Below are 50805 nucleotides of genomic sequence, written 5' to 3' on the forward strand. Positions count from 1 at the left end.
ATTTAAAAAATTTTTGGAGGTCATTTTTGGAGATTCCAAAGTCTAAATTGACAGAAAAAACCCATAATTATAAATGTCTATACCTCCCCCCCCCCACCCCTGCTCCACCTAAAAAAAACAAATAAAACCAAAAAATGAATTGCTGTGAAAGAATAAAATAAGCAGCAGCTTTTCTGATTAAATGTATAAAATATATAAAAAGAATTATCTTTACTGGTATGCTATAATCATATTAATTTTAAATACCAAAATGTATCTTGGAATATTTAATGGAAAAAGAATAACAAATGCACCGGTACTCCAAGTAAATCAAAGACGTATTATAAACCTTTTAAAAGCAATCAATAATTGACACCTCAAGTATGTAATTCTTATCAGTTGTGTAGAGCTATTTTTAGCACTGTCAAATTGCAGCCACTGAATTGTCGCGCTTCAGTGCACAGGGTATAAACAATTGCCGTGTGTAAAGCATTTTATACACGGCTTATATTGCCTGTTGGCATTTTTAATGAGTGAGATTTGACAGATGTAGGATTTGATAGGTAATTAGGGGTGGATTAAAGGTAATTATTATTGCATAGCTGAAAATCCCATGTGGCAAATTGACTCTTGAGCAGATTTTAACACGTGTCAAATTTGTGCATTTCCCGATTTTCACGAGTCAAAACCCGGATCCCCGTGTCAATCGAGAGCCCTGCTATCAAAACTTTTTTAATATTTAAAAACGAATGGGACAGAAGAAGAAGATGTTAGATTCCTGGCACGATTATTGGTGGACTTTTCCTACGGGTCTGTCTTCAGCATTCACGTCATACTATATAAACAAGTACACTGAAGTCCTTAACTTGGCTTAAGCTATAGATATCTCACTGCACTTAACTCAAACGTCTAAGGTCAGTCTACATAATCAGAAATAAACAAACTCCTTGATTTAGTTAGGCCTACATACCAAATGACCATAAACGTCTGCAGGATTTTCATAGAACATGGAATTGAGAATTTCTTCCATCTTTTGCGGAACTCCATTTTCATCGTAAAATTTAGCTGCACGTTCTTTGAGATCGTAAAGTTCCCTTGCTTCTTTGACATTCGACATTGATTTAGTTGAGGCCGACATTTTAGTAAATGTCAGTTTAAAGTTCTTGTTTTTTGGTCACTAACAAGATATTCTGTATAAACTAATTTTCCTGACTTTATTTATTGAAAGCGTCGACTTTGTCCGCCATATTGAATAGTTACCAAGGACAGACTTCCGGTATAACAGGTGCACGCATTAACGAATAAATTATTAAACGCCATCATCTTCAACGAGAAAAGTTATCTTTCTTTCCAGGATTTTGGAACACGACCCATGGATACGCATGGAATTGGGAATTTCAGCGGTGTTTTGTTAAAAATTGGAAAAAAATGCATGATTGAAATTTTGCAGTGATTATATGGATGCAAACAATTACTGTCTAGGATGGCATCTTCAAACATTTAAGCACTATTACAATGAAGAAGCCCTTATTTGCAAAGATTTTAGAATTTTTATTCAATATTTTTGTTATTTAATTTTCAATTGGGAATTTTTTCCTGTGGATTGGGAAAATAATATACTATTTTCAATTGGGAATATGACCCAATAACGGCTATAGATAAGCCAAAAAATCCCTGGGATAGGTTTTCTCCCATTCATGCACACTTATACATTGTATGATGAGGTAAATGAGGAAGTCCTATGACCTTGCTAATGTGATATTCTTCGAGATGGAAGGCCTGTTTACTTTTATATTCACCGAAATCTTAATATATTAACAGTTTCATTATATAGCCAATTTGGTAAATACTTAAAGTTGTCGGCCGAATTTCCTATGCAAATAAGCTTTATAAAAGCGATGAGAAAGAACAAAAGTATTATCCTCCTGTATCTGTTTGAACGGTGCAAATGCTCTACAGAATGCGAAAAGACTTTGTTCTACTATACGAAGTCATTTATTTTATGACTTTATGGTTCGTTTCAGGAGCCACCTCTTCTTTCTTTCGACAACACTTCCCAAGGAATTCACACACACTTTCATAGCTATCTCGTATTTATGATAAATATTTAATGCTCATATGAATTTGCAAGGTTATGACCTGATTATTTTGTGGTATGACACTGGCAAACGGATACAGCTAGATTTCCAATTTTTCCCATTGGGTTTTATTCTATTTGACTTTTCCTGAGCGAGTCGACCACAGTTTGAAAGTTTCGTGGTATAGGAAACAAGAATTGTTTTTTATTTTACTGTTATCATTTATCTTTCTTTATTGTTAATATCATTTGTAAAATTGTTACATTTATGTGTTATGTCCAGTCGATCGACTTTCCATTATCATTGCGAATATCTTATTGGGGACCAATTTGCCCCGTTTTCTATTTAGCTTGGTGATTGTTTTCTCTTACACTATCCCACGCCGCTTTGTGTTCTTAATGGTTTGCGTCGGAGCGGCATTTTTCAGGGCTAATTATCATAGTTTTCATGCAGCAAATTTTGTTGCTATGTAGCTATCCATGCATTTAGCTACCCTAAAGTAATATGAACTTTTCTTGTTTAGTTTGTAGTAATTTCTTCAATAGAACGTTTGTAGTGGAAAATGTGGGAAGTATTAGTGTAATATTCTATTATGGCTTGTGATAATTCAATAGAGGCAAAGTAGTAAAAATAAATTATTATAAAAACAAACCAAAATGTTATATACATGTATGCATATTTCCCTTGAAGATGGACAAGAAACATTTAAGTGCGTTAAGGGTTTTTCTCTCGAAGAAACAGGGATGTTTGTTAAGTTAGTTTTATCGTTTGAAAATAATTTATGGTATATACTAGTGGGTGTGTCGATAGGTCTTTGTTAATGGATGTTTCCCTTTAGCTTGATTAGGTTGGTAGGTAGCTATAAATGTTCTTAGGAAGATATATAAGTATATTAAAAGTTTTTTCCCGTTTTGGAATGTGACAAAGCGGCATTTATATAAATACTGAAAACTTCGTAGGGGTGATTTTTTTCTTTATAATTAAGTGATGGTCCCTCGACTTTTCCAGTAAATACGTGAGTTATCACGTACAGTTATGACAGGTAAGTACACACATTAAAATATTAACAGCTTATGTAAAAAAAGTGAAATTTATTTCTATACATATTTTGAAATATACATGAATTCAAAGACAAACTTTGCGGATTTCACATAGATCACAGTAATAGATCATATTTATCCATATACAGAATATACCAGATTCACTCTAGAAGAATATGTTGCTCTCTAACCAACTATTGGTGTGACAGACTCTCTGAAACAAATAAAATAACCGTTGATAACAACTAAATACAATAATAAAAGTTAGCAACTAAAATACAAGAATGAAAGTATTAATACAATACAAGCATTTGATAGTATTGCGGGCAATACAGTAGTCCCCTACCGGTCCCTCAAAAAGTTCTTTAATTGTCATACACTCCTGTGTATTGCCATTTATAATGAATTTGAGGATGAAGTCTATATTTGAAAATATCAACCACAAAACATAATAAAATAAGTTTGTCTATATCACAGTAATGTGTTAAGTTTCCATGCTTAGTAAGGAAATTATGTTTATACAACCTTGTCATATTATTACGATGTGGGATTTTAAAGTAAATCCTATAAGGAATGAAGAAGTTGAAGTGAAAATACCAGTTTCTCGAAAAAAATCTAAGTTCAAGGGGGACATAATTCTGGAAATAGTCTTGCTAGAGTATTTAACCTTCTCAAAAATGTCGAGTGATAATAAGAAACATATATATGAAGTTTGAAGTAGATACATTAGAAAATAAAGAAGTTATTTAAAAAAGACAACATTTTTTCCCCCAAAAAATCTAAGTTCAAGGGAGGTAATACTGATATTTTTTGTGCTAGAGTTATAAACCTTGTCACATATGATGTGGTTGATGACCAGAAACTTATATTTAAAGTTTGAAGTAAACACCTTAAGAAATAAAGAACATATAGTGAAAAAGCTGAAAAATTTAAATCAGAAATTTTGAAATTCAGGCTATTTGTTGCCATAGCAACCAGAATTTTCAACATAGGAAGAAAAGAAAACGATGTGCATAATCTCCAGACTGCCATCTACCCATATTTCAAGTTTCATAAAAATATTTTCAGTACTTTTTGAGTTATCACTGGATCCAGTTTATGTGTTAAATTTGCCATATTTTCAGACTATTTGTTGCCATAGCAACCAGAATTTTCAACATAGGAAGAAACAAAAAGACGTGCATAATCTCCATACTGCTATCTATCCATATATCAAGTTTCATAAAAATATTTTCAGTACTTTTTGCGTTATCGCGGGATCCAGTTTTGTGGACGGACGGACTGACGGACGGACAGACTGACAGACAGACAGACAGACAGACGGAGGGTAAACCTAAAGTCCCCTCCGGTTAAACCGGTAGGGGACTAATAAAATAATACATGATACTTCTAGATGGTATTGGTTCATTCACCAATGTCATACCTAAACCTACCCCATCCCTACCCCAATGCCCCCTCTAATTAAAGAGTACATTATAGGTTAGATCATTTTTTGTTAATGCTTGATAATTAAGTTATAAATGTATTTATATTTTTTGTTAATTTATGAATTTAACGAGAGCAATAAATTTAAGGCATTGTTTCAGGTCTAATTATCTGCATTTTCTTCCCAGTTTGTGCTAAGAATTAACTCATTAATTAAGTACGTCATACTCACTTTTTCTCACATACGTATTGCAGCACATCCCAATCACAATACTCGTCACTCCAGCTATAATCAAAATATTTCATTGAAGCTAAACAAAGCTCACTGTTGTTTCTGTTGTTTGGTTGTTGAGGTGGAGAACCCCATGGTGCGTATGTCAATGGATTATTTGTTGGTTCCCATATCCAATTACCATCATTGTTGAAGTTGGCACCACCTATCCAGAAACCCATGTCACCGTCTGTGTCTAAATACAGACACAATATGGATGTTTTATCACTTTCAATAAAATCAATAGTAAAATTTATGTTATCATAGTATATAAAAAATATTCTGTCCAACTTTTTCAAACTTGAATAACAAGAAACTATGACATTTAAGATGAAAGTTTCATTTCCTGTGAAAAGGTTTTTATGTTACTTTTATCTTTAAAAAGGTATATTATTTCATTGATGTTTATATAAAAAAAGAATATGTTTAAAAGAATATTTAATTTTTTGCTAAGAAGAATTTTAAAATTTCAGAATTGGAATAAAAGGTTATATTTTGCAATTATGAGTCCTTGAATACATATGAATTTGAGAAAGAAAGATGGCCCTATTGACTCAATTATAAATGGTTATAAGTAATATACTTTTTCATTTATTGGATCCTTTTTTTGGATCATTTATTGGATCATTTCTTTGATCATTTATTAAATCTAAGGTTCAATTAAACATTAATTTACTAACGATTAAATGTTAATGCTTGTTTACGAAACCATGTTTGTTCCTCGGCCGTTTCTATGACAACAAGATCGCTTTTATGCCATTGACACATTTGCTAAAATGAAAAACAATATACTAATGCCTAATCGTATATATTTACATGTAGTCTATTTTAATCGAAACAGTGTTTTTTTGTTGTTGTTGTTATAAAAAGTCATACAGTTACAAGTTTTTAATGGAGTTGACTTCTCTATTCTCATAAACATTTTATATTAATATTACAAACATTTTTCCTATTAAAAACAAAATAAAACTGATATTTACTCTTGATGCAACCCATGTTTGCTTTTCTGTCGTAAATCTGTAACAATTACCACCATGACTTCGCCAGTTACTTTCACATGCACTATACACTGTAGAAATAAAATTAATTTGAAACAATAACATCTGATTAATATACACGCTTAACGAAATTTCAAAGTAAACTGTAAAATGACCTACAAGTTGATTATTGGCACCGATATAGATGAACCGAACACATTTATCTAAGTTACTGAAAATAATTACTTAAAAAATGGAAGCCAATTTATTTATTTATCTTTATTATTATTATTATTTTCTTTTTTAATTTACTTTTATTTATTTATTTATTTATTTATTTGCAACTACAGAAGCCTACCTATTTTTCATGGAGATCATAGAGTGTATTACGGATATGAAAGTATAATACCTATTATTTATGACAATTAACAGTTTTCTTTACCGCGTTAATCCTTCTTACTTGTCATATTTTAATCGTAACTTTCACCTTTAAATTTCGGATTCTTTGCTAGTCTGATAAACTCCTAGAATATGTAATATAAGTGACCTTGTTTAGAAAAAAAATAACTTACCGGTAGCTAGAAGAGCTGAGACAACGATTATCGACAGTATTTTCCACATGTTGAAATTATGATGTTCCTTACAATGCTCATTGCCTTTTTATACAATTAGTTTGAACTGAAAATTGTTCTGAATTTTGTACATCTACACTGTTATCTATCGTTTATAGCAGATTGAAAAGTTAGACACTCAAATATGTAACATTACGTGTTCAAAACGATCTACAAGAATACAGGTTATTTTAAGATAACTTAAAGTATTGTACCACAAAATGCACTTAATGAATTGATTTTATATTCAAGTTGATTATTTTGAACACATGTTTCTACATTTTCCCCAAAATCTTCAGGCATGTAAGGATGTAAAATACTTCTCATTAACTTTTTATTTGGATATGTGCCTAAAGATGCTGAGTGATTATATATTTCTTAAGCATCAATATCTCATTTCACGAATTGGTATATTATTCCCAAAGGAAACATTCAGTTTAATTATACATGTATAAAGTGTTTTCTGTGGTGTTAGGGTGACGGATGTTAACTTATATTCTACTTTTCACACTTACTGATCAATACAATGCACATGATATTGCCAATATATACTGTGTCATTCATTTTCCCCATTTATTCCCCTTTTTTATCACATTGAAAATAAGGCTTCACATGGTTAACCTATTCCGGCAAGTTTGATTTATCATAAATTTCTCTTAATATCTTCATTTAGTTAATGCAATCTTCTGTATTTGGTAGATTGATACCTTTTATGGTACTCTAACTTTTTGTGAAGTGAGGTGTCACGGGGGTTAAGGTCAAGGTTATTGTAAAAAGCAAAAATTAAGACAACAATGTTCATACAGCCTTTATTTCAAATTGATGTCTTTTGTGTTTTAAACGGATTTACCAAGGGAGGTCCCGTTCCTTTGGGTTCAATCAGGGTCATTTGGTCCAAGGTCACAAATGTTAAAAAATAGTTCTTTACATTTTTACAGGCGTAACCTTATTCTATTGACTGATATCTTTCATATTTGGTAGGTACATAAAATTGAGGAATCTTCTTTCTTTAGATGGAGTAAGGGGTCAGTCGAATCAAGGTCACCTGTGCTAAAAATAGACTTTTACACTTTTGTCAAGGTCAAGTGTGTCACTAGTAGATTTCTACACATTTGCTTATACAAAATTTATTCTTTCCCTGATGTTTTCCATATTTAAAATGATAAGTTGCATGGTCTTCTGTCCTTGGGCTGAGTTAGGGGTCAGTTGGATCAAGGTCATTGGTGCTAAAAATAGATTTTTAAAAACTTTTTCCAATATAACTTTTATTTATAAACAGAATTGATGTCTTTCATATTTGGTAGGAAGATATCTGGCATGGTCTTCTTCAAAACGTAATGTCATTTTCAGAAAAAAGGTGCAAAATAATCACATGTCTTTGCCAAATGATGAATGTAAAGAATCAACATAGTAGTTATTGTATCGAAGTGCGGGCGACATTAATTTAAATAAAGCGATTAGGACATACAAAAACAAAGATCACCAAGAAGGACGACATTCCCCGGAAGTATAAAGAAAGGAATATTTAAGGCCATTTGTCCTCTTCCGATTTTTTGTTGATTTGAATAAGCCAACAGAATAAGCTTGTAAGAAACCCTTGTCGAATCCGTTGTAAATCGAATAAGATTCGGCACCAAACCAACTGAGAAATTTACATGTAAATCAGACAGCAAATTGAATTCGAACGAAGCAAATGATCTAAATTGAAATATGAATGATTAAAGAAAGCGTAGAATGCAGTTATATATAATCTTTTAAACTTAATTCTTTTTTAGCAAATACATGTATTCATTTTATTATGAAGCAAAAAATATGTTCTTAGTGAATAAAATGAATAACACACATTATTTCATTTTCAAACTCGAAAGCACGACTTTACTAATTTTGTATTAAAATCTGCTGATAAAGGCTACGGCAAATTCAAACTAATAAATATTGCTGAAATAGGCCGAAAGGCCGAAATCTACGGCAAATTCAAATTAGCGTTTTTAATTCTTTACGGAAAATTGAAGATTTTATCCATATGAACAAATATAAATTTCAACGTGAGTTACATACAAGAAAATATTTATGTTTAACAGTAATGATAAATTTGGTACATATAAATAAAAAAAGGAGATAGAACAGGTTTAGTTGTTATCTATCAGTAAACAACAGTCACATACATTTGTAACTTGAATATGAAATATGCGAAAATTTTCCCATATTTCCTACAATATTTCCTATTATTGAAAACGATATTGAATCGGTAATCGAAAATCAATACATAATTTGAATTCAGGAAAGGCATAACTAGGATGCCGCATATCATAAACGGATAAGCTTTACAACGTACGGTATACGACATATGCAAGAGCATGCCACTTATTCGGGTATCTTGGGTATAATTTCAAAGTGTCTACGACCTTAACATTATTGAACTTAAACAACCAACTATCTTTATTTTGCTGATTTAAGACATTTTAAATGAATTACAGTGTGCGTAATGGTACTTTTAATTTATCTTCTTCAAGGTTATCTGACACACGAAGTACATTTGTTTTGTCTATTCCCTATTTATAGAAGGTAACTTATCAACAGCTATAATTCAGAACACAGTTCAGTACATGCTATCTGTATAAATACACTGTTAGATGAACATGAAACGTTATTATAACTTCAACATGTTGAAACTACAGAACTTGATTGTCTTTGTCGCAGCTCTTCTGGCTACGGGTAAGTTTCTTTATATATTTATGTTTTGTTAGTCATTGCATGAATTTTCGCTTGAAAGGTTAATTATAATTGTAAATTATCAACGAATAAAGAAATAAATTATATAGTGGCAGTTTGAGAGTGTGTGTATAAGATTATACAATTTTCATCCACAGCGTATAGTGCATGTGAAAGTGGCTGGCGAAGTCATGGTGGTAATTGTTACAGATTTACGACAGAAAAGCAAACATGGCCTGAATCAAGGGTAAAATACGATTTCATCTTTTGTCAAATACTAAGAAATTGTTTAGTAAAAGTAAAACAAATAATGATAGGAAAATAACTGTTATAATATATAAACCATTTTGACACATTGTTGTATCCTGTTAGAAACAAAGAATATCATGCGCTGGCGAGGATTACACGTTGAGCAAATTTAAGGTGTTTTCCTTCCATTGATTTAAGGTGTTTTCCTTCCAGGTAGATTTACTTGATTTAAGGTTTAAATTCTATAAATAATCACAATCTATGTGACGCTTTTAAATAGTATACGTAGTAGCATTATTTTATTAAGCCAGTCATAATCGAAAACAAACTCAAATTTCTATAACAACATCTTTAGCAACAGTTAATCACATATCTATAAATGACGTGATTGTGAAGGCAATGTTGATCGCTGTACGTTTTTGATAATTATACTGAAAAAAAAACAAAAAACAAAAAAAACAAAAACAAAAAAAAACACAAACAAACAACAACTTAATCATAACGTCATGGATTAAAGGTTCATATTTTGTGTCAAACCATATTCTGTCAAATTTTCATAATATAGATTGTAGATTCAAGACACACTGTTCATAAAACTATGCATCAGTATATTGTTTTGTATTTTAGCAAATGTGTTTGTGGCATAAAAGTGATCTTGTTGTCATAGAAACAGCCGAGGAACAAACATGGTTTCGTAAAGAAGCATTAACATTTAATCGTAAGTTGTTAATCTTCGAAATGAATCTTAAGTTCAAGTAAGCTAATCGATATTCAGGCAAAATAATGACAAAAATATTAAAATGATCTTTTGTACTCAACTTGCGCTAAAATGACATTTCCAAATGTTTCAGGATGAATTTCCCTTTAAATTCTATATATTTTGGATTTGAAACATAGATATATCTATATATGTTGAACAAAATTTAGACGCCAATAGAATCACCGAATAGTTTTAAAACAAGTCAGGTGACTTGAACAAATCCTTGAAGGTACATTAACAGATACTGTGGATCTTGTATGATTAAAACAAGTCAATATCACTCATTTGACATGTTCTTTAACGTTTCCAGAGTTCACTGTGACAACTTTTGTGAAAACCTAGCGCTCTAACCTGACCCACGCGGGTCAGGTTAGGAAACCACCATTTTATTCTTTATATTGAGAAAAGTTTTGTTCCTTTGACTGTCTAATATATTCATTTTTAGGGCATTTACAAAATTAGGAATGAAAAAGTTCAAAACTAAGGAATGACCATTTTGCCTGTGTCTCCCTTTAAACGTGTAATGATTAATGATTCTGACCATCTAATATTCATTAAAATAATACACTTAAAGAGAAACTAAAAGAGAACACATTCTTTAATGATCAAAATTCCTTTTGAAAACTTGTACACTATCTAGAAGGAAACTTCAGGGTATATAAAGTAAATTATATAATTTTAACATATTTTAGTTTGTTTTTCAAGTCATAAAAATCCATATTTTGTCTGTATTTAGACACAGACGGTGACACGGGTTTCTGGATAGGTGGTGCCAACTTCAACAATGATGGAAATTGGATATGGGAACCAACAAATAAGCCATTGACATACGCACCATGGGGTTCTCCACCTCAACAACCAAACAACAGAGAAAACAGAGAGCTCTGTTTAGCTTCAATGAAATATTTTGATTATAGTTGGAGTGACGAGTATTGTAATTGGGATGTGCTGCAATACGTATGTGAGAAAAAGTGAGTATAACTTACAGTATAAAGTTTCTTATATAGCCAACTCTAAAGATAACAAACTCAGATAACTTTATGAATTGCGTAAGTAAAATAAGTTTTAAGTAAGACAGGAAATCTCGATGATAAAGTCTTTTCAATCATCTAATTGTTTTTAGTATTTTTCATGTAAAAATACATTGAGGAATAAACCCAAACAGTTCAAAACCATTTAAAGCTTATTCTTTGCTATGTTAATACCTTTCAGATGTAAAGAATAAACACATATTGACAATTGTTTCTAGTGTTCAAATTGAAAAATATGATTGTTTTATTTCAGGGACACTGGTACGACAATAGTTGGTTAGAAATATCATGATATATCTTTAAAAAATGCTTTTATATTGTATGTATATAGTTAAATTTGAATAAATACTAGCTACAATATTTTTTCTTAACGTTCTTCAATGCTGTAAATATCTCGAATTCTGATAGTGTTGACTAGATGAAAAGGTTATTTTAGAATTATCAGAAATAAACAGAAGAAATGCTTGAAGTTTGATGCACACCCAATCGATTTGTCGGATGCAGCACACGATTTAATAATCGTCCTCCGCTCGAGTAAGATAAATAAAAAAGACGTTTATTGACAGATTTCCGATCTTTAATCGTTTTTAAACCCTTAAGTCCTTTGTTTATTCATTGTACACAGATTATCAATACCCAATTAGGGTCTGTTTTTATATACCTTTCAAAAGAACATTCCGACTTAAAAAAAAACATCAGGTAAATCGGAGAAATCTTTCGAGGTTTGATCCAGTACTTTATCCTGGTTCAATATTGGACATTAATCATAAAACAATTTTGTTCCTACCACGGGCATGAGTATACATCTTCTGGTTGATATCCGATAGTCATTTATATCTTATTAAACAGAATTGTTATATTTTTCCAAATTGAATGTAAATTGCTGTTTTTTTGTCATAATTATTAATGTTATATACAAGAATTCCCAGGCGGAGATGCAGGGTTTTTTCCTGGAGTAAAGCTTGAATAACTAACAGGAGCCTAATATTTCTAAAGATCATTAATCTCGTTGCTTACATATAATAGTACAGTTTGTTTGTAAATTTGTGTCAGGATCTTAAAAGTGTTTCATAGAAATACTGGTAAAATATGAACGTAAGATTAAATACATAATTATTGATGTCATTATTATTCAAATGGAAAACCCCATTCGTTATAAATGAAAATAATAATCATCATTTCAGTTTGTTGAGTGAAGCTGTAGCAATAACATGCTCATGCTTGTTCAAAAAAAGAGCGCTAAATATTTAATAGCACAATATGGTTATTGTCAAAGAGTTAGTTATCTTGTCCGATTGCGAACTTATTCTTCTTGTCAAACCTATCAAATTCCTGTGGATCATTTTATTCTCTCTTGCTTTACTTTCTCTCATTGAACAAAGGTTTTTAAAGTTAAAAGAACATATCTATGCGTCCATTATTTGGAAAACTGCAACTGATGTTTATGGCCTTTTTCCAATACATAGAATCCAAGACAAAATGCACTTTACCTTTAAATAATATCGATATTCAGTCAAATGTTCAAAATGTTAAAGTGATACAGAATTGTCATTAAAGAAGGGCACATAGAATGTTACCATTTCATCACGAATCAGAAACAGAATAACAAAGTTAAAAGGTCAGACTATAGCATGATAGTCTCAACATAGTATCTGTGCGTTTTGGCGATTTTTACGCTCAACGTAGTCATTACGAAATAAGGAAATAAAAAAGTAATTTTATATGAGCATCAAAGGAGTTAATATGTTAAAATAATTACACAAAACAATTCAGTCTTCAAAGGAAATTGACAAAGCATGAAAATTTATTTGAATGCTAAGGACAACATACATGTATTTCGCCGTCTTATGATTGATTTGTAAAAAAAAATCAGTTTGAAACACACATAAAAATTTACAAAATAAAAACAGTTGCATTTTTTAATAATGGAAATATTTACATTTGTCTAAAGTACGTTGGTAGTTTGTCACAAGTTTCTGTATTTAAAACACAAAATCTACAGCTTTAACAAAGACAAAACATATATCTAATAAAATCATGTAAGCAAATATATGTTGTATAGAGAGTGAAATAACCACGAATTGCCCATGATAGCGCTTTTTTAAATTCTCTCAAAGGGGAATAACTATTTGTAAAAGTGGTTCCTTTTTGTGAAATTCAATTATCTAATGAAATAAATGTCATAGTTCTGAATATATATAGCTAACTTGACTTACTAACAACGCTATTGTGTCTTTGGTCAACATTTTTAAAAAAGAGAGAGAATAATATTTCAATGTATTGTATGTATGAATCCGACGTTAGCCCATATAAAACTACTTACGATATATAGGCAGAGCTATTTTGATATCAGTATATGTATATATACAAACATAGTTTAAGAATAACGTTTCCTTTTAAAAGGAAAGGCTTGCTCAGTTGTGCCATCATCCCATCCCTTTAAAAAATTTTTTTTGTTTCAATTTATTATCACAATTTTTTGAATTACGATACTTGTATATCATAAAGGTTTTATTTAGTTGTTATTTGTTTGTTTTTTTTTTCTCGCAAAAAAGTTGTATTTTTAAAGGGATAGGTAGGGTAAGCCCAAGACTGGACGAGCACCTGTGCCCATTTGTTTGAGCATCAGTGTTATCCATGCAAATGTGGACAAAAGAAGGACCAGAAGTCCACTGATTTTAACTGAACAGGCACACGCTGACGATGACAGTAACAACTTTTTTTGTAAAAGCGAATATTTTTTGTCAAAAACGATTTGAAATCTATTCTCTATTGTATAAAAACTAATAAAGACAATAATCAATCGAAAAAATACTAACATTGGCTCTCCCACGTGGAGATCTATCTATCATACTGAAGGGAAACAAGTGTGCACATTTCATTTCGCAGAGAGAGTCATTTTGGCGTTTTGGCAGTTGCTAATTTCATTTATATAGCAGCTTTATAGACAAGTAAATGCACTAGTAAAAGACTTCGTTACGTGGTACCAATTAATAAGCATGTATCAACTATGTTACACCTAAAATATCCATGATCACAGATAAACCGATAACACAGGATACGCTATCTGTAGATCAGCACGTGGTAAGGTTAATGATATGCATGGGCTATTTTTAGATTACCTCACCTTTACGTTAGAATTGCGTTTAAAGATCTAACAAGAAAAGCATTGATGCAAAGCATCAAAGGGCGTCCAAGCAAGAAATGCAGCAAGTGAATATATGATGACAAGATATTCTTATAAACTACCAGAATTGTATATCACTTATGAATGAGCGGACGAAAGACATTGTTCATTATGAACTTTGATTGGCATGCTAGAAATTACAATATTACTTGTTATTTCTTTATGGTCGTGGTTATTAATAGCAACGGATATACATGTATACAATCATTTATAATCCATATGTGTAACGCATGATCAACACTTATCACACTTTTGTAATTGTCCCTTAGTATGTTATCGCTATTAGCGAAGCGAAGACCCCCTCTTAAGGTATCTGTTCACACTTAGTAAAAATATGACACTGGTTACATAACCATGTTGATCATGTTGAGCATAATTGTATATTATACAATAATTGTAATATCTATTAATTTTGATAAAAAAATACAAATTTTATGAATATTGTTTTCTTTTCTTTTTTGTGTTTTATGTGCTATTTTAATACTGAGTTTTATGTTAACTACTCTTTTTTATTTTATTAAAATTGTAAAATAAATTTTAAGAATTCAATTGTCATATTGACCGACAAGTCAAAATTTAACTGAAAAAAGTCAGTAAATTATGGTTAATCTTTCAATAAATAATATTGTTTATTCTTAAACCATGTACATTTGTATTTTTCTTTATCATTTTTTAAACTATCAATCAATTGAATAATTCATAAAATCTAATTTGTAACTTTGAATAACTCCTCGGCATCTTTACTAAACACGAATAACAAATTAAATAAAATGTTTCAAAGTTGATAATGTCATATTAATACCATAAAATGTTACTTTTTCTCAATTATTGTACATATTTATTGTTTTTATCTCATATAGATAAAATAAAACATGCTATTGTTTTTTTTTCCGAATTGTAACGATATCAAACATCTACTCCAAAACCGTGAGAGACCGGACAATAAACGTGTGGTACTATTCGCCGGTCACTAGTAAATCCCGGTCAAAAAGTGACCGGGAGAGATCAGGGAATTACCGATAGGAGTGATAAATAGATATATCTATAAATAGATTTTCTGGATATTTAGGTCATCAACTGATCATTCTAGGATACATGTACAACAATAACATACCATGATAACCCACTGTGTACTACAAAATGATAAATAAAAAACCCCGAAGAGCGCGATTTATTGACGGAAAAGGTTATTTCATTTGAAAATGTTTGCATTGCGAAATTCTCCAGTTCGCTATTCATTGTAACATATCGCGACAATTCATTCTTAATTAATAATCAAGCACCCTCATACCGATCGGAATGATCGGCTTTTATTATGACCGACTAAAAGGCTCGAGAAGTTGCTGTCGCCCATTCACAAAATCTGATTTCATTCCATAAGGGCGCCGCGCTTTGGCGCGGACGCCAATAACTCGATCATGCACTAATATTCTGTGTGATTCAGTCACGATCTTTTGGTAAGCAGGACCGCCCTTTGGAGACGGAATACTACTACAGTAACTCACGGATTTATAAATCCGTGAGTAACTTTGCGTCTTGAAAAAGAATTGAAACGGAACAATTTCGTTTATAATTTTTTTCTTCCTTCTACTTACGCTTGAAGTAAAAATAGAAATCCTAATTATATAAACAAACTGTGATTACCGAAGTAACTAGAATAGCTTAGATTTTCGTAATATTACTTCGTCTGATTCCGCGGTATGACGGAATCGCCCGAACTGTCACGATTGCAATCGGAACTGCCTCGGCTATTATCATTTATCCGAAGAGTGACGAAAAGGGCCGAAAAATTGCGATTGACACGATTCCAGCGGAAACATAGACTGGTTTCCCGTTCAATCATGCACTAACAAATGTAAGCAGGAAACCACCTAACCGGAACAACTTTTCCAAAACAAATGGCATCATATTCCAAGTTATCAAATATTTTCTTAACATTAAAGTGAAACATTATAAAATGATAATAAAATCAGCATAAAATTGAATTCGTATCAATTAACACGAGTGGCATATATCAATTAGTGGCAACAATTCATTTTAATTTCATGCAAGTGAAAATACATGTATAATATACCGTTGGAAACATTATCAATTTTATTACCAACAGGCTTTCTTCGCAATGTCATTTAAACACATGTGGTTTTGCATACTGGCTGTAAACGTGGCTGAGTTGCATTGCGATCTGAGAAAGGAGCAACGAGGTTATTGCAAAACTTGTGGGTTATTGAGCAAATGGACATCAAAAATAAAAACGGGTAATGTAGAAAATTTCCTTCAATATCGTACAGTTACCATATGGATGTCAATGTTTAAGGAAGATGAAACTAATGTTAAATATGATCCCGTCCTGGGCGGCCATAGCCTGCTACATCTGAAAAAGACATCAGCACTGTCAAAACCATAGTTGATGAAGATGCAAGATATACCGAGGAGGAGATGAGTGTAATATCAGGCCGTAGTGAGTCATGTGTTTTCCATCTTGAAGTAAAAGTTAAGGATGCTGTGAGCCCGTTGCATCCCGCATTTGCTAACCTCTGACCAGAAATGGGAGCGGAGTGAAAAAGCTTCAGCATTTTTGACTAGGTTCAAAGATCAAAGATCGAGACACTAGACGCATGAGACCAATTGTCACTGGGAATGAAACGTGGCTTAATTTTTTTAAGCCCGACAATAAAGGCAGTAACAAAAAGTAGGTAGGTGAAAAAAGCGATTAGTTGTTGCTGGATGTAGCAGAAGCGTTGCCCCTGACAGTTGCCCCTGTTGCTGTGCCTGAGAGGGGTAGCGTCACTCAAACATTTTGCCGTGACCAAGTTTGCACTGCTGTAGTTAACCATTAAATTACAAAAGAACCCATGGCCCGGGGGCGCAGCATAAAATAACTCCACGATCATAATGCACCTGCGCATCGATCATCATCGGTTCAAACTTATTTTGAGGAGCAGAGAATTGAGGTATTGCCTCATCCCACTTATAACCTTGACCCCTCTCCTTGTTACTTTTGGTTAAATCCATACATCAAATCTTGCCTTTGATGTCGTCGGTTTGAAATACGTAGAGCCGTCGGAAGGAAGGGCTCTCTAACAGTGTATTTACAGTATACAAAAATGCTTTTTCGGAATGGACTCCGATGCTGAAAAAGTGTATAGTGGTCTATGTTGAATATTTTGAAGAACACTTCTAATCATTTTTTCACAGGTATGATTTAAGAAATAACATCGGTCTTAGCGGTGTTTATCGGCTATTTAACGCCGGTTTGGAGTTTTGATGCGTAGGAATTAACCACGAAGGCAGTAGGCCTGAGTAGTTAATTTTTTTCGTATCAAAACGACAAAACCGGTGTTGAATAGCCGATAAACAACGCTTAGACCGATGTTATTTCGATTCTAACAAGATAAAATAAGGAAGATCACTAATGTTATTTTTTCAAGCGGAAATAACTTCCGGTGCTTATTTTCGTATATCGATGTTCGATTTCGCACCCAACTGTTGCTAAGATAAAGAAACTATTAAACAAAAGCAATTATAAGAAAAAACGTTATTTTATTTCAACAATAAAAACTTACGTGTTGCAATGCATTGTATTGTGTTTACATCAGTGCCCCATTTATCAGTCGTGCATGTTTGAACTGACGTCTGCGTTTATGAATGGGTTGTTTACTTAGGATGACGACATTACGCTGCTTACGGATTGGCGCCGTCTTGTCAAAATATTTATTAACTGATATGGATCAAATATGTGGCGTTAGTGTATATGATATATTATTTCGGTATTGTAGGAAAAGAAAACATTATAAGAACTGAAATATAGATAAATATGTTTTTTTATTGTTGCTTTAAAAAGGTTTGTAGGGAGAAAACATAACAGCCGCATATACAAGTAGTCCCTAACCAGTGTTTATTGGCAGTTTAACACCGTTTTTTTTTCTTTGTCTATAGTGCAAAATCACGAGGAGTGTTAGAATAATTTATAAAAACGCGTTGCCATTGCCACTTATTAAAATATGTCCTTGTCCTAGTATTGTGCAAACAACCGTGTTTTGACAGTTTCTTTGAATTCTTAAACTCATAGATCGCATATTAAATGGTTGGTGGGTGTTTTGTCGTTATCGTTAGATCCCCGCACATATAAAAATGGAACAGAATAAAGAAAGAACATGTTTGATAAACACAAATGCCCCCGGCTCAGATTCTTGTCAGTAACAATATTTGAAAAAAAGGTTTATCCTTTCACTCAGTTATGGACAGAAAAGTTTCCAATATATGTAAAACAGTTTTTTAGCTTGATAAAGTCATTGCGTTTTGTTATTGAAAAAAAATATAATTGGCAAGTCATTGCACAATAATTTGTCAAATACATAAATGCAAGAATTGATCCAAGTGACCCCAAACTCCATCCACACTTAAAATACCAGCTAAGGTATGTTCATTGAAAATATGATAAAGTTGGTAAAAAATGTAATGAAAAAATCTATTGTTAGCACAAGTGACATTGACCTTGTGGCTCCTAACACTGGACCATCCAAGATATGTTCCTTCCAAATATGAAAAAAGTCTATAGATAAAGGCTGTATAAGCAAATATGTAGAAATCTACCTATATTGGCACCCCTGAACTTGACTCACTGACCTCTAACTCAATCCAAAAGAAGAAGACTATTCAAGATATCTTCCTACAAACTATGCATAAATAAAGGCTGTGTGAGCAAAAGTGTTAAAACTATTTTAGCATTGGTGACCTTGACCCAACTGACCCATAACTCCTTCAAAAAGAAGAAAATCTCTCTACAAAAAATTAGAGGACCATTGAAGATATCCACCTACCAATTATGAAAGATTACAGTATGGAGTAATTTTAAGGTATTCTGAATGCAATTAAAGTTGTAAAGTGGTATCTTGTGTGTTTTAACTTTTTAAGGGTATGCTGAAGACGAGTTGAGCGGATACGAACAAAATAAAATTGACCTTGACTATCAAAAGTTTAATTCAAAATAGCCTTATAAAATGCTTAAATACGTCAGTTTAAGTATTATAACATTCATTGCAATTGATAATTCTTGTCAAATTCAAATGATTATCAATATTCTCTTCGTGAATACAATTATTCACTTTATTACTGTAACATTACAATTTTCTATCTTATATATTCGGTAATAACAGGCAAATATTGCCACAAAATAAGGTCAAAATGGTCCCACAAAGCATGATTGTCATTATGAAAGACAAGCTAACGTTTTCTCTTTTGTTGTTTTCTTGTTTTCTGCTTTTATACTCCAATGGCTATTGTGCGATTAAAGATGAAAACGATTTGTATATACAGAAGGGAATTTAAACCAGGACAGGCACATGACTCGGTGCAAGTGACTCTATGGTAAGATGCATTGTGACAACTGTGGTCGTAATAATCATGCCACGGCTTAGTGCAATCTTACAAACGGTGTTACAAAATAGCGGACGACTCGATAATTTTTTATTTTACCATCTGGAGGCCAGTGGCTTTAAAGACGTATGAACCATGCCATATTATGTAAGCAAATAAATGTTGCAGAGTAGAGTGCTATTACCCCGGACAACCTATAAAAGTCCGAAGATTTATTGCCGATGCGGATCTGGGGCACATACTCAGAACAAAATAACAAAAAACACGAAGACTGATATTTAGTCAAACTGAAGCTTTCAACTACGAATTCCTAGCTTTATCTACTAAGTGGGATTTCACATAACTTTATAATTGCACAGTATATGCTTTCTTTTAATGTCTGTTTGCAAGGAATTTTATTAATTCATTGTGCTATTAAAAGGTTATATTATCTTTTTCAGTTCGGAACAATTGTGCTGATTAGCATTTATGTCTTTAACAGGTATAGTTTTCTTTCGTGTAGGAAGGGCAATGGTTATTATAGAAAGACGTGTCAAAATCACAAATATAATATATGTTACTATCTAACAACCTACATTTCTGCCACCGCGTAAACCATTTGAAGCATAAAATGTGACAGATTTGGTTTGCATATGATGCCGTTGCTATATACAGCAGATAACGCAGCAGATAGTTAAAATTTAGAACACATTTCAGTGCATGGCAAGTGTATAAATAAGCAGTGGATTATAAAAAAAAAATGATGATAAATATATTCACAACAAAAGCATGTCGAATATCCAGACTCTTATCGTTGCCTCAGCCCTTCTTGGTACCGGTAAGTCATTTTAAACACTTAAGTCATATATTTATAAATGTAATCATAAATAGTTAATTTTAATATCAAATTATCACAATTTTGTTAGTTGAAACATTCATATAAAACATGAGTAAAGAAACGTGTAAATTAAAATGAGGATCGTTAACATCCTTTTTTATAACATGTGGTTGAACATTATACCACGCCAGTACTTGGACCAACATGCACATGTGTAAATAAGTTGTATTGTGCACATTTTTTTCCTCTGCTTTGTACAAAAGGTTAAATTCCAGATCATACACTCATTAATGTTTCTATAATTGCATATATCACCAGCTGTTGGTTTTTTGTATTATTTCTGTGTGCTACTAGTGTTTTTCTACGTATCCATCTCTAATAGATATTACTCGCATAATTTCTTCCATAAATCTACATTAAAGGCTATAATTGCTTTTAATAGATAAGATGAAATGTGATTGTTCAGACATATTTATTTATTATTATTTTTACAGTGTATAGTGCATGTGAAAGTGGTTGGAGACATTTTGGTGGTAATTGCTACCGATTTACAACAGAAAAACAAACATGGGCTGAAGCAAGGGTAAATCTAATTTTTCTTTAATCTTTTATGTCAACATAATTGACTTATTTGAAACTGCCTTTAAACAGAGAAATGTTTTAAAAGAATATAATCAAAGTAATGCATGCACATGTCGTTATATTAGTGTGTTTTTAAGATTTTAGACATACATGTTATATGACCAAGTGTAAATGGCTGTAAGCTTTTGAATATATCAACCAGTAGGTTATATACTGCCACATTACGTATGAATAAGAATATTACTTCATAATATAAAAATACTAAATATTTGCCTTTTCAATTTCAAGTTATTTTGTATTTTTGCAAGAGCAAATACAGCCTAAACAAGTGTCAAATTAAATTCAGATTAAAACAATATGTAATTTACTATTTGTAAATGACAATATTGGATAGTCTGTTTTATTTAGAGATGTTCTTTGTATTTCATTTGTATAATTATCAATGCTTATGAATGTGTTTTCATGTACGATATAAACATTTCCTTCATAGAATTAGACCATAACAAAAACATTTAATAACATCATGATAATTTTACAATCAAATCGTCATGATTTAACACTTTATATTAAAAGTATACTCGTAAAAGTAGTTTCTAGAAAACTGTTTATAACAGTAGACATGATTCTATTAAAATACATTTCAGCAAATGTGTCTGTGGCATAACAGTGATCTTATTGTCATAGAGACGCCCGAGGAACAAACATGGTTTCGTAAACAAGCTTTGACATTTAATCGTAAGTAGATGAATATCTCTAAGTTTTAGATTATTTGTGATAAAACTGCATGAATGTTTGCAATTAATACATAACAAGATAACATATGCCAGGGAAATTATTAAAAAGAAATATGTTGCAAAAATTAGTTTTGTTCACTCGTTTTTGACTAAAATAAATCTTTACTTAACCTTTCACGTAATACAATTATATTTTACTTGAATACACTAGAGCAATGTAAGGAATTGATTATTACATGAACTAATTATAATTTAAACAATTCAATACTTTATCTATTTTAGATACCGGCGGCATTAGTGGTTTCTGGCTTGGCGGAGCTAATTTTAACAATGATGGAAATTGGATATGGGAACCAACAAATAAGCCATTAACGTATGCACAATGGGGTAGTTCACCTCAACAACCAAACAACGTAAACAACACAGAACTATGCTTAGCAGCAATAAAATATTTTGATTATAGTTGGAATGACGAGAATTGTTTTTGGGATGAGCAATACGTATGTGAGAAAAAGTGAGTATGACTTACAATATAAAATTGCCTATATATATATTTATTTATTTATTGGTTTCAATGGTCTAAAATGATCTCCTTTATTAGTTAATTAGTATATTACTTAAAAAAACAACTACAAAAAAAGAAAAACAAATAAAAACAAACAAACAGACAGTAATTTCAGATAAATTCATAAAAAGTTACTACACAATGTTTACTAAAATCTTTAAATCAAACAGGAGAAATAAGTTACTAAACAATCTGTGCGTGTATACTGTTTATATGTTTATTTCCTTTGCGTCTAATATTGCAAGTATAAGAACACATAGGTAGTTATACCCATTCCTTTTTAAAATATTGTATTTTTGTTATATTTAGGTATAAGCATTTTAAGTACTTAAATTAAAAACAAATGCTTTATTTGTATCGATACGTTGCAATAGTTTGTCTTTCTGTTACAATTCAATGAAGTTCCATTATATATTTGTTTTAGGAATACTGCCACACCGATGGTTGGTTAGACTACATTTATCGTCGCAAGATTTACCCTGTGAACATAAATTACATAACTTTATCGGATGAATAAATATACAAAATGAGATATTTCTTTGTGTTTTGAACGTCCATTACATATTTGAAATTGATAAATAGAAACAGGACTAAATTTTAATTAACATGTAATAAACTTTGAAAGTGTGCGCATTTAACTGCCGCTTAAGTTCTCTTCTCTTTGAAAAAGAAATGACATTCTATTTTTGTATATTTCAATTAAATTCTCTCGAATGGGAAAAACCATTTATTAAAAGATTTTTGTAATGAAATTAATGTAAAATTGCCTACCTAAATCAGGTTAAAGGAAATAACCTATGACGAAGATATTTTTGCGCAGAAACTACAGTTATATCATCTTGACCTTTTTTGTTATCTGTATAGATGTTTTTCTCTGATGGAAAAATGCATAGACGAAATTATTTATTTAGTTTTTTTTTCACATCACTGCCTTAATTAATAATCCTTGACATCATATTTTCGCAAAAAACAATAAGCACACCCATTTCACATTTCCGATAAAATTAACCATTTATTTTTTTTTTCAAACGCATAATTCAAAAAATTATATTAACTAAAAAATAGCAAAAAAGTTAGATATAACAATCACGAACAGATTAAAATATTTAAATATTGAAGACAGCGAAACAATGAGCATAATGTCTATCTAAAAATCAGTCTGCGCTTGTTGACTTCTCTGTTTTATGATACCATACCAAATCTTATCCTCCGATTCACTACTTCCAACCATAAGAAGACCGGTTTCTTATTTATGAAAATTCAATTACTTAATGACATAAATGTCATCTTTCTGAATCTAATTCGGCTAACTTGATTTACTAATTGCGTTTTGGCCAACATTTTTAAAGAAGACAACCAGATTTCTGTCTATTGTATCTAGAATCCGACGTAGGCTCATATAACACTACTAACAATAGATATGCAGTTGGATTTATTTTGACATCAGTACATGTACAAACATGGATTAAGAAAAGAAAAGCCCAAAAAACATACGGTACTTTCATGTACAAATTAATTATCAATTTTGATTTCATTGTTATCTATGACACTGAAGTCAATCAATAATAAATTTTGCTTATAATGAACCGATAGCATGGTTATCAAATATTTGCCCGAATATTAAAGTAAAACAGTACAATAGTTATAATAAAAGTCAACTTGAAATTTAAACTGATAATTTACTTTAATAAATACTGTGACAACAAGCATATTTTGTCAGTTTATTTGAATTTCTAAACTCTGTTACTTACGTAAAAGCTAGTGGAAGTGTTTTTCGTAGGAACCCCTCATTTTATGTCATATTCAAATGACTCCTTTACAAACTTTTACGCAAAATACAATATTCAATATGTATTAAATGTCTCTCTTAGGATTATGCTTCACGTTTGAATACTCAAATTATTTCATTGAAAATAAAGACACATCATAAATATCGATTTCTATCTTAAAGAAAACTGTTCAAAATAACATTTATAGCTTAAAAAATTACAAAAGCAAATTCATTTAGGTACCGTAAACTTAACTTTAAAAGCTTGTATCCTAAAAGTTTGCAAAAAAGACAAGAAAACCAATATATTTGGTGCCTACAAGGTCTATAAGTTTCATCCGCAGGACTCGTAGTCGATGTAAGTTAAAACAGAGGCAGTTTGATATTGTGTCTTAAGTAATCGAACTATGCACTAGCTCTATGCACATGCACCTGCCAGAGTGATTTTGCAATGACATGTTAGTAGGATAAGCTCCTCTGTTAACTGTTAAGTTGCATTGCATGCCAAATATTTATGTCAACCTTTAAAGCTGCACGCCTCCAGATGAGTCGAAATATTTCAAGAAATTCAATCTTTAGAAAAATGTATTAAGATCTTAAGAAAAGTAAAAACATTCAATATTTAATGAATTAAGTAGTTACAAGTTATTTGCGATTTATGACTGATTTTGCAGTATCAATCATTATAATTCTACTGCGTTACTAACGCAGTAAGAGGTATTTATTTATATTTTGACCTCTTTTTGGTAATTTTATGTGGATTGTAAGTGCCGTTTGCAATGTGTAAATTACTTTCTTTGTTCACTTCACAGTATTTTACCTTTTTAAAACATTTTTCAAAATTTTCATGAAAATTAGCATGAATCTGGATGCAAACACATGAAACAGGTGAATATCAAAAATGTTTTTCTTCTAATAAAACATTTTTTTAAACATCGGTTTATTATTATCTTATCTTAATGTTCTAAAGTATAACCTTAAGCCGGCGTCAGAAATATGAGTTAAAATGGTACAATCGTGATGCTGTTTGTGCTGTACGGTATCGCTTGCTTAGTTTGGGAAATATTTTGTCTAACCTCTTTATCTCATTATTAGAACAGAACAGAACAAATATTTTATTATTTTCAGACTTGAGCATATGCTCCTCATCTTAACAGAAATACAGTATATATCAAGGTATCACATAAACATTACAAAAGTATGAATATTCCTATATAAATATATATACACATCAGTACATAATTATTTATCCTCATGAGAGTGATATAATATAATGGTTATTTATACAAAGTCGGATTATCACAATTATATTATATTTACGAATAATTAACGTTACAATAACAATCGACGTATTTATCGTTTGCTTTAAATATAAAACTAAAATACATTCCTCTTTTTTCTCATTGCTAGATACATTGAAACATATATAAATATATATTACTTAATATTATTATAAAATTTACAGGCTCGTATAATGCATCATATTCTAATATTCTAATAGTTTACAGAAATATTAATAATCATGTAATAGTTTACAGAAATATTAATCTAAAAAGCGTGTGGTGAATATCAAGTATTTATTTATAAGAGAAACTGATGAATGCGTGTGATACATGTGAAATACATATTGCACTCTTATCAATGCATAAGATACATATTGAAGACCTATGCATGGATGGAATACATATCGCTTATCATTTAGAGAATTTTTTCCCAGTTTTTAGTTAGATAACAAAATAGGTTTTAACAGTACAAAGAGTAGAACACACCCTTCCTATAAACAACAACCAACAATTAGTTCCTTTACATAATTTTATTCTAAGCACTAAAAACATTCGTTCGCTACTGCAGTTATGATTTCATGTGCATATGCAAGTATTTTATAGCAAGTAAATAACAATGCCAAAAAGATGGGTACCCAAAGGTTATGCCAAATTCATAATTTGGACATTTTGTTTTGTTAATATGTTTCATATTTCTTCACTAATGCGTGTTTTCTTCGTGTTAAGATTTCCCTAATGTCTTTGTGATTGTAGTAAAAAACAACATTCCTCATGGGTATAATACAATTTTGAAACGTTCCGCATGCAAACATTCTAACATTAAACTGATGGCATACATTTCACCACAATTACGATTTATTTCTTTTGAAAAAGATGTTATATATATTATGTGGTATTATGAGTTAGTGAAATATTCTTTATGAAATATATTGGCGAAAATTTACCAAAAAATCCCCAACAAAAACAATTACAACTAAAAAACAAAGAATACCCGCCCCCAACAAATTGAGTGTGTTAACGTTAGATTTCGTCCAGTACGTAATTATGCATTTCTATGCCTATCCTCTAATTTTAATTTTATAATACAATATATCTATTTTAAATTAGAATGTATGTTATATGTAATATTTTACTTTCGTCTTTCTTCAATTGAAACTGTAAGTTACATTTACATGACTCTCTTTGTCAAAACCATAAGTATTTAAGAACCACAATGGAAAATAAGAGATTAATATCTCTTTCTTGTGTTATCCTAAGGATGATATCTTTGATGTGGTCTCATTTCTTATAAATGTCATATTGTTTTATTGTTTCATCATGTATTTATTATATTTCACCATGTTATTTCTGTAAAATATTACATAATACTGAATTAAATCTATTGATCTATCTTTCTATCTTGCACATTTGTATAGGAAAAGTGGGTATTTAAATGTTGTATTAACCAGACCAGTTCATCTTATGACTGACAGATATAAGGAGTCGGAAGAGACAAACAAGTACATTTATAATGTACCAGTGTGACAAATATAATTCTATGTCAATAACACTTCTTGTAAGATATCTGAATGTTAACGTTAACAGTTTATCTCAGACGACATGTTGTTTCAAGCTGTCACTCACGAAGGTATCAACTCGCAAAGTCACAACAATTATATACGAAAGACCGGTAGGGCCATTTCAATTTCATGATTTCCCGACTTCATCTTCAAGAATTCACACTTTTAACTTCGTGAATTCATGTTCTCCACATACGGAATTCACGAATTCATAATTTCAGCTTCATGAATTCACGATTTCAACTTCATGAATTCAAGATTTCAACTTTACGAATTAACGATTTCAACTTCATGAATTCACGATTTCAACTTCATGAATTCATGATTTCAACTTCATGAATTCGCGATTTCAACTACATGAATTCGCGATTTCAACTTCACGAATTCACGATTTCAACTTCACGAATTCACGATTTCAACTTCAACGTATATGCCACGTGGCCGTGACGTCAATTGTCGCCATATTGAATTGGTAATGAAGTTGCGTGAAAAAAATGGTTAGTGCTCTTTTTTATATAAGTTTTATATAAATCATTATTTTCATTTTAAATCTGTTAAAAGTATTTGTAGGAAAATAATTCAGAAACATATATGGTGATCTAGAACACATTAAGCCGGCTGTATTAAGACCCGGGTCTTTATATTTTAAAATAATTTTTAATATATACCTCAGGATTCAATCTCTGTGCATCTGTTTGTCTGAATTGCATTTTTTTTTGTGTACAAGATATAATACTTTAATTAATTGTTTTGTTTTATCCAATTACTGATGCTGTTGCTATCTTTCATCATTATTCCTATGATTCATAGAATAAAAGTTAGTTATCGTCACTTAAAAATTATAAAGAGACTAAGTTTACATAGGCGAACAGTAGAATCTAACAATGAAGATATTTTTTGTGCAATTCTTGGAGAACTACCTGGTAGTGGTAAATGTATTGGTTATAAAGCAATGTGGAAAAGACTTAAACTTAAATATGGCCTGAATGCACATCGGTCAATAGTAATAAGATTCTTATGGATAGCAGATCAAGATGGCATGGAAAGAAGAAAATGCAAGCGGCTTTTTCGGAGGAGGTATTCGTGTCCGGGTCAAAACTTCGTATGGCATATAGATGGATACGATAAACTAAAACCTTTTGGGTTTGCAATTCATGGGACCGGATACAGTCGTAAGATTCGGTGGCTTAAAGTTGGAACCAGTAATAATGACCCGCAGGTTATTGCAAAATACTACTTGGACACCATATCCAGCTTAGGAGGGATCGTTTCAAGAAGTGTTCGAGGAACTGAAAATGTCACTGTAGGCCAAATACAAATATTTCCCAGATTTGGACATACTTACGGCCATGCAGCGGACCAAGGTTTTATAGTTAGAAAAAGCACGTCTTATCAACGAATCGAATCATTGTGGAGTATGCTTTGGCGTCAATGCGTAGACTTCTTTATAAATTTGTTTTAAGCTATGAGAACTACATGCTTATACAATGATGGAAATATTTTTACCGTTCAGGAACAGGCTCTTACATTTAAAAAAAAATGCCGTCAATATCAACATACGAACACTTACTGAAAAATTTACCCATTGTAGACCAATCAACTTTAAAGAAAATAAAAATGTTTGCTTTATTGTATTCAAGTTATTTAAAGTTGCCTTCCAGTGTTCGTAATTTGTTTGATCTGATAACTTCAAGCGAAAGAGAAGTTTGCAGTTCAGAAGATGTCTTTAATCAGTATCTGTATATTTCATCTGTAATAGAATAATTGTTCATTACTGTTGCTTGTATTGACATTTTCTTTTATTATTCATTAATTTCGGTTCATATTACATAATTAATTTTAACATTATCGGAAATTTGACTTTTGCGTCTTGCTATTTTATCTTTTTAATAAAGAAGCATAAAATGGTAGACGTTATTATTACCTGGTTTAACAGATACATTAATGTGTTATGTCCAGTCGGTTGACTTTCCATCATCATTGCGAATATCTTATTGGGGAACAATTTGCCCCGTTTTCTATTTAGCTTGGTGATTGTTTTCTATTACACAATGCCACGCCGCTTTACGTTCTTAATTGTTTGCGTCGTAGCGGCATTTTTCAGGGCTCATTATCATAGTTTTCATGCAGCAAATTTAGTTGCTATGTAGCTATCCATGCAGTTAGCTACCTTTGTAGTAATTTATTTAGTTTGAAGTAATACACAGCATTTCTTTCCATAAAGAACGTTTGTAGAGGAAAGTGTAATAATATTCTATTAAGGCGGAGTGATAATTCAATAGAGGCAAAGAAGTCAAAATAAATGACTATAAAACAAACCAAAATGTTATATATGCATATTTTCCTTGAAGATGGACAAAAAACAATTAAGTGCGTTAAGGGTTTTTTCTCGAAGAAACATGGAAATTTGTTAAGTAACAATATCGTTTGGAAAATAGTTTATGGTATATAATATATAGTGAGTGTGTCAATAGATCTTTGTTAATCATGGATGTTATTCTTAGCTTGATTAGGTTGGTAGTAAGCTACATATATGCTTAGAAAAATATATAAGTATATTAAAAGTTTTTTCCCGTTTCGGAATGCGGCATTTATATAAATACTGAATACTTCATAGGGGTGATTTTATTTATTTATAATTAAGTGATGGTCACTCGACTTTTCCAGTAAATACGTGAGTTATCACGTATAATAATGACAGGTAAGTTCACACAATAAAATATTAACAGCTTATGTAAAAAAGTGAAATTTATTTCTATACATATTTTAAAATATACATGAATTCAAAGACAAAGTTTGCGGATTTCACATTGATGACAGCAATAAATCATATATATCCATATACAGAATATACCAGATTCACTATAGAAGAATATATTGCTCTCTAACCAACTATTGGTGTGACAGTCTCTCTGAAACAAATAAAATAACCGTTGATAACAACTAAAATACAATAACAACAGTTAGCAACTAAAAAACAAGAATTAAAGTATTAATACAATATAGAATAATACCATGATACTTCATGCATCAATGTCATCCCTAAACCTACCCCATCCCTACCACAATACCCCATCTAAAGGGTACATTATACAATTTCCCTTTTGACGTTTAGATCATCTTTTGTTAATGCTTGATAATTTAGTTATAAATGTATTTATATTTTGTTTGTTAATTTATGAATAAATTGAGAGCAATAAATCTAAGGCATTGTTTCAGGTCATATTATTTGCATTTTCTTCCCAGTTTGTCTTAAGAATTAACACATTAATAAACTACGTTATACTCACTTTTTCTCACAAACGTATTGCAGCACATCCCAATCACAATACTCGTCACTCCAACTATAATCAAAATATTTCATTGAAGCTAAACAGAGCTCACTGTTGTTTCTGTTGTTTGGTTGTTGAGGTGGAGAACCCCACGGTGCATATGTTAATGGCTTGTTTGTTGGTTCCCATATCCAATTTCCATCATTGTTAAAGTTGGCCCCACCTATCCAGAAACCCATGTCACCGTCTGTGTCTAAAAACAGACACAATATGGATTTTGTTTTGCATTCAATAAAATCAATAGTAAAATTTTATGTTATCATAGTATCTAAAAATTATTCTGTCGAACTTATTCAAACTTGAATAAAAAGAACTTATGACATTTAAGATGAAAGTTTAATTTCCCGTGAAAAGGTTTTTATGTACTAGTAGCTTCTATCTTTTAAAAAGTAGATTTTGTTTCATTGATATTTGTATAAAAAAGGAATATGTTTAAGAGAAATTTTTTTTTTGCTAAGAAGTATTTTAAAATTTCAAAATTGGAACAAAAGGCATCATTCTATTTTGTAATTATGAGTCATTGATTACATGTACTTATTCATTTGAGAAAGAAAGCTGGCATTATTGAGTCAATTATGAATGGTTATTAGTAATATGCATTTTCATTTATTGAATCATTTAGTGGATCATTTACTGGATCATTTATTGGATCTAAGGTTCAATTAAACATTTATCTACTTACGATTAAATGTTAATGCTTGTTTACGAAACCATGTTTGTTCCTCGGCCGTTTCTATGACAACAAGATCGCTTTTATGCCACATACACATTTGCTAAAATGAAAAACAATATACTAATGCCTAGTCGTTACTTGTTGTTGTTGTTGTTTTTATATAAAGTCATTCAGTTACAAGTTTTTAATGGAGTTGACTTCTATATTTTCATAAACATTTTATATTTATATTAATATTACAAACATATTTCCTATTTAAAACAAAATAAGACTGATATTTACTCTTGATGCCACCCATGTTTCCTTTTCTGTCGTAAATCTGTAACAATTACCACCATGACTTCGCCAGTTACTTTCACATGCACTATACACTGTAGAAATGAAATTAATTTGTAAAATAAAATATGATTAATATAAACTCTTAACGAAATTTCAAAGTAAACTGTAAAATGACCTACAAGTTGATTATTGGCACCGATATAGATGAACCGAACACATTTGAAAATATTTACTTAAAAATAGAAGCCAATTTATTTATTTGAATTAATTAATTTATTTATTTTGCAATTACAGAAACCTACACTTTTTTCATGGAGATCATAGAGTATATTATATCTCTCTTATGACAATTAACAGTTATCTTTACAGGGTTAATATCCTTTTCTGGTCATATTTTTATCGTAACTTTCACTTTTAAATTTCGGATCATTTGCTAGTCTGATAAACTTCTATAATATGTAATATTAGTGACCTTATTAAAAAAAAACCAACAAACAAAAACAAAACAAAACAAAAAATAACTTACCGGTAGCTAGAAGAGCTGAGACAACGATTATCGACAGTATTTTCCACATGTTGAAATTATGATGTTGTTCCTTACAATACCTATTGCCTATTTATACAATTAGTTTGCACTGAAAATTGTTCTGAATTTTGTACATCTACACTGTTATCTATCGTTTATAGCAGATTGAAAAGTTAGACACTCAAATGTGTAACATTACGTGTTCAAAACGACCTACAATAATAAAGGTTATTTTAAGATAACTTAAAGTATTGTACTAATACCACAAAATGCACTTAATAAATGAATTTGATTTTCAAGTTGATTATTTTAAATGCATGTTTTTACATTTTTTTTCGAAATTTTCAGGCATGTAAGGATGTAAAATACTTCTCGTGGATATGTGCCTAAAGATGCACATATATTGACTTAAATGCTGAGTAATTATATATTTCTTAAGCATCAATATCCCATTTCACGAATTGGTATATTAATCCCAAATGAAACATTTTGTTTTATTTATACAGTCATGTATAAAGTGTTTTCTGTGGTGTTAGGGTGACGGATGTTAACTTATATTCATACTTTTCACACTTACTGATCAATACAATGCACATGATATAGCCAAGATATACTGTGACATTCATTTTCCCCATTTATTCCCATTTTTATCACATTGAAAATAAGGCTTCACATGGTTAAACTATTCCGGCAAGTTTGATTTATCATAAATTTCTCTTAATATCTTCATTTAGTTAATGCTATCTTCCGTATTTGGTAGATTGATACCTTTTATGGTCTTCCAACTTTTTGTGGAGTGAGGTGTCACGGGGGTTAAGGTCAAGGTTATTGTAAAAGCAAATTAAGACAACAATGTTCATACAGCCTTTATTTCAAATTGATGTTTTTTGTGTTTAAAACAGATTTACCAATGGAGGCCCCGTTCCTTTGGGTTCAATCAGGGTCATTTGGTCACAAATGTTAAAAATAATTCTTTACCCTTTTACAGGTGTAACCTTATTATATTGACTGATGTCTTTCATAGTTGGTAGGTACATACAATTGAGGAATCTCCTTTCTTTAGATGGAGTTAGGGGTCAGTCGTATCAAGGTCACCTGTGCTAAAAATAGACTTTTACACTTTTATCAAGGTCAAGTGGGTCACTAGTAGATTTCTACACATTTGCTTATACAAAATTTATATTTTCTCTAATGTTTTCCATATTTGAAATTATAAGTTGCATGGTCTTCTGTACTTGGACTGAGTTAGGGGTCAGTTGGATCAAGGTCATTGGTGCTAAAAATAGATTTTTACACTTTTTTCAATATAACTTTCATTTATGGACAGAATTGATGTCTTTCATATTTGGTAGGAAGATATCTGGCATGGTCTTCTTCAAAACGTAATGTCTTTTTCAGAAAAAAGGTGCAAAATAACCACATGCCTTTGCCAAATGATGAAGTCCCGTGTTTTCTCCTTATATGTTCATTGAAAAAAAATCCTCTGGTTTCAAATGCTAAACATGCATAAAAAATCCTCTGAAAACTGGACAGCAATTTTAAGTGTAAACTTTCTGTGTATTTTAAAGTGGATTAAAACATAATCTCAACTGGTGACATGTTCAGTTACCAATTAATGATCACATCCTTTTTACCTATGAAGGTGTGTAAACACTTGTCAGTGTGTGTTAATTTCTTATTGGCAATTAAATTAAAGCTCTACCATTATAATTGTGTCTGTCCCTTATAGGTATGATTTTTCAAAATGTTTTAATTTAATTTGTTGTTTTATTATTTAGATATAAAATGTCTGAAAGAATTGGGAAACTTCTGTTAAATGATTCCTGTTTTGCTTAAAATTTTGACCTTTCTTTGTTTGGATATTAATTATATGCAAAGATAGTAATACTAAATGCCCTTAATTACAAAAGCCAATTAAAAAGATATATTTCAGACAATGTGTTGTTTTAATTTCTGATTTTCAGAATTATATTCAGGGATTTGCATAATAAAATTACTTAAGACATTTATTGCAAAAAGAAATTAAAATATAACTTAAGTAAAATGGATGAAAAGTAAATACAAAATAATTGAACAAAGTCATTGTTCAAACACATCATAATTATCAGTAAATGTATAAAACCTCTGAAAACCGGAATCCTCTGAAAACCGGACTTTTGGTCAAGTCCGGACAGGGTCCGGTTTTCAGAGTTTTTACTGTAATATTTATGGCCATTTGTACTGTTCCGATTTGTTGATTTGAAGAAGCCAATAATTTCTTTAAAGAGAATAAGGCAGTGAGAAACCCTTGTCAAATCCGTTGTTTATCGAATACGATTCGGCACCAAACCAACTGATACGTTTACGTGTAAATCAGACAGCAGATTGAATTTGAATGACGCAAATGATGTTAATTGAAATATGAATAATAAAAACCAGCGTAAAATGCAGTTATATATCAACTTTTTAGCTTAATTCTCTTTTGGCAAATATTCATTTTATTATAAAGTAATAATATGTAATTCGTGAATTGCATGAATTACGCAAATTGTTTCATTTTCAAACTCAAAAGCACGACTTTACTTATTTTGTATTAAAATCTGCTGAAAAAGGCTACGGCAAATTCAAACTAATAAATGTTGCTGAAATAGGCCGAAAGATTGAAATCTACGGCAAATTCAAATTAGCGTTTTTAATTATTTACGGAAAATTAGAGATTTTATCCATATGAAAACATGTAAATATAACTTTCAACGTGAGTTACATACAATAAGAAAATATTTATGTTTAACAGTAATGATAAATTTTGTACATATAAATAAAAACAATTTATCATGTATAAGGAGATAGAACAGGTTTCGTAGTTATCTTTCAGTAAACAACAGTCACAAACATTTGTAACTTGAAGATGAAATATGCGAACATTTTTCCATATTTTCTACAATAATTCCTATTATTGAAAACAATATTAAATCGGTAATCGAAAATCAATACATGATTTGAATTCAGAAAAGGCATAACTAGGATTTGCGTGATATTACAGACACACTGGTATAGAGTGAGTTCAGGAGAATTTTTGCATAACACGTTTGTTACGAATTATATTTTATTTCTTCGGTATGATATGGGGAAGCGAGTATGATATCCTACCGGGAAATAATAAAGCTTGTATTTGCAATGTCATCGCATGTCGCATATCATAAACGGATATTTTGTTTGTTTGTTTGTTTCATTTTACGCCTTTTTCCAACAGTATTTCAGTCATATAGGCGGGTAGTTTCCTAACCATCGTTCCTGGAGAGTTACACCAGTACTAGACTACCTTCCTCCGCGCTAAACTACCAAAGCATCTCCCGGGGATCGAACCCACGCCAGAGAGGTAACTGGATTAGAAGTCATCGACTCTAACCCCTCGACCACGGAGGCGGTTCATAAACGGATATGCTTTACAACGAACGGTATACGACATATGCAAGAGCATGCCACTTATTCGGGTATCTTGGGTATACTTTCAAAGTGTCTAAGACCTTAACATTATTGAACTTAAACAACCAACTATCTTTATTTTGCTGATTAAAGACATTTTAAATGAATTACAGTGTCAGTAATGGTACTTTTAATTTATCTTCTTCAAGGTTATCTGACACACGAAGCACATTTGTATTTAAAGTAGGTAACTTATCAACAGCTTTAATTCAGAACACAGTTCAGTACATGCTAGCTGTATAAATACGCTGTTAGATGAACATGAAACGTTATCATAACTTCAACATGTTGAAACTACAGAACTTGCTTGTCTTTGTCGCAGCTCTTCTGGCTACCGGTAAGTTTCTTTATATAATTATGTTTTGTTAGTCATTGAATTTTCGCTTAAAAGGTTCATTTTAATTGTAAATTATCAACGAATAAAGAAATAAATTATATAGTGGCAGTTTGAGAGTGTGTGTATAAGATTATACAATTTTCATCCACAGCGTATAGTGCATGTGAAAGTGGCTGGCGACACCATGGTGGTAATTGTTATAGATTTACGACAGAATAACAAACATGGCCTGAATCAAGGGTAAAATATAATTTTCCCTTTTGTAAAATACTAAGAAGTAGTTAGAAGTTAAACAAATTATGATAGGAAAAAACTGTTATAATATACCATTTTGACACATTGTTGTATTCTGATAGAAACAAAGAATATCATGCGCTGGCGAGGATTACACGTTTAGCAAATTTTAGCTGATTTTTTTTTCTTACCGGTAGATTTACTGATTAAAGGTTTAAATTCTATAAATAATCACAATCTATGTGACGCTTTTAAATAGTATACGTAGTAGCATTATTTTATTAATATATATATATATATATATATATATAATATATATATATATATATATATATATATATATATTATATATATATATATATATATATATATATATATATATATACACGCCAGTCATAATCGAAAACAAACTCAAATTTCCATAACAACATCTTTAGCAACAGTTAATCACATATCTATAAATGACGCGATTGTGAAGGCAATGTTGATCGCTGTACGTTTTTGATAATTATACTGAAAAAAAAAAAAAACAAAAAAAAAAATAACCACAAACAAACAACAACTTAATCATAACGTCATGGATTAAAGGTTCATATTTTGTGTCAAACCATATTCTGTCAAATTTTCATAATATAGATTGTAGATTCAAGACACACTGTTCATAAAACTATGCATCAGTATATTGTTTTGTATTTTAGCAAATGTGTTTGTGGCATAAAAGTGATCTTGTTGTCATAGAAACGGCCGAGGAACAAACATGGTTTCGTAAAGAAGCATTAACATTTAATCGTAAGTTGTTAATCTTCGAAATGAATCTTAAGTTCAAGTAAGCTAATCGATTAAACGTGTAATGATTAATGATTCTGACCATCTAATATTCATTGAAATAATACACTTAAAGAGAAACTAAAAGAGAACACATTCTTTAATAATCAAAATTCCTTTTGAAAACTTGTACACTTTCTAGAAGGAAACTTCAGGGTATATAAAGTAAATTATATAATTTTAACATATTTTAGTTTGTTTTTCAAGTCATAAAAATCCATATTTTGTCTGTATTTAGACACAGACGGTGACACGGGTTTCTGGATAGGTGGTGCCAACTTCAACAATGATGGAAATTGGATATGGGAACCAACAAATAAGCCATTGACATACGCACCATGGGGTTCTCCACCTCAACAACCAAACAACAGAGAAAACAGAGAGCTATGTTTAGCTTCAATGAAATATTTTGATTATAGTTGGAGTGACGAGTATTGTGATTGGGATGTGCTGCAATACGTATGTGAGAAAAAGTGAGTATAAATTACAATTTAAAGTTGTTTATATAACGAACTCTAAAAAAAGAGGAAAAAAAAACAATCCCGGATAAATTGCATATCTTAAATGTAAAATACACTGAAGAATAAACCCAAACAAATCAAAACCATCGAAATCTTATTCTTTGTTGTGTTAATAGCTTTCAGATGTTTATAATAAACACAATTTGTTTTTTGCATCAAGTTTTAAGAATGATTGTTTTATTTCAGGGACACTGGAACGACAATAGTTGGTTGAAAATATTATGATATATCATTATAAAATGCTTTTAAATTGTACGTATATAGTTAAATTTGAATAAATACTAGCTAAAATAATTTTTCTTGACGTTCTTCATTGCTGTAAATATTTGGAATTTGACTAGATGAAAAGGTTATTTTAGAATTATCAGAAATAAACAGAAGAAATGCTTGTAGTTTGAGGTACACCAAATCGATTTGTCTGATGCAGCGCACATGTCATAATGAATTCAAAACAAAATGTTTTCTTTTTTCTCCCTACTGTACTTAGTACTCCCTACTGTACTTAGTAGATATCCCACACAAATATTAAGATTAATTAAGAAATAAATATATAAAAATAAAGAGATCAGTTTTTTGTAACTAAAAGTCGTCCTCCACTCGATTATGATATGCAACAAAAAGACGTCTAATGACAGATTTCCAATCTGTAATCGTTCTAAACCCTAAAGTCATTTGTTCATTTATTGTACACAGCTTATCAATACCCAATGAGGGTAAATGCACCTTTCCCTTAAAAATCCTGTACAGTTATACTCATGTTTAAGCGAAACGATACTGAATTTTCATTAAAGAAGGGCACATAGCATGTTACAATTTTGTCAAGAATCAGAAACAGAAAATAACAAAGTTTTAAGGCCAGACTTTAGCATGATAGTTTTTACAAATTATCTATGTATTTTGGCGATTATACGCTCAACGTTGTCAATACGAAATAAGGAAATAAAAAAATAACTTTATAATTATGAGCATCAAAGGAGTTTATATGCTAAAATAATTACACAAAACATTTCTGTCTTCAAAGAAAATTGAAAACGCATGAAAATTATGTGAATGTTGAGGATAACATATTGTGCCGTCTTATGATTGATTTTCTTTTTAAATTCAGTTTAAAACACACATAAGTTTTACAAAATAAAAACAGTTACACATTTCTTTAAGGACGTTTTCGGGAGTTTTCATATAGACATATAGGCAAAATTAAAACTGTTCAATATAATTTCTTTAAACTTGGCATTTTGTCAGAATATTAAAACAGAAACATTTAAAGCGAAAAAAAATTGGGGTCACCTTTCTCTTTTTTACAACATGCCAAGTTTAAAGAAATTCTATTGAACAGTTTAATTTTGCCTATATGTCTAAATGAAAACTCTCGAAAACGTCTTTAATAATGGAAATATTTATCTTTGTCTAAAAGTACGTTGGTAGTTTGTCACAAATATCTGTATCACGGAATGTTCATTCCAAAACACAAAATCTACTGTACAGCTTTAAAATGACTTAACAAATATCTAATAAGTGTTTGACTAGATAGACGTATAGAACATGAAATTATGTAAGAGCTAACTTCGGATTGCCCATGGAAGGGCGATTGGGTACTAGAGAGCATACAATGTATATAAATTTAATAATACTATTTTGCCACACAATTTCGCTAGTAAACACGCGTTAATTGTCGCTTGTTAAGGGCGAAATTTAGTAGTACTAAATTTCGCATGTCTTAAATTTTTTCGTTGGTCTATCAAGCGGTAATTATCGCCTTTTCTATCGACTAGGGACACTTATACTAGCAACCTTTAACAACTTCGTCTCGATAATTATCGTCTTAATTTTCACGAGATAATTAATTATCGCGTTAAGGAATCAGACCCTTATTTTCGTTATGTGTTTCTTCATGGATGGACATATTGTAAAATAACCCGGAATCATTTCAGGAGAATACGGTCTAATTGATAAAATTGCTCAATGAACTTTACACTCATTGCTCAGTCCTGGTTGGTTCCAGGAACGGATTCGAAAGTGTATTTTTATAAGCTTATAGCTTCCTACACAATCGAACTAAAATAAAATTTGTATAAACCAATTGATATAACTTTGTTGAATACATGATATTTATTTTATAGAAAACGTGTAAGTTTTGTTTAATATCTGAAGCGTTTCATAATACGAAACTTAAAATTTCATTAAAAATAATTCACAATCAGTACACCGTTTATCTAGATTTCACTACAAAAGTGATATTTGAAATTATCGTAAACATACATCAGTTTTATTACATGTACGGTATATCAGAATTACCTTTGACTTTCAGCTTTCAAATTGCTTGTTGGTATTAAAAGTAATGTATTAACGCCAGTTCTCTGATCGTCAGTCGTCGGTGCCGTGCATACTTTGTTGTGTCATAATTTGTCTTTTTAACACGACCTATGTTTCCTGTTCACCGGATATTTCCTTTTGGTTGAATCAAACACGTTTAGCGTTTATTTTAATATCTTACGAGACATGGACAGAACTGAATAATTTCACGAATTTCCGCCAGTCTGCAACGCCATTTCCAAGCAAGAAACACACACTGTTAAACAGTACTATGAATGTTGTTATCTTTATTTGCAACGTTCAGATTACGTCAAATTATGACATAAAAGCATCCGCATAATAATCTGCATTGGGGCTTTGTGTGGCGCTTTTCTTAAGTTATTTGTTATTGAATGGAATCTCATGTAGCATGTGTAGCCAAATCGGCATACTCTGCAAACGGGTAACTATGGTCACAGAATTGCACGGCGCGCTTGCAGTTTTACTTGAAATATTATTTTTCTATCTTATTATGATAATTAAATGTTTAATTAAATTAATTTCAATATATGATTTACTAAATTTTAACCAACTGTTTCTAAGCAGCAGTAAAAGACTACGTTATTTTGGATTATCCCTCGTTATATGACAAAAGAAATCCGAAACAAGTATCTTTTTTATTTATTTTATACCTTCAACTTTAAGATGCAAACATTTTTTTTATCCCCATCCCCACAATCAAGTCGAGCAACAGTTCAATAGTCATTGGTTTGAGTTGTTAGCACACTTACGGTGAATGGCATCCATAATTTCCGACAAAATGACTCCTAATAGTATAAGAAAATAATTATCTGCCTCATATTGCATACAGCTGCAAATACTTTGAAAAATATTTTAGTATGTTTGACGTTAACGCTCATGACGTTGTGACAAAAAAACAACAAAAAAAAACAACAAACAAACTGTAGTTGTATTTAATTACTTTCTATATAGTTGTGCATGGCATTTACATTCAGTAAAATTATGAAAAACATGTGTTTTTACCAAATTGCAAAATACAAAAAGACCTTTATGTCTTGAAATTTAATAATAATATGAAAGATGAATATTTACTATGGCATAGGACGGCACGTTATGTCCATTCCAAAAGATCGCAAAAAGGACTCTAAAATCTCTGTGGGGCCCGTTAGTGAGTTTATATGTAGGATGAAATTATATGATTAAGCTAGACGTACCTGTTATGTGAAGGTTAATCATGATTTCATCCACATAAAACTCACTAAGGGCTCACACACCCAACCCGCTACCGCCCTATTTAAACTGATATTTTTTCGCTATTATTCGACATTAATTACTCTAAAATATGACCACTGGCTGCTGATAGCTGCGTCTTCTCTCTGTGTGAGCCCTTAGTAAGTTTTATGTGGATGAAATCATGATTAACCTTCACCTTACAGGTAAGTCTAGCTTAATCATATAATTTGTTATAAGAACTGCTTCTAAATATTATTGGATTCATGGTATTTCAGTAACATCCCGCGCTTCAGAACTAATATTTAGGCAAAGTGGCACAGTCAACTACCTTTTCCTAGCTTTATAATATTAGTATGTGGGCTTTCACATAGCTTTTTAAATGCACACTCTATTCATTTCATGTACTACAAAAGGAGGTTTTATTATCTTTTTCATAACATTTTGGAATTCTAAAAGCTGATTCACCCGATTTTAATAAGTTTGTATATCTTGAACACGTACACAGTTTTCTTTCATGTACATGTATGAAAGGCAATGGATATTATCAATTCTAAAAACATGGTTAAGACTGAATTGTGCTAATTTCTGTTTTTTTTATATATTATTATTATTATTTTTAACAAAGGCTTATCAGCAAGACCATCATTGTTAACACTTTCTTTTGTCCCTGTGAATTTCTTGAAAATGTCTCCAAGTTAAAATATATTTACAAGTAAAACAAAATGAATTTTGAGAAAAATCAATTTAAACAGATACTACTTTTATAAAGTAGATTAAGGCGAAGTATGGGAAGTACCAAATAAAAATGTCAGAACATGTTCTTTGTAAAGAGATGCATATGCTTTAATAATTGAACTGAAATTGTAACGAATATGAAAATATAACACGTGCATCTTCTTGGAGTAAAAATAAAAAGTTAATGTAAAACTGTGTAATTCAGTTAACATAGTAGTTCACCAATAACAAATGAATTGTCACATTTGATCTTGTAGTCTTTATAACATGTAATTTACATGCAAAACATAACTAACGAATTTATATACAATCATGACAATTATAACAGCAACAATAAAAAACAACCAAACATTTTCGTAACTTGATGGATAGACTTATTATTAAAAGCACGTGTGATATATTCTATTAAGTCAGAATAAAAATTAAATTCAATATATGGTAGATACTTCGAATTACCTAATATTGAAATTTGAAGAAACAAAAACACACACACACTAAAAAATAAAAACAAAACAAACCCCCAAAACAACAACAACAACAAACAAACATAAAAACATTCATCTTCTTTTCTGTAAGTCACCATAAGCTGAATTGGACAGTCTTTTAAGATTTAGGTATTTGTTACAAATAAAACATAATTGTATAAACTTGAGCCAAGTGCTCCAAATGAACAAATCATCGCCGGTATCTAATAAAAGATTAGGGAAGCGTTGTTATTACTTGCACAGTGAACTAACACCGGCTTTCAAATATTGTAGAAAGATATAAGATGTACCATGTCATATGTGTTGCTATCTTTCAACAGTCCGTATTTCTGTCCTCGTATAAATCTTAAACAGGAAAGGTGAAATGTTTGGTTTGGAAAAGATGGCGTTTACTATATACAGCAGATAACTTATCAGATGTTTAAATTTTAGAACACAATTTAGTGCATGACAGTTGTATAAATAAGCAGTGGATTACAAAGAAAATTATGATAAATATTAACACAACAAAAGCATGTCTAAAATTCAGACTCTTATCTTTGCCTCAGCCCTTCTTGGTACCGGTGAGTCATTTTAAATACTATTTATATATTTATAAAATGTGAGCATACATTGTTTGTTTTAATAGCAAATCATCAATCAATTTTCTAAGTTTAAACATTCATATAAAACAAAAGTATATGATCTTGAATATAACGTTTTGTACAAAGAAGGGAGAAAATATGCCCAATGAAACTTACCTACACTCGGTATGTTAGTTAAAGTACTGGCATGGTATAATGTTATGAAAAAGGATGTTTAATTAAGACCCTCATTTTAATATACACGCTATATATAATTTATCTACATTAAAGACTATAATTGCTTATTAACTTTGGACAGGTAAAATGAAATGAGATGATTCCGTCATATTTTATTATTTATTTATTTGTTGACTTACAGTGTATAGTGCATGTGAAAGTGGTTGGAGGCATTTTGGCGGCCATTGCTACCGATTCACAACAGAAAAGCAACCATGGGTTGAAGCAAGGGTAAATCTAAATGTTAACGTATAGTTACTTATTTGAAACTGCGATTAAATATTTAACAGAATATCATCAAAGTTATTAACACCATAATATAAGTTTAAAGAAAAAAGATTATTGACAACCATGCTATATGACCAAGTATAAACGATTGTAAGTTTATCGATTTATCAGCCAACCGGTTATATACTGCTTCATTAAATATGAAACTGTATTTGCCTTTTTGATGTCTAGTCATTTGTTTTTTTTTTTGCAACAGCCAATATAGACTAGAGGAATGTCAAATGAAATTCAGATTTTTTTTCAAATAAAATGTAAATTACTTCATGCAAATAGAAATAATGGATAGTCCGTTTATTTAGCGTTTTTCTTATACATTGTATTTTATTTATATGTAAATCATTAATGCTCCTTAATTCTTATAATGTACGATATAAACATTTCCTTTCATGGAAGTAGATCATAGCATAGTCATTTATTAACATCATAATACTTTTTAAGTTGAATACAAGGTTTAAGTACAAAATGTAGATTACAAATTCACTGTTCATTTATAGCATTTGGCATGACTGTTTTAAAAATTCATTTCAGAAAATGTGTCAATGGCATAATAGTGATCTTGTTGTCATAGAGACAACCGAAGAACAAACATGGGTTCGCAAACAAGCATTAACATTTAATCGTGAGTAGATAAATTGTCTAAAAATTATAAGCTTTAGTTTATTCGTGATAAAAGACATGTTATGTTGTAACAAATACATAAAAAGATAACATATGCCTGCAATATTATAAAAAAAAAGAAATATGATGCAAAAAGTCAGTCAAATTTTGTTTACTCTTATGACTAAAATCAAACTTTATTTAACCATACATTTAACATAATTTAGGAATTATAGATTATTTCATGGAAATCCATCTTATACTTTATATTTTTAGACACCGACGTCGACAGTGGTTTCTGGCTTGGCGGAGTCAATTTTAACAATGATGGAAATTGGATATGGGAACCAACAAATAAGCCATTGACATACGCACCATGGGGTACTTCACCTCAACAGCCAAACAACGTAAACAACAGAGAATTTTGCTTAGCATCAATAAAATATTTTGATTATAGTTGGAGTGACGAGTATTGTAATTGGGATGTGCTGCAATACGTATGTGAGAAAAAGTGAGAATAACTTACAAAATACATAGTTATTTGTACTTGCACTTCTACTACCTCTAATGAACAGACACAACAAAGCCATGTCTAACTTTTTTATATTTTATTGTATCAATGGTATCAAATGATCTCCTTAAATATGTTGATTTATGAATAGCTTTACGACCAAATGTTTTCTTCAATTGTATCCGCCTTGAAAGCTATCTTTTATAAAGTTAACATTACATTATTTCCTTTCCGTCTAATATTTAAAGTATGAGCACACATAGATAAACCAATACTTATTAAAAATCATTTTGTTATATATAGGCGTATACATTTCAGATCCTAAAAAGAGAATTTATAGATACTTTACTTTCTTTTCTTTTAGCTGTTACAATTAAATGAAGTTCCATTTTGTTTGTTTTAGGAATACTGCTACACACATAGTTGGTTAGAATGCATTCATCGTCACATAATTTTCCCTGTGAACATTCTATTAAATAAATTTAAGGAACGAATAAACGTACAAAATGAGATAATCCTTTGTGTTTATTATTTCCATTACATAGATCTATTTGAACTACAAACTGAACTTTTATTCCCTAACACATGCTGAAACGCGATCGTTTGTGATTTTCATTACTGATAATATTGAAAAATATCATCTCTTCAAAAAAGTTGACATTCTGGTTTTTGTATATTTCAATCACATTCTTTTGAAGGGAAATCATTTGTAAAAGAGTTTTGTAATTAATTTAAAATTGCCTTCCTTCACCAGGTTATAGGAAATAGCCTTTGATAAAGAAGTTTTGCGTAACAAATTTCCTTTATTTGTATATAAAAGAAACTTGTTTTTCTCTGACGGAAACATGCACTGACAGAATTATTTATTTAGTTATTTCACTCCACTGCCTCAGTTAATAATCATCTTATATTCGCACAAAAAGTAATCCACACCATTTCTTTTTTTCCGATGAAATTTACCATTTACAAACTTTGTTACAAACGCATGATCATGATGCAGAAAATTATATTTACTGCTAAATGAACAGGAAAGTTTGATATTACAACCGTGGATAAATTAAAAAAGACTCAATTATTGAGGACTGTCAGAATATATCGAAAATATATGTTAATCGAAATAGTCAAGATTGAAACAAAGAAGTGAGATTATGCCCGTTCAATTGTTAATTGTCAGTGATCAGGTAAAATTAAAATAGTTTGACATTTTGCCATAATTGCGTTTAATTATACATGTGTATATGTTAAAATGGAAAAGAAATCAATAACACTCCATATCAACGGAAATTTTTAAAATAAATATTATTCATAATATATCGGTAACGAATAATTTTTTAAACAGTCCATGATCTTTACGATGTTCTCGATTGTATCAAAAGGAACTTGTCCGTAGGGAATTAAAATGCAACATAAGACTTTTAAAGAATCTAAATAATAAAAAGTGGAAGTCAGAAGCAAGCCAATGCTTAAAGTTGTCTTAAGAGTGTAAAAATTCAACTGATTTCTAAATCAGACTGTGACAATCTTTACACTGATGGCACTAATGGTAGATCTGATATTTCGGTACTGGCTATAACACAGTGTGTTATGAACAGTAATTACATCGTTGACTTGTTGCGCGATATACAAAGCGAAGTGAAAATAGTGAAAGCTACTCTTATTGACCAAACGTTGAATGACCAAAATCATGTCGGTTAACTACGAGATGAAATAACCAGCGTAAAAGGCTTTCTGTGATAAATTGGCAAGTCATTGCACAATAATTTGACAAATACATAAATGCAAGATCTGTGATTCCAATTGAAGGACCACTTTAGGTATGTTTTTTGTTAATATGAGACACTGGTAAAAAAAGTAATGAAAAACATTAATCTATAGATAAAGGCTGTATAAGCAAATATGTAGAAATCTATCTATATTGGCACGCCTGATCTTGACTCACTGACACCTAACTAAATCCAAATGAAGAAGACCGTGCAATATATCATCCTACAAAATATCTTGTAAAAAGGCTGTATGAGCAAAAGTGTAAAAGTTATTTTAGCATTAATGACCTTGATCCATTATTGACCCATTACTCCTTCAAAAGGAAGACGATTTTTCAATTGTTTGTTCCTAACAAATATAAAAGACATCCGTGATTAGAATAAGGTTATATCTATAAAAAGTGTAAAAATCTATTTTCCAGTTGAATCTTTGTGTGATATCACTTTGAAATTGGAGAATGACATTGCCAAATATTCAGAAACACTGCTGAAGAAATTACAGTCTGTTCATGACATTCTTAAACACTTCCAGGACAAGGGACATAATTGTTCATGTACAGAAACAGTAACATCTGATATATACCCCCGTCCAGAACTCCCGAAAACGTCTACATATGCCAAGATTCCCTACAAACAAAAACGCGACATAGTCATTCTTAAAGACCCAATACTTAAAGGAATAAAGAGAAAGGTCTCCGTTCAGATATAAGAACTGCGTGCATCCCCGGAGCAGTAGTCAGTGACGCGTTAAAACGGTTCCATAACTGGAATACTGATGAATACAAAAACGTCGTGATTCATGTAGGCGGAAATGACGTCTCTTCTAAAACTCTATTTTCCACAACTTGTGATGATATTCTAGAAGCTGTAAAACGTCTCCAGGAACAAGACATCCGTGTATACCTTTGTACAATTTGTCCAAGATCTGACGTATATGTCGCGCATCTTAATGATAAACTCCGTGCGATATTTACGTCGACCAACGCGACTCTTATTGATGTGTACAAATCGTTTGTGAACGGAAATTGAGGGGTCATTAAACAGTTCTTCCACTGTGACAGCAGTGAAACAGGACTCATTCCGCAAAAGTGCTCGTGTAATGACTCGACTGAGACGTGCAGTAGGAGGAAGTGGCTATATACCGATATGGGACAGGCACATGGCTCTATGGTTAGATGCATTGTGACAACTCTGGTCGTAATCATCACGTGACGGTTCAGTATAGACTTATAAACCGTGTAATAAAAAATGGACGACTCGATTATCTTTCATTTTACAATCTAGAGGCCAGTGGCTTTAAAAAACGTACAAACCATGTCATTATGTAAGCAAATATATGTTGTAGAGTAAGAGTGCCTTGGATTTCCCATGAAAGCGGAACGTCTGTAGGAAAGGAATTTTATCAATTGATTTTGCTATACAACGGTTATATTATCTTTTCTGTAACAGTTCGGAACAATTGTTCTGATAATCATTAATGTATCATTTACAGGTATAGTTTTCTTTCGTGCATGAAGGACAATGGTTATTAAAAATTAGAAATACATAGTGAATACTAATTTGTGATGATTTCTGTCTTTTTAATAAACAATGACCTATCAGCAAGACTATCATTATTGAAACCGTCTGAGTGTTTTATATCTTTTAAATGTATCCAAGTTAAAAAAACTATCGAACGTAGTCATTGCAAGAACAGTGAATTCAAACAAATACTAGCGGTATCAACTGAACAAGTACAAATATCAGAACAAGTTCATTGTCAAGAAATACATATTCTTATACAATTGAACTGAAATTGTAAGCAATATAAAAACATAAAACGTGCTTCTTAGATTCTAGAAATAATAATTAGAGTTAACAGTAAAAGCATGATTGTTCATATATATCAAATGAATTGACACATTTCATCTTATAGTCTTTACTACATGTAATGTGCGTACAAAGCATAAGAAACAATGCTATTACGAACAAAATCTAACTTCCAAAAACACTTAAACGTGCCCAGAACTGCCAACACTTACCAGTTAAATAATAGATAATTATTTGAGATAAGTATCAGATAATTATCTGTATAACTAGGTTAATTTTTAGTTAGTCGGATTGTTCGAGAGAAATTATGTGGTTAACTGTTGGCAGAAATATGCCACCATTAAAAAGCAAAAAGAAAAAAATACATTCATCTTCGTTTCTGGAAGTCAACACAAGTTAATTTCATCAGTTCTTTAAGACTTTCGTTTTGTCAAAATTAATGAATAATAATGGTGTTATAACTTGCACAATGAACTAACACCGCTGACGACTATTTTCTTATTTCAAATATTGTAGAATCACAAAATGCACTATGTTATATTTCGTCGCTTGAAAACTGTAATGTTCTATCTCCAAATTTTCAAAAAAAGTTAAACACATAATTTGGTCCGTAATGGGATGTTCTATCTCCTTAGCATGTTATAATTTAGTGTTACAAAGCTTCATAAATAAATCACAACAAAACCATCCTGTTCTATCTCCACACTTGTCCGTTTTGCAAGATAGACTGTTCTAACTTATTTGACCATACATATCATCGATACATGTCACATGACCTGTGGGGCATATGCAACAGACTGTTCTAAGTGTATTTGACCGTATTACATTTTAAAAACACAGTGTTCTTAATCCAAGATATCGAATCAAAGAGTAGCATTTAAATCACGTGATGGCAGGACGCCCGCAATATTGTACAAACATTTTGAGTATACTGGTTTTGCAACGTTTGCTGTTGATTTCATATATATATATATATATATATATATATATATATATATAATATATATATATATATATATAGTTTAAACTTGGTAAAGATGTTGGGTCTTTTTCAGCTTAATTAGACCTTACAAGTGGGTCTTAAGTCGATTATTGGGTCTTCAAGTCGATTAATGGGTCCAGAACCCAACAATTTTCGACCCACTAATAATAAATCATCTAGATTGGATTTTATCCAAATTTGCGTTGTAAATAAAAAGGTAATGTAAAACTCCACTTGTTGGGTCTATATGGTCCATGGGGGTCGTTTTTTGTTATTACGACGTATTCCGATGTTGTCTGGTTCCCTAAAGTGTGACAAGACACGCTGAAAAACTAGAACCAGTGAAGCACGCATGCGCACCGCAACTAACAACAACAACAACAACGGCGTGTACTATTCTCCGATCGCCAAGTACAGCAGTTAAACGGTACACGTATCCATCCATAATCGCTTAAACTTCAGCTTTGAACAATAATTATTATCTATACTTCGCATCAAATATTTTCTATGTAAACCCTTTTTCAAAAGAAATATTTAAACGATGGTACTCGATAATATTTTCACCCCGTTTACTGGGTGAAAAATAAATGCAGGGCCATTTTACAAAGGGAGGTTAACATTAGTAAAACCAATGTGATTTTTTCATTTTTAAAAAGCGTTGGTTTTTTTAAGAACAAGAAATATTCTGCTTTTGTAACAATGTTCAATTGAAGGAAAACGGCTTAATATTAATGTTTATTTTCGGCCTGTTCGTTTTTATATTCCCCCTTGAAGTTAAAATTGACCATCATTGTGAAGAATTCTAATTTCTGTGTCGAATGGACCCAAAGGATTAGGTGGAAAAATTGGAAAATGGAATAAAATTAAATGGTGATTATGACGGTAGGGGTGCGGATTTTTTCCGGCGAACATTTTTTATCTTGTCTATTATTCTGTTATTATAGATGTTGAAATATGAAAAATTTTTTCAAAACGGCTTATATTTAGTTTTTTTGATTATATATGATCATTAGAATCTGGGTCAGCTCGGCCCTAAAAACGTACTCGGCCCCCGAGTTCAGCTCGGCCCTATTCCAACTCGGCACGGGTCAACTCGGCCCACTTTTCAATTATTAATATTTAGGTTTGTGTTAACACTATTTTATTGTAATTATTGTAATTATTTATAATACACGGATTGACAGTTTTTTGTAAATGAATTTCGGCAACAATCAATGCGCTTATACGGAAGATTTAATTTTAGAAGCTTATCAATATTAAGTAAACACGTTTTTAATAATTGCTTTTCATTTTTTTTTAATATTACTTTACAAACACATTTTTATTAGAATCTAGATCTATAATAAATTTTTATCGAATCTGCAAGACAGATAAATAACTTTTTTTTTTTCTAAATATACTTTATTTCAGAAGAAGTACAATGTATAATTATATAATAATAAAGATATTTCTTATAATTCATTTACCTTAACAACATGCATAGCAAAGTTAATATGTTATACATATTTTTATGAAGTGGGCCGAGTTGGTATAGGGTCGAGTTGACTCTTTACCGATCAGTACTGCAGTGTTCGAAATTAGCAGTAGTCCTATAGCCCCTGACTACTAAATTTCTCCCCGGGCTATAAACTTTTTCACAGTAGCAAGCCCGTCCAGGCTACTGTTTTTCAGAAGGCAATATAAACAACTGTTTTGAACAAATGAATTGTGCTAGTGAAAAGTCTTTTGGGGCTTGTGAATATTTCAATCTGGTAGTCCAACAGCCTAGTGGATTTAAATCCTAATTTCTTACACTGGTACTTTGGTTGGGGACCACCAAAAACTGGACAACGCACCAAACCTGGACGGCCCCGAAAATGCCTTAAATTTAGTATTTTCTTTGTTCAGTGGTTGTCTGTCACTTTTTTTATCAAACAATAAATGTATGTTTCTTCTAAAAATTAATTCTAACAGACAGGACCCCGCATTTTTCCCTATTGAACATAGAAGAACTGAAAGTGTGTGTTATTATGAATAGAGTCACTGTTTGACCGCTCTATAATTTAGACATGTGACGTAATCATTATACATGTGACGTTTTAAACCACTTAGAA

At 31.0% G+C, this 50805-nt stretch overlaps 5 protein-coding genes across 7 annotated transcripts; 3 read left to right on the top strand and 2 right to left on the bottom strand.

The window, feature by feature from the left end:
• Positions 1-3128: 3128 nt before the first annotated feature.
• Positions 3129-6499, bottom strand: LOC132747083 (perlucin-like protein). Its single transcript, XM_060736391.1, has 5 exons — positions 6343-6499; positions 5774-5862; positions 5474-5564; positions 4755-4989; positions 3129-3311 (listed from the first exon to the last, which is right to left on the bottom strand). Exons 1-5 carry the CDS (start codon positions 6389-6391, stop codon positions 3284-3286), a joined length of 492 nt encoding a protein of 163 aa, XP_060592374.1. The 5' UTR covers positions 6392-6499; the 3' UTR covers positions 3129-3283.
• A 2457-nt stretch (positions 6500-8956) lies between these two features.
• On the top strand, positions 8957-37490 carry LOC132747085 (perlucin-like protein). Of its 3 annotated transcripts, none has more exons than XM_060736393.1 (5): positions 8957-9096; positions 9252-9340; positions 9970-10060; positions 10839-11073; positions 37383-37490. In XM_060736393.1, exons 1-5 carry the CDS (start codon positions 9015-9017, stop codon positions 37408-37410), a joined length of 525 nt encoding a protein of 174 aa, XP_060592376.1. In that variant the 5' UTR covers positions 8957-9014; the 3' UTR covers positions 37411-37490. The 3 variants fall into 3 exon arrangements, with proteins under 3 accessions (XP_060592376.1, XP_060592377.1, XP_060592375.1); XM_060736394.1 differs by lacking the exons at positions 9970-10060; positions 10839-11073 and adding exons at positions 36549-36639; positions 36914-37148; XM_060736392.1 differs by lacking the exon at positions 37383-37490 and adding an exon at positions 11387-11504.
• On the top strand, positions 20376-22926 carry LOC132747082 (perlucin-like). Its single transcript, XM_060736390.1, has 5 exons — positions 20376-20513; positions 21008-21096; positions 21740-21830; positions 22112-22343; positions 22819-22926. The coding sequence occupies exons 1-5, from the start codon at positions 20465-20467 to the stop codon at positions 22844-22846; spliced, it is 489 nt and encodes a 162-aa protein (XP_060592373.1). The 5' UTR covers positions 20376-20464; the 3' UTR covers positions 22847-22926.
• Positions 29741-31949, bottom strand: LOC132747086 (perlucin-like protein). Its single transcript, XM_060736395.1, has 5 exons — positions 31815-31949; positions 31292-31380; positions 31019-31109; positions 30295-30529; positions 29741-29916 (listed from the first exon to the last, which is right to left on the bottom strand). The coding sequence occupies exons 1-5, from the start codon at positions 31861-31863 to the stop codon at positions 29889-29891; spliced, it is 492 nt and encodes a 163-aa protein (XP_060592378.1). The 5' UTR covers positions 31864-31949; the 3' UTR covers positions 29741-29888.
• Positions 37491-42372: 4882 nt separating the features above from the next.
• Positions 42373-44673, top strand: LOC132747087 (perlucin-like protein). The gene is made up of 5 exons (XM_060736397.1): positions 42373-42525; positions 42905-42993; positions 43579-43669; positions 43924-44158; positions 44562-44673. The coding sequence occupies exons 1-5, from the start codon at positions 42477-42479 to the stop codon at positions 44587-44589; spliced, it is 492 nt and encodes a 163-aa protein (XP_060592380.1). The 5' UTR covers positions 42373-42476; the 3' UTR covers positions 44590-44673.
• Positions 44674-50805: the final 6132 nt, after the last annotated feature.

The sequence above is a fragment of the Ruditapes philippinarum genome, unplaced genomic scaffold (assembly GCF_026571515.1).
Source record: "Ruditapes philippinarum isolate M1 unplaced genomic scaffold, ASM2657151v2 ctg6670_1_1_1_1, whole genome shotgun sequence".
NCBI lineage: Eukaryota > Metazoa > Mollusca > Bivalvia > Venerida > Veneridae > Ruditapes > Ruditapes philippinarum.

What these genes read in the sequence shown, in the direction of transcription:
- LOC132747085 (XM_060736393.1), top strand. Translation starts at nt 9,015, where the DNA reads ATGAACATGAAACGTTATTATAACTTCAACATGTTGAAACTACAGAAC. An exon ending in CGCAGCTCTTCTGGCTACGG is followed by an intron (nt 9,097 to 9,251) that starts GTAAGTTTCTTT and finishes TTTCATCCACAG; the next exon opens with CGTATAGTGCATGTGAAAGT. An exon ending in AGAAGCATTAACATTTAATC is followed by an intron (nt 10,061 to 10,838) that starts GTAAGTTGTTAA and finishes GTCTGTATTTAG; the next exon opens with ACACAGACGGTGACACGGGT.
- LOC132747086 (XM_060736395.1), bottom strand. Translation starts at nt 31,863, where the DNA reads ATGTGGAAAATACTGTCGATAATCGTTGTCTCAGCTCTTCTAGCTACC. An exon ending in CTCAGCTCTTCTAGCTACCG is followed by an intron (nt 31,381 to 31,814) that starts GTAAGTTATTTT and finishes TCATTTCTACAG; the next exon opens with TGTATAGTGCATGTGAAAGT. An exon ending in CAATACGTTTGTGAGAAAAA is followed by an intron (nt 29,917 to 30,294) that starts GTGAGTATAACG and finishes TATTTGTTTCAG; the next exon opens with AGAGACTGTCACACCAATAG.
- LOC132747082 (XM_060736390.1), top strand. Translation starts at nt 20,465, where the DNA reads ATGTCGAATATCCAGACTCTTATCGTTGCCTCAGCCCTTCTTGGTACC. An exon ending in CTCAGCCCTTCTTGGTACCG is followed by an intron (nt 20,514 to 21,007) that starts GTAAGTCATTTT and finishes TTATTTTTACAG; the next exon opens with TGTATAGTGCATGTGAAAGT. An exon ending in ACAAGCTTTGACATTTAATC is followed by an intron (nt 21,831 to 22,111) that starts GTAAGTAGATGA and finishes TATCTATTTTAG; the next exon opens with ATACCGGCGGCATTAGTGGT.
- LOC132747083 (XM_060736391.1), bottom strand. Translation starts at nt 6,391, where the DNA reads ATGTGGAAAATACTGTCGATAATCGTTGTCTCAGCTCTTCTAGCTACC. An exon ending in CTCAGCTCTTCTAGCTACCG is followed by an intron (nt 5,863 to 6,342) that starts GTAAGTTATTTT and finishes TTATTTCTACAG; the next exon opens with TGTATAGTGCATGTGAAAGT. An exon ending in AAACATGGGTTGCATCAAGA is followed by an intron (nt 5,565 to 5,773) that starts GTAAATATCAGT and finishes TTTTCATTTTAG; the next exon opens with CAAATGTGTCAATGGCATAA.
- LOC132747087 (XM_060736397.1), top strand. Translation starts at nt 42,477, where the DNA reads ATGTCTAAAATTCAGACTCTTATCTTTGCCTCAGCCCTTCTTGGTACC. An exon ending in CTCAGCCCTTCTTGGTACCG is followed by an intron (nt 42,526 to 42,904) that starts GTGAGTCATTTT and finishes GTTGACTTACAG; the next exon opens with TGTATAGTGCATGTGAAAGT. An exon ending in AACCATGGGTTGAAGCAAGG is followed by an intron (nt 42,994 to 43,578) that starts GTAAATCTAAAT and finishes AATTCATTTCAG; the next exon opens with AAAATGTGTCAATGGCATAA.